This window comes from Rhinoderma darwinii, chromosome 6, assembly GCF_050947455.1.
Source record: "Rhinoderma darwinii isolate aRhiDar2 chromosome 6, aRhiDar2.hap1, whole genome shotgun sequence".
NCBI lineage: Eukaryota > Metazoa > Chordata > Amphibia > Anura > Rhinodermatidae > Rhinoderma > Rhinoderma darwinii.
The window spans coordinates 147,373,666-147,445,754 of record NC_134692.1 but is presented as its reverse complement, the minus strand read 5'-3'; the positions used below and the strand labels follow the sequence as shown (position 1 = coordinate 147,445,754).

Genomic DNA, 72,089 nt, shown 5'->3' with positions numbered 1-72,089 from the left:
TGGTGGTTAGGACTCTGGAGGGGATTAGAATACTGGTGGTGATGACTCTGGAGGGGATTATAATATTGGTGGTGATGGCTCTGGAGAGGATTATAATACTGGTGGTGATGGCTCTGGAGAGGATTATAATACTGGTGGTGATGACTCTGGAGGGGATTATAATATTGGTGGTGATGACTCTGGAGGGGATTATAATACTGGTGGTGATGACTCTGGAGAGGATTATAATACTGTGATAATGATGTAGATAGTAGTCGAAGTAGTAGTAGTAGTAGTAGTAGTAGTATTAGTAGTACTATTAGGGGTAGTAGTAGTAGTGGTATCAGAAGTAGTAGGGGTAGTAGTAATGGTAGTATTAGTAGTAATAGTAGGGGTGGTAGTACTAGTAGTAGTATTAGTAGAGGTAGTAGTAGGGGTAGTAGTAGTAGTAGTAGGGGTAGTAGTAGTAGTAGTAGTAGTAGGGGTAGTAGTAGGGGTAGTGGTAGTAGTAGTAGGGGTAGTAGTAGGGGTAGTAATAGTAGTAGGGGTGGTAGTAGTAGTGGTAGTAGTAGTAGGGGTAGTAGTAGGGGTAGTAGTAGGGGTAGTAGGGGTAGTAGTAGGGGTAGTAATAGTAGTAGTAGTGGTAGTAGTAGTAGGGGTAGTGGTAGGGGTAGTAATAGTAGTAGGGGTAGTAGTAGGGGTAGTAATAGTAGTAGGGGTAGTAATAGTAGTAGGGGTAGTAGTAGGGGTAGTAATAGTAGTAGGGGTAGTAGTAGGGGTAGTAATAGTAGTAGGGGTAGTAGTAGTGGTAGTAGTAGTAGTAGGGGTAGTAGTAGTAGTAGTAGGGGTAGTAGTAGGGGTAGTAGTAGTAGTAGTAGGGGTAGGGGTAGTAATAGTAGTAGGGGTAGTAGTAGGGGTAGTAATAGTAGTAGGGGTAGTAGTAGGGGTAGTAGTAGTGGTAGTAGTAGGGGTAGTAGTACTGATAATGTTGTGATTGAGTGTCTGTTCGTACATGTGCAGTGACCCCGGGACTATAGTGGAGGACCCCCTGTCCCAGCCCCACATACACAGCATTATATGGAGCGCTCACCATCCCGGAGCTGATGTCTTTGGCGCTGGGGCTGCTCCCGGCTCCGGCCACACACAACCCGAGAATCCAGGCGACGATCATCCTGCCGGTCACTGGCCGCTCCCTCCCCGCATCCCGCAGCTCTGCGACCCGTCTGCGTCTTCTGTGCGACTCGTGTGCGCTGTGGGTCCGCTCTCCTTCAGCACCGCGCAAGTCCCGCTCCTCCGAATACAATGTATCAACCCGACAGTGCGCAGATATAATGTATCAATACCAGGGAGCACGACCCCGCCCAGCCACCCCTCCCCCACCCAGACCAGCACTGCTACATATCCGCTACCACATCAATATATATCATTATGGCATATGCTGCTGTATCTAATCCTATCATGTGTGATACTGTCTGCTGAGCTGCTGTATCTAATCCTATCATGTGTGATACTGTCTGCTGAGCTGTGTATCTAATCCTATCATGTGTGATACTGTCTGCTGAGCTGCTGTATCTAATCCTATCATGTGTGATACTGTCTGCTGAGCTGTGTATCTAATCCTATCATGTGTAATACTGTCTGCTGAGCTGTGTATCTAATCCTATCGTGTGTGATACTGTCTGCTGAGCTGTGTATCTAATCCTATCATGTGTGATACTGTCTGCTGAGCCGTGTATCTAATCCTATCATGTGTAATACTGTCTGCTGAGCTGTGTATCTAATCCTATCATGTGTGATACTGTCTGCTGAGCTGTGTATCTAATCCTATCATGTGTGATACTGTCTGCTGAGCTGTGTATCTAATCCTATCATGTGTGATACTGTCTGCTGAGCTGTGTATCTAATCCTATCATGTGTGATACTGTCTGCTGCTCCGCGGCACCTGCTTCATACAGTTTCAGAGATCCACGTGGTACTACATTCCCCATCAGGCCATGTTGCTGCTGCTTCTCCTCTTCCTGTGATACAGTCTGCAGGATGATGTTAGAAGTTGGGGGGCAGTTATCTGTTATTAACCCCATGACCCCCTGATTGGCACATAAAAGCCTCCCTCATCCTATGACTGAGTGATCCTCCCACGGAGCCGCCCAGGGCTGTGATTCTCAGGGTGGGGGATTGTAGGACGTGGGAGATGACAATGGGGGGATTGTGCTGTGATACTGTATACAAGGTGGATACATGGGAGCATTTTGCACTACAGTATTTTGTATAGGTGATTACATACGTGTCTACTGCTTTAACAGGTTGATTGTGAGCTCTTCTGCCGATACAGTGCGCAGTCCTCCCAGCTGAACGTGGGGGTCAAGCATTAACAGACGGACGCTTCCTGGACACTTACACTATGATGAATAATTAAAGGCGCAAAGACAACCTCCCGAGAGCGGGCGGGGACCGGGTAGGACTGACGTACAATACCGCAATCTTACTTACACGGTCCTGGATTTGGTCTCCAATCTTGAACCAACAAGATGGCCAGAAATCTGGGCTGCACTGCCTGACTACAAGCTCCACTTCCCCCATATATGTGAGAGATAATCCATGTAGGCCCCTAAGATCCACAAACACACGTATGTACATACACACACATATAGACAGATATACTATACACATACAATCATACACACACATATACAGATATACTATACATTCATACACATATACTATACACATACAATCATACATACACACACATATAGACAGATATACTATACACATACAGTCATACACATATACTATACACACATATAGACAGATATACTATACACACATTCATACACACATATACGGATACACTATACACATACATACACAGACAGATATACTATACACAGATACTATACACACACACATATTATATATATATATATATATATACACAGATACACTATACACATACTATGCACATACAAATATATTATACACATACATTCATACATACACATATATACTATACACATACATATATACTATACACACATATATACAAATATACTATACACATACATTCATACACACACATATATACTATACACATACATATACAGATATACACATATACTATACACATACTATACACTTACATACAGATATACTATACACATACATTCATACACACATATACTATACACATACATACATTCATACATACACATACTATACACATACAGATATACATTCACATATGCAGATATACTATACACATACATACATACACATATACTATACACATACAGATATACTATACACAAATATACTATACACATACATTCATACATATACATATACAGATATACTATACACATACATTCATACACACACATGATCATATATACAGATATACTATACACATACATACAAATATACTATACACTTACATACACAGATATACTATACACATACATTCATACACACATAGACAATACTATACACATACATTCACATATACAGATATACTATACACATACAGATATACTATATACATACATACACATATACAGATATACTATACACTAAGACACAGACAAAAATACTGTACACTTACATTCATAAACACTATACATATACATTCATACATACACATATGCAGATATACTATACACATACATACACACATATATAGATATACTATACACATACAGACATACTATACACATACATTCATACATAAACAGATATACTATATACTTACATACACATATACAGATAAACTATACACATACATTCATACATACACTACCGTTCAAAAGTTTAGGGTCACTTAGAAATTTCCTTATTTTTGCAAGAAAAGCCCAGTTTTTTTCAATGAAGATAACATGAAATGAATCAGAAATCCACTCTATACATTGTTAATGTGTAAATGACTATTCTAGCTGCAAACGTCTGGTTTTTAATGCAATATCTACATAGGTGTATAGAGGCCCATTTCCAGCAACCATCACTCCAGTGTTCTAATGCTACATTGTGTTTGATAACTGTGTTAGACGGCTAATGGATGATTAGAAAACACTTGAAAACCCTTGTGCAATTATGTTAGCACCGCTGTAAACAGTTTTGCTGTTTAGAGGAGCTGTAAAACTGACCTTCCTTTGAGCTAGTTGAGAATCTGGAGCATTACATTTGTGGGTTCGATTAAACTCTCCAAATGGCTAGAAAAAGAGAGCTTTCATGTGAAACTCGACAGTCTATTCTTGTTCTTAGAAATGAAGGCTATTCCATGCGAGAAATTGCCAAGAAACTGAAGATTTCCTACAACGGTGTGTACTACTCCCTTCAGAGGACAGCACACACAGGCTCTAACCAGAGTAGAAAGAGAAGTGGGAGGCCCCGCTGCACAACTGAGCAACAAGACAAGCACATTAGAGTCTCTAGTGTGAGAAATAGACGCCTCACAGGTCCTCAACTGGCAGCTTCATTAAATAGTACCCGCAAAACGCCAGTGTCAACGTCTACAGTGAAGAGGCGACTCCGGGATGCCGGCCTTCAGGGCAGAGTGGCAAAGAAAAAGCCATATCTGAGACTGGCTAATAAAAGGAAAAGATTAATATGGGCAAAAGCTCAGACATTGGACGGAGGAAGATTGGAAAAAAGTGTTATGGACAGACGAATGGAAGTTTGAGGTGTTTGGATCACACAGAAGAACATTTGTGAGACGCAGAACAACTGAAAAGATGCTGGAAGAGCCGGACGCCATCTGTCAAGCATGGTGGAGGTCATGTGATGGTCTGGGGTAAAGTGGGAGATTTGTACAAGGTAAAAGGGATTGTGAATAAGGAAGGCGATCACTCCGCAACGCCATGCCATACCCTGTGGACAGCGCTTGATTGGAGCCAATTTCATCCTACAACAGGACAATGACCCAAAGCACCTCCAAATGATGCCAGAACTATTTAGGGAAGAAGCCGGCAGCTGGTATTCTATCTGTAATGGAGTGGCCAGCGCAGTCACCAGATCTCACCCCCATAGAGCTGTTGTGGGAGGAGCTTGACCGTATGGTACGCAAGAAGTGCCCATCAAGCCAATCCAACTTGTGGGAGGGGCTTCTGGAAGCATGGGGGGGGGGGAATGTCTCCCGATGACCTCAGCAAATTAACAGCTCGAATGCCAAAGGTCTGCAATGCTGGAATTGCTGCAAATGGAGCGACCAAAGCAAAGTCTGAAGGAGAAAATCATTATTTCTAACCTTGTCAATGTCTGGACTGGATTTTCTAGTCATTTTGCAACTCATTTGATAAATATAAGTGTGAGTTTTCATGGAAAACACAAAATTGTCTGGGTGACCCCAAACTTTTGAACGGTAGTGTATATACACACACACACACACACACACACACACATATACACAACACACACATATACAGATATACTACACAAATGCATTCATACATACACATACAAATATATTATACACTGAGGGTTTAGCATCGGGAGAGGTTGGTACAGCGGTTTCTTTGTAATCAGAGACAGGGACTCCGTGCATTAAAGTCATAACAGGGCTTTGCCTGTGTTTTTATTCTTGTCAAAGAAACAGCCTCTTGTACAACAAGGCAAAATACTAAATAAATCCTGCTCGTCTGAGCACTAACTAAACAAGATATTATCTAACTATACCAAGTGCCTTCCTACCCGGCACTGGACACAAAGTAACACAGGTCTTTACTCACATAGAATACAGGCTACTCCAGCCTTAGTAGTCTCCGGTCTGAGTCAGGGGTGAGACTGACACACACTGTGTCTGCACCTTTTTATACACAGGCTGCAGGTGCAGCTAATTGAGCAGCAGCTTTGTCCTACAAGCAGAGATGGACTAGGGATTGGGGAACCCGCCCTGCTCTTCCCCAATCCAACTCCAGGCCCTTTTTCCGGCTTTTCCTTAAGCCGAGATTGGAAAGCTGGAGCTTTCTATTGCAAAAAATACTCATTCCCTGGAGCCTAGGATACATATGACAGGATTCTAGGGGAAATGTACCTTCCCTCACTTTACCTGTCACTGTCTCACAACACATGCATTCATACATACACATATACAGATATACTATACACATACTGTCATACATACACATATACACATATACTATACACATACGCACATACATTCATTCATACACATATACAGATATACTATACACATACTGTCATACATACACATATACACATATACTATACACATACTGTCATACATACACATATACACATATACTATACACATACGCACATACATTCATTCATACACATATACAGATATACAGATATACTATACACATACATTCATACATACACATATACAGATATACTATTCACATACTGTCATACATATACGGATATACTATACACTTATATACAGATATATTATACACATACATTCATACATACACTTATACAGATATACTATACACATACATTCATACATACACATATACAGATATACTATACACTTACATTCATACATACACATATACAGATATACTATACACATACATTTATACATACACATATACAGATATACTATACACATACATTCATACATACACATATACACATATACTATACACTTACATACAGATATATTATAGACATAAATTCTTACATACACGTATACAGATATACTATACACATACATACACATATACAGATATACTATACACATACATTCATATATACATTCATACACACAGATAGACAGATATACTACACAAATGCATTCATACATACACATACAAATATATTATACACATACATTCATACATACAGATATACTATACACATACATTCATACATACACATATACACATATACAGATATACTATACACATACACATACACACATACATACATTCATTCATTCATACATACACATATACAGATATACTATACACATACATTCATACATACACATATACAGATATAATATACACTTACATATACAGATATACTATACACATACTGTCATACATATACAGATATACTATACACATACTGTCATACATATACAGATATACTATACACATACATTCATACATACACATATACAAATATACTATATATTTACATACACATAAACAGATATACTATACACATACATTCATACACACACATATACTATACACATACATACATTCATACATACACATATACAAATATATTATACACATACATTCATACATACAGATATACTATACACATACACATATACAGATATACTATACACATACACACATCCAATCATACATACACATATACAGATATACTATACACATACATACATACATTCATACATACACATATACAGATATACTATACACATACATTCAAACATACACATATACAGATATACTATACACAGAGGTATATGCAGTGTTAGCAGTCACATCCGGGCCCTGGAACCTGGGGGGGACCCAAAAGCCCCTCAGACTTATAAGAAGACACCAGTATTATAAATGATATATGGTAGGTTTGGGCCCTGTTATAGATTGTCCATCGGGGCCCTGGAGTTTCAAGTTACCTTTGCACACATACATACACATACACACACACACACACACACACACACATGCGCACACACACACACACACACACACACACACACACACGCACACACACTGGAAGATCTCAGCAGTTCATCCAGGGGGTGGAAGATCTTGGCGGGTCATCCGAGGGGTGGAATGTCTTGGTAGGTCGTCCAGTGGTGGAATGTCTTGGAGGGTGGTTTGGGGACGTAAGGTGTGGTCTGGGCGGGTTACTTAGTGTTGGTAGGTCTTAGAAGGTGGGGGAGGAAGGTCTTGGCGGGTTGTCCAGCAGTGGAAGGTCTTGGCAGTTCACTCGGGGGTGGAAGGTCTTGGCGGATATTCTGGGGGGTGGAAGGTCTTGGCGGGTCGTCCGGAGGGTGGACGGTCTTGGCGGGTCATTCGGCAGTGGAAGGTGTTGGCCGGTCGCCTGGCTGTGGAAGTTCCCTGCGGTTCTTCCGGTGGTGGACTTTCTTGGTGAGTCGTCCAGTGGTAGAACGTCTTATAGGTTGGTTTTGCGGTGGAAGGCCTGCACGGGTTATTTATTGGTGGCAGGTCTTAGTTGGTGTCCCGGGGTGGAAGCTCTTGGCGGGTTGCCCGGAAGGTGAAAGGTCTTCGCAGGTCATCTGGGAGGGTGGAAATTCTTGACGGGTCATCCGGGGGGTGGAAGGTCTTGGCGGGTATTCAGGCTGTGGAAGGTCCAGGGGGTGGGTCTTGGCAGGTTATCCAGGGGAAGAAGGTTTTGACGGGTTGTTCAGTGGTGAAAGGTCTTGGAGGGTCGTCCAGTGATTGGAGGGTGGTTTGGGGCCGTAAGGTCTTGGCAGGCTGTTTAGTGGTGGAATGTCTTAGATGGTGTTCCGGGGACGGAAGGTCTTGGCAAGTAATCTGGGGGTGGAAGGTCTTCAGGGAGGAGGCAATTCGTCAGAAAGGGGGAGGTCTTTTGGGGGATGAAAAGTTGTCCGGGGCTGGAAGGTCTTGATGGGTCATCCGGGGGTGTAAGGTCTCGGCCGGTCATCCGGCAGTGGGAGGTCTTTTGCGGGTTGTCGGGCTGTGGAAGGTCTCGGTGGCTCATCGGTGGCTGAAAGGCCTTGGTGTGACGTCCGGGGGGTGGAAGGTCTTGGCTGGTTATCCAGGGGAAGAAGGTATTGGCGGATTGCCTACTGGTGGAAGGTCTTGGAGGGTGGTTTGTAGCTGTAAGGTCTGGGCAGGTTGTTTAGTGGAACGTCTTAGATGGTGTTCAGGAGGCGGAAGGTCTTGGCAAGTCATCCGGCGGGTGGAATGTCTCGGCAAGTCGTCAGGGGCAGGTCATCCGGGAGGTGGAAGGTCTTGGCAAGTTATCAGGGGGGTTCATGGTGGGTCATCAGGCAGTCCTGCGGTGGAAGGTCTTGGCTGTCTGGCGGGGGTGGGTCAGGGGGCTGTGGAAGGTTCGACGAGTTGTGCGGATTGTGGAAGGTCATGGCCGGTTGTCCGGTGGTGGGAGGTCGTCAGGGGAAAGGCAATTCGTCAGGAAGAGGGAGGTCTTCCAGGGGATGGAAAGTCTCGCCGGGTTGTCCGGACGGCGGAAGGTCTCAACGTGTCAGGGGGGGGGCGGAAGGTCTCGGCGGGTCGTCCGAGGGGTGAAAGTTCTTTGCGGGTTGTCCAGCTGTAGAAGGTCTCGACGGGTCGTCTGGGGGTGGAAGGTCTTGGCGGTTCATCCGGCGATTGAAGGTCTTGGCGGATCGTCGAGCTTTGGAAGGCCTCGACGGGTCGTCCTGGAGCGTGGAAGTTCTTGGCGGGTTGTCAAGTGTTATTTTATCCGATGGTAAAGTGAGGAAGCAGCTAATATCCTGAAGCATTCTATAGAAATAACCTGAAAGCACCCCCCCCCCCCCCTCCCTGGACCTGCTCTGGTTTCTCCACTTCCTGCTGTTTGTCTTATTCTGGGTGTGTTGGTGAATAACCACAAAAAAACTTGAAATAATTCAACAATATCAAAATCACAAGAGGAGGGTGAAGATTTTATAAACACATCCAGGCACTCGCTCTCCAGCCTCCACCTGACGACACTCGGTTATTCACAATCACCTCTGCAGGATTGGATAATTATTACTGACAATGGGGCAATGACTCCATGAACCGAGGCCGTCGGGGTCATGTATAGGGGATACAGAGAAGACTGGACTCCCCCATCCCAGTTAAAAAGGCAATGAACCCATTATAGGCTCTGCTCCTGACACATTACAGGCCTTTATGGTAAATACATGATCCAATTTAGTGTGTAAATTCTGCCCCCAGGGAGGGGGAGAGGAAGGAGAGAAGATATCTCACTGCTCACACTGGAGACGCATTACACTAGGGTGGATTGTGCACTATATGGCCAAACGTAAGTGTAATTATTCCACACCCTTTGCAAAGAGATGCATAAAATCAAGAACACAGCCATGAAATGAGTGAAACATTACTAGTAGTATACGGGGTACTAAAGAGCTCAGTGACTGAGGCACTGTCATAGGATCAGAAGGAAATGCAAGTGGTGGATCCAGCGCCATGACACGTATAGTGGTTAAAAGGGAAGCCCCGTTCCAAATTTTATTCCATAAATGTATTAAAATCAGAAAGATATATTCCAGGTATAAAAGGTGGTCATAGATATAGGCGGTGCCTACGCGTTTCGGACCACAGCAGCGCCTTTACTCATGGCTTGTTTGAAGCAGGTAACACACAAGGCTGGGGTTTATATCCGGTTACACACGTGGACTAAATTGCGGTCCAGGGAGAAAGTCATTCTGGAGCGCACATGAACTTACAGTTTTGGCACCAATGTACGGAGGGAGTCAAATTGTGTAGCGAGATCAAAGTAAGTGAGTAATTTATGATGAAGTACATGACTACGTTATTTTGGGAGATAATTTTAGAATTCCAACAATGTATAGTAATTGTATTAGTGATGTTTGACCGGATGGAAACCTTGTCAACCATTGAAAACTCCTATTACAACGGTAAGAAAAGAGGCCAAAAACATACATATAAACATCTGTGAGTGATAAAGATAAAAAGAAAAGCAAATTCGATACTAGGTGGAAAATGCACTAATATTCGGAGACATTGGATACAGATCACTGGGGAATGTCCTGATATTCGGAGACATTGGATACAGATCACTGGGGTATGTCCTGATATTCGGAGACATTGGATACAGATCACTGGGGAATGTCCTGATATTCGGAGACATTGGATACAGATCACTGGGGAATGTCCTGATATTCGGAGACATTGGATACAGATCACTGGGGTATGTCCTGATATTCGGAGACATTTGCTACAGATCACTGGGGTATGTCCTGATGTTCGGAGACATTGGATACAGATCACTGGGGTATGTCCTGATATTCGGAGACATTGGATACAGATCACTGGGGTATGTCCTGATATTCGGAGACATTGGATACAGATCACTGGGGTGTGTCCTGATATTCGGAGACATTGGATACAGATCACTGGGGTATGTCCTGATATTCGGAGACATTGGATACAGATCACTGGGGTGTGTCCTGATATTCGGAGACATTGGATACAGATCACTGGGGTATGTCCTGATATTCGGAGACATTGGATACAGATCACTGGGGTATGTCCTGATATTCGGAGACATTGGATACAGGTCACTGGGGTATGTCCTGATATTCGGAGACATTGGATACAGATCACTGGGGTATGTCCTGATATTCGGAGACATTGGATACAGATCACTGGGGTATGTCCTGATATTCGGAGACATTGGATACAGGTCACTGGGGTATGTCCTGATATTCGGAGACATTGGATACAGATCACTGGGGTATGTCCTGATATTCGGAGACATTGGATACAGATCACTGGGGTATGTCCTGATATTCGGAGACATTGGATACAGATCACTGGGGTGTGTCCTGATATTCGGAGACATTGGATACAGGTCACTGGGGTATGTCCTGATATTCGGAGACATTGGATACAGATCACTGGGGAATGTCCTGATATTCGGAGACATTGGATACAGATCACTGGGGAATGTCCTGATATTCGGAGACATTGGATACAGGTCACTGGGGTATGTCCTGATATTCGGAGACATTGGATACAGGTCACTGGGGTATGTCCTGATGTTCGGAGACATTGGATACAGATCACTGGGGTATGTCCTGATATTCGGAGACATTGGATACAGATCACTGGGGTATGTCCTGATATTCGGAGACATTGGCTACAGATCACTGGGGTATGTCCTGATGTTCGGAGACATTGGCTACAGATCACTGGGGTATGTCCTGATGTTCGGAGACATTGGATACAGATCACTGGGGTATGTCCTGATATTCGGAGACATTGGATACAGATCACTGGGGTATGTCCTGATATTCGGAGACATTGGATACAGGTCACTGGGGTATGTCCTGATATTCGGAGACATTGGATACAGATCACTGGGGTATGTCCTGATATTCGGAGACATTGGATACAGATCACTGGGGTATGTCCTGATATTCGGAGACATTGGATACAGATCACTGGGGTGTGTCCTGATATTCGGAGACATTGGATACAGATCACTGGGGTATGTCCTGATGTTCGGAGACATTGGATACAGATCACTGGGGTATGTCCTGATATTCGGAGACATTGGATACAGGTCACTGGGGTATGTCCTGATATTCGGAGACATTGGATACAGATCACTGGGGTATGTCCTGATATTCGGAGACATTGGATACAGATCACTGGGGTGTGTCCTGATATTCGGAGACATTGGATACAGATCACTGGGGTGTGTCCTGATATTCGGAGACATTGGATACAGATCACTGGGGTATGTCCTGATATTCGGAGACATTGGATACAGATCACTGGGGTGTGTCCTGATATTCGGAGACATTGGATACAGATCACTGGGGTATGTCCTGATATTCGGAGACATTGGATACAGATCACTGGGGTATGTCCTGATATTCGGAGACATTGGATACAGGTCACTGGGGTATGTCCTGATATTCGGAGACATTGGATACAGATCACTGGGGTATGTCCTGATATTCGGAGACATTGGATACAGATCACTGGGGTATGTCCTGATATTCGGAGACATTGGATACAGATCACTGGGGTGTGTCCTGATATTCGGAGACATTGGATACAGATCACTGGGGTATGTCCTGATATTCGGAGACATTGGATACAGATCACTGGGGTATGTCCTGATATTCGGAGACATTGGATACAGGTCACTGGGGTATGTCCTGATATTCGGAGACATTGGATACAGATCACTGGGGAATGTCCTGATATTCGGAGACATTGGATACAGATCACTGGGGAATGTCCTGATATTCGGAGACATTGGATACAGGTCACTGGGGTATGTCCTGATATTCGGAGACATTGGATACAGGTCACTGGGGTATGTCCTGATGTTCGGAGACATTGGATACAGATCACTGGGGTATGTCCTGATATTCGGAGACATTGGATACAAATCACTGGGGTATGTCCTGATATTCGGAGACATTGGCTACAGATCACTGGGGTATGTCCTGATGTTCGGAGACATTGGATACAGATCACTGGGGTATGTCCTGATATTCGGAGACATTGGCTACAGATCACTGGGGTATGTCCTGATATTCGGAGACATTGGCTACAGATCACTGGGGTATGTCCTGATGTTCGGAGACATTGGCTACAGATCACTGGGGTATGTCCTGATGTTCGGAGACATTGGCTACAGATCACTGGGGTATGTCCTGATGTTCGGAGACATTGGATACAGATCACTGGGGTATGTCCTGATATTCGGAGACATTGGATACAGATCACTGGGGAATGTCCTGATATTCGGAGACATTGGCTACAGATCACTGGGGTATGTCCTGATGTTCGGAGACATTGGATACAGATCACTGGGGTATGTCCTGATATTCGGAGACATTGGATACAGATCACTGGGGAATGTCCTGATGTTCGATAAAGGTAACATTAAATATATTGATTCATTTTATTTCTTTTTACCTTCCAGGTTTGGATAGAATTCTCTGCTTAGTAATGGTGTCAGTCACCTCTGAGAAGGGGGTCCCAGGTACCTTTATTAATATGATAATTCATTTTCAGTCTAAATATTTTCCGTTTTCTTTTTGGTAGACGAGATTTATTTAAGGGCAAATATTGATTCATATCTAGTAGGGACATTAGCTCTTTTTTTGGTTAAGACCCTTGGGGACTCTTGTTGTGAGTCTATATATCCAATTTGCTCCTCTTCTTAGTATTTGATTTTGAGGGTGTGGATTTTTTCTATCGCATAACATTTGACTGTATTAATTCATCTATTATGATGGTCTATGAAGGGTTTTGCAGCATTGCAGATATTAGTGGTGAGTCGAAGAAAACTTTTTTTGGGATCATGTAGGAACAGATTTTGCAAGGGTTTGAACCACATTTGAAGAAGCCTTTATGTTCCAACCAGGTTGTTTTGGTCTCGTTGGAAGACGTTCATGTGAATTTCGCCTAAATGTTATTATCTTCTAGATCTGCTCTGGTCACCTGTAAGTGTTATTATCTGCTAGATCTGCCCTGGTCACCCGTAAGTGTTATTATTATCTACTAGATCTGCCCTGGTCACCTGTAAGTGTTATTATTGTCTACTAGATCTGCCCCGGTCACCTGTAAGTGTTATTATTATCTACTAGATCTGCCCTGGTCACCCGTAAGTGTTATTATTGTCTACTAGATCTGCTCTGGTCACCCGTAAGTGTTATTATTATCTGCTAGATCTGCCCGGTCACCTGTAAGTGTTATTATTATCTACTGGATCTGCTCCAGTCACCTGTAAGTGTTATTATTATCTGCTATATCTGCTCCAGTCACCTGTAAGTGTTATTATTATCTACTGGATCTGCTCCAGTCACCTGTAAGTGTTATTATTATCTGCTATATCTGCTTCGAACACCTGTAAGTGTTATTATTATCTACTAGATCTGCTCCAGTCACCTGTAAGTGTTATTATTATCTACTAGATATGCTCCGGTCACCTGTAAGTGTCATTATTATCTAGTAAAAAATATACAAGAAAAATGTACAAATTAAAGACGCCACATTCCATGATTATTCAGTGCACAGGCAAGAGAGCTACGTCGGGAGTAGGTAGAAATCCAAGGAAAAAAGTAAGAGGTCCAGCACACGATATGATGTGAAAAACTACAAAACTGTTTATTTAAGTCAAAATTAAAACAAAAATTAATAAATCCCGGGAGAGAACGTCTACGCGATTCAAACTTTTCAGTTCTTAATCACAGCTACTCTCTGATGTATAGAATCTGCTTTCATGGATCAGATATTGGGAAAAACAAGGAGGTCGGAGTGCTCAGAATGAACCCCTTCGGGTTGATTGGCTGTTGGGTTCATAGTTTCTTTGCGCATTTTTAGCCGTATACTGAACAGAATCACAGAAAAGGAGACAAAGTACAATGCAAACAACTGAATAAACAGTATAAGTGACGCGTTCTATGATATCACATGCAGATGTTCTCACCTCTGCACATTAAAAGATACAACAAATACAATCCATTTATCTGTCTAATGGAAAGTTGTGTCTTTTCACAAATTAGACCATTTATAAATCAGGTGCTTGGATAGTGAGGCAAAGGGTGAATGTGGTGCCAAATCAAGCAATTAACCCTTTATGGCACACAAACTTATTATTATATGGCCAATATTATTAAGCTTTTTTTGAAACCACGTTTAAGGTATCTATGTGGACTGGAATAATATGGAAAGGGAAGTTCATTAGATGAACGAATGTAAAAAGCTACAGATGGTCAAATTAATGTCTCTGGATCTTCTGGGCTTTATTCACATTAACGCTGGATTCACACGAGCATGTTCGGTCCGTAAAGGACGGAACGTATTTCGGCCGCAAGTCCCGGACCGAACACAGTGCAGGGAGCCGGGCTCCTAGCATCATAGTTATGTACGACGCTAGGAGTCCCTGCCTCGCTGCGGGACAAGTGTCCCGTACTGTAATCATGTTTTCAATACGGGATAGAAGTTCCACGGAGAGGCAGGGACTCCTAGAGTTATAATTTGGCTATATTGTGTATGCTTTGTTAAACTCTATTATGCAATATATTGGTCAGATGTCTGTGAATACGAGACACCAAAGAACAAATCGTGACCTTGTAATATTCAGTGATCTCATCATGTACAGTGACCTCATTATATATACAGTGACCTCATCATATATAAAGTGACCTTATCATATAGAGTGACCTCATTATATATACTGTGATCTCATCATCTACAGTGACCACATTCTATACAGAGCGAACTTATCATATACCCTGTGATGTCATTATGTACAGCGTGATCTCATCATATACAGTGACCTCATCATATACTGTTATATATACTGTGATCTCATCATCTACAGTGACCTCATCATATACAGTGACCTCATCATATATAAAGTGACCTCATCATATACAGTGACCTCATCATATATAAAGTGACCTCATCATATACAGTGACCTCATCATATATAAAGTGACCTCATCATATACAGTGACCTCATCATATATAAAGTGACCTCATCATATACAGTGACCTCATCATATACAGTGTGACCTCATCATATACAGTGACCTCATCATATATAAAGTGACCTCATCATATACAGTGTGACCTCATCATATACAGTGACCTCATCATATATAAAGTGACCTCATCATATACAGTGACCTCATCATATATAAAGTGACCTCATCATATACAGTGACCTCATCATATACAGTGACCTCATCATATATAAAGTGACCTCATCATATACAGTGACCTCATCATATACAGTGTGACCTCATCATATACAGTGACCTCATCATATATAAAGTGACTTCATCATATACAGTGTGACCTCATCATATACAGTGTGACCTCATCATATACAGTGACCTCATCATATACAGTGTGACCTCATCATATACAGTGACCTCATCATATATAAAGTGACCTCATCATATACAGTGTGACCTCATCATATACAGTGACCTCATCATATATAAAGTGACCTCATCATATACAGTGACCTCATCATATATAAAGTGACCTCATCATATACAGTGACCTCATCATATACAGTGACCTCATCATATATAAAGTGACCTCATCATATACAGTGACCTCATCATATACAGTGACCTCATCATATACAGTGTGACCTCATCATATACAGTGTGACCTCATCATATACAGTGTGACCTCATCATATACAGCGACTTCATCACATACACATTAACCATATACAATAATCTCATAATATACAGGGTGATGTTATCGTATACAGTGACCTCATCATATATAAAGTGACCTCATCATATACAGTGTGACCTCATCATATACAGTGTGACCTCATCATATACAGTGACCTCATCATATACAGTGTGACCTCATCATATACAGTGACCTCATCATATATAAAGTGACCTCATCATATTCAGTGTGACCTCATCATATACAGTGACCTCATCATATACAGTGACCTCATCATATATAAAGTGACCTCATCATATACAGTGACCTCATCATATATAAAGTGACCTCATCATATACAGTGTGACCTCATCATATACAGTGACCTCATCATATATAAAGTGACCTCATCATATACAGTGACCTCATCATATACAGTGTGACCTCATCATATACAGTGACCTCATCATATACAGTGACCTCATCATATATAAAGTGACCTCATCATATACAGTGACCTCATCATATACAGTGTGACCTCATCATATACAGTGACCTCATCATATATAAAGTGACCTTATCATATACAGTGGCCTCATCATATACAGTGTGACCTCATCATATACAGTGTGACCTCATCATATACAGTGTGACCTCATCATATACAGCGACTTCATCACATACACATTAACCATATACAATAATCTCATCATATACAGGGTGATGTTATCGTATACAGCGTGACCTTATAATATACAGTGACCTCATAAATAGCATGACCTAATCACATATATTGCATTAGCTCATCATATACAGCATTACTGCTTCATATACGGCAGGACTGTAGTATATTCAGGATCAGACTCTTCCTCTGCAAACTCCGGAGGAAAAACCATTGTTGCACAGGAGCCGGAACAAGGCCGCATCCAGGAGCTTAACAGAACAATAAGATCTGAAATTAGACATCAAACTACTGAGTCGGAAGTGGAAAGACCACTCACTGAGGCCGAGGGGGAAGAAGGATCAGATCCCACACCTGTGGAATGTGCAGCGCGCCACATATATCACCGGCGGGAGGAGGAACCATATAGGACGCCATATTTATCACCAGGGAAGGAGGAGCCTTATAGGATGCCATATTTATCACCAGGGAATGAGGAGCCTTATAGGACGCCATATTTATCAGCAGGGAAGGAGGAGCCTTATAGGATGCCATATTTATCACCATGGAAGGAGGAGCCTTATAGGATGCCATATTTATCACCAGGGGAGAAGGAGCCTTATAGGACGCCATATTTATCACCAGGGAATGAGGAGCCTTATAGGATGCCATATTTATCACCAGGGGAGAAGGAGCCTTATAGGACGCCATATTTATCACCAGGGGAGGGGGAGCCTTATAGGACACCATATTTATTACCATGGAAGGTGGAGCCTTATAGGACGCCATATTTATCACCAGGGAATGAGGAGCCTTATAGGATGCCATATTTATCACCAGGGAAGGTGGAGCCTTATAGGACGCCATATTTATCACCAGGGAATGAGGAGCCTTATAGGACGCCATATTTATCACCAGGGAATGAGGAGCCTTATAGGACACCATATTTATTACCATGGAAGGTGGAGCCTTATAGGATGCCATATTTATCACCAGGGAATGAGGAGCCTTATAGGATGCCATATTTATCACCAGGGAAGGTGGAGCCTTATAGGACGCCATATTTATCACCAGGGAATGAGGAGCCTTATAGGACGCCATATTTATCACCAGGGAATGAGGAGCCTTATAGGATGCCATATTTATCACCAGGGGAGAAGGAGCCTTATAGGACGCCATATTTATCACCAGGGGAGAAGGAGCCTTATAGGACGCCATATTTATCACCAGGGGAGGGGGAGCCTTATAGGACACCATATTTATTACCATGGAAGGTGGAGCCTTATAGGATGCCATATTTATCACTGGGGGGAGAAGGAGCCTTATAGGATTCCATATTTATCACCAGGGAAGGAGGAGCCTTATAGGATGCCATATTTATCACCAGGGGAGGAGGAGCCTTATAGGATGCCATATTTATCACCAGGGAAGGAGGAGCCTTATAGGATGCCATATTTATCACCAGGGAAGGAGGAGCCTTATAGGATGCCATATTTATCACCAGGGAAGGAGGAGCATTATAGGACGCCATATTTATCACCGGGGGAGAAGGAGCCTTATAGGACGCCATATTTATCACCAGGGGAGAAGGAGCCTTATAGGACGCCATATTTATCACCAGGGGAGGGGGAGCCTTATAGGACACCATATTTATTACCATGGAAGGTGGAGCCTTATAGGATGCCATATTTATCACTGGGGGGAGAAGGAGCCTTATAGGATTCCATATTTATCACCAGGGAAAGGGGAGCCTTATAGGATGCCATATTTATCACCAGGGAAGGAGGAGGCTTATAGGACGAAATATTTATCACCAGGGGAGGAGGAGCCTTATAGGCCGCCATATTTATCACAAGGGAAGGAGGAGCCTTATAGGATGCAATATTTATCACCAGGGGAGGAGGAGCCTTATAAGACGCCATATTTATCACCAGGGAAGGAGGAGGCTTATAGGACGCCATATTTATCACCAGGGAAGGGGGAGCCTTATAGGCCGCCATATTTATCACCAGGGGAGAAGGAGCCTTATAGGACGCCATATTTATCACCAGGGAAGGAGGAGCCTTATAGGATGCCATATTTATCACTGGGGGGAGAAGGAGCCTTATAGGATTCCATATTTATCACCAGGGAAAGGGGAGCCTTATAGGACGCCATATTTATCACCAGGGAAGGAGGAGCCTTATAGGATGCCATATTTATCACTGGGGGGAGAAGGAGCCTTATAGGATTCCATATTTATCACCAGGGGAGGAGGAGCCTTATAGGACGCCATATTTATCACCAGGGAAGGAGGAGGCTTATAGGACGCCATATTTATCACCAGGGGAGGAGGAGCCTTATAGGCCGCCATATTTATCACAAGGGAAGGAGGAGCCTTATAGGATGCCATATTTATCACCAGGGGAGGAGGAGCCTTATAAGACGCCATATTTATCACCAGGGAAGGAGGAGGCTTATAGGACGCCATATTTATCACCAGGGAAGGAGGAGCCTTATAGGCCGCCATATTTATCACCAGGGGAGAAGGAGCCTTATAGGACGCCATATTTATCACCAGGGAAGGAGGAGCCTTATAGGATGCCATATTTATCACCAGGGTGGGAGGAGCCTTATAGGACGCCATATTTATCACCAGGGGAGGAGGAGCCTTATAGGACACCATATTTATCACCAGGGAAGTAGGAGTCTTATAGGAAGCCATATTTATCACCAGGGAAAGAGGAGCCTTATAAGACGCCATATTTATCACCAGGGGAGAAGGAGCCTTAAAGGACGCCATATTTATCACCTGGGGAGAAGGAGCCTTAAAGGACGTCATATTTATCACCTGGGGAGGAGGAGCCTTATAGGACACCATATTTATCACCAGGGAAGGAGGAGCCTTATAGGACGCCATATTTATCACCAGGGAAGTAGGAGCCTTATAGGATGCCATATTCATCACCAGGGAAGGAGGAGCCTTATAGCATGCCATATTTATCACCAGGGGAGGACGAGCCTTATAGGATGCCATTTTTATCACGAGGGGAGGACGAGCCTTATAGGATGACATTTTTATCACGAGGGGAGAAGGAGCCTTATAGAATGCCTTATTTATCACCAGGGAAGGAGGAGCCTTATAGGATGCCATATTTATCACCAGGGAAGGAGTAGCCTTATAGGATGCCATATTTATCACCAGGGAAGGAGGAGCCTTATAGGACACCATTTTTATTACTATGGGAGGAGGAGCCTTATAGTACACCATATTTATCACCAGGGGAGAAGGAGCCTTATAGGCCGCCATATTTATCACCAGGGGAGGAGGAGCCTTATAGGATGCCATATTTATCACCAGGGGAGGAGGAGCCTTATAGGACACCATATTTATCACCAGGGGAGAAGGAGGCTTATAGGACGCCATATTTATCACAAGGGGAGGAGGAGCCTTATAGGACACCATATTTATCACCAAGGAAGGAGGAGCCTTATAGGACGCCATATTTATCACCAGGGGAGGAGGAGCCTTATAGGACGCCATATTTATCACCAGGGGAGGAGGAGCCTTATAGGACGCCATATTTATCACCAGGGGAGGAGGAGCCTTATAGGACACCATATTTATCACCAAGGAAGGAGGAGCCTTATAGGACGCCATATTTATCAGCAGGGTAGGAGGAGCCTTATAGGATGCCATATCTATCACCAGGGAAGTAGGAGCCTTATAGGACGCGATATTTATCACCAGGAAAGGAGGAGCCTTATAGGATGCCATATTTATCACCAGGGAAAGAGGAGCCTTATAGGATGCCATATTTATCACCAGGGGAGGAGGAGCCTTATAGGACGCCTTATTTATCACCAGGGGAGGACGAGCCTTATATGACGCCATATTTATCACCAGGGGAGGAGGAGCCTTATAGGACGCCATATCTATCACCAGGGAAGGAGGAGACTTATAGGACGCCATATTTATCGCCAGGGGAGGAGGAGCCTTATAGGACGCCATATTTATCACCAGGGGAGGAGGAGCCTTATAGGATGCCATATTTATCACCAGGGGAGGAGGAGCCTTATAGGACACCATATTTATTACCATGGAAGGTGGAGCCTTATAGGACATCATATTTATTACCATGGAAGGAGGAGCCTTATAGGACACCATATTTATCACCAGGGGAGGAGGAGCCTTATAGGACTCCATATTTATCAACATGGGAGGAGCCTTATAGGATGCCATATTTATCAGCAGGGGAGAAGGAGCCTTATAGGATGCCATATTTATCACCAGGGGAGGAGGAGCCTTATAGGATGCCATATTTATTACTATGAGAGGAGGAGCCTTATAGGACGCCATATTTATCAGCAGGGGAGAAGGAGCCTTATAGGACGCCATTTTTATTACTATGGGAGGAGGAGCCTTATAGGATGCCATATTTATCACCAGAGGAGGAGGAGCATTATAGGACGCCATACTTATCAGCAGGGGAGGAGGAGCATTATAGGATGCCATATTTATCAGCAGGGAAGGAGGAGCCTTATAGGACGCCATATTTATCACCAGGGGAGGAGGAGCCTTATAGGATGCCATATTTATTACTATGAGAGGAGGAGCCTTATAGGACGCCATATTTATCAGCAGGGGAGAAGGAGCCTTATAGGACGCCATTTTTATTACTATGGGAGGAGGAGCCTTATAGGACGCCATATTTATCACCAGGGAAAAGGAGCCCTATAGGACACCATATTTATCACCAGGGGAGGAGGACCCTTATAGGAAGCCATATTTATCACCAGGGGAGGAGGAGCCTTATAGGACACCATATTTATCACCAGGGGAGGAGGAGCCTTATAGGATGCCATATTTATCACCAGGGGAGGAAGAGCCTTATAGGACTCCATATTTATCAACATGGGAGGAGGAGCCTTATAGGATGCCATATTTATCACCAGGGGAGGAGGAGCCTTATAGGACGCCATATTTATCAGCAGGGGAGGAGGAGCCTTATAGGACGCCATATTTATCACCAGGGGAGGAGGAGCCTTATAGGATGCCATATTTATCACCAGGGGAGAAGGAGTCTTATAGGATGCCATATTTATCAGCAGGGGAGGAGGAGCATTATAGGACACCATATTTATCAGCAGGGGAGGAGGAGCCTTATAGGATGCCATATTTATTACTATGAGAGGAGGAGCCTTATAGGACGCCATATTTATCAGCAGGGGAGAAGGAGCCTTATAGGACGCCATTTTTATTACTATGGGAGGAGGAGCCTTATAGGACGCCATATTTATCACCAGGGGAGGAGGAGCCTTATAGGATGCCATATTTATCACCAGGGGAGGAGGAGCCTTATAGGACGCCATATTTATCACCAGGGAAGGAGGAGCCTTATAGGACCCCATATTTCTCACCAGGGGAGAACGAGCCTTATAGGACGCCATATTTATCACCAGGGGAGGAGGAGCCTTATATGACACCATATTTATCACCAGGGAAGGAGGAGCATTATAGGACGCCATATTTATCACCAGGGGAGAACGAGCCTTATATGACACCATATTTATCACCAGGGAAGGAGGAGCATTATAGGACGCCATATTTATCACCAGGGAAGGAGCCTTATAGGACCCCATATTTCTCACCAGGGGAGAACGAGCCTTATAGGACACCATATTTATCACCAGGGAAGGAGGAGCATTATAGGACGCCATATTTATCACCAGGGAAGGAGGAGCCTTATAGGACGCCATATTTATCACCAGGGGAGGAGGAGCCTTATAGGATGCCATATTTATCACCAGGGGAGGAGGAGCCTTATAGGATGCCATATTTATCACCAGGGGAGGAGGAGCCTTATAGGATGCCATCTTTATCACCAGGGGAGGAGGAGCCTTATAGGACGCCATATTTATCACCAGGGGAGGAGGAGCCTTATAGGATGCCATCTTTATCACCAGGGGAGGAGGAGCCTTATAGGACGCCATATTTATCACCAGGGGAGGTGGGGTGTTTTTTGCATGGGTTTGTCTTTTGTTTTGGTAGATGAGCGCACGTCTCACAAAGGGAGTTAATAAAAAAAAAAAAGCTGCATGCTAAAAACGAAAAAAAAAAAAAAGCACAGTGTGAACGTAGTCTTAGACTGAAGCAGATGAGATGTCGCATATGATGAGCACCCAATCAGTGTCAGGACTTGGCAACTTGAGATTTGTGGGAAAGGAGCGGTCAGTGGGTAAACGCTCGTCCATCAGTAACGTGGAGTCCACTGAGGGGGAGGGGGCAGCACTTACACAATTACCCCCAACAGACAAACTTTCTACATGTGTTAAAGAAGAAGTCCACTCACATATGACTCCTCCCCATAGTTGTAGGCTCCTCCCCCACGTAGTGTAAAGTCTTTGCACCAATGTAGTCTTGTGGCTCTGATCTCCATGACATTGCTTTTCCCCCATTAACTGCGTGGGCCGCACACAGTCATTTGACAACTAAGCTCCATCCAGAATGGGAAAGGTATCAAACATGGCAACGAGAAATGATGCATCATGGGAAATAAAATGGAGTTTCCATTCTACAATTTGTGGTCCCATTTGTCTCCATTGCTGATCATGTGTGTGTGGGGGAGGGTAATTAGTTAAGTGATGACTTGAGTTGTCTTAGTTTTTCCAGGACTTGTCTTCTGTCAAGTGAAATCTGTTTAAACGCTTCTTAGTTTTATTTGTTTTTGGGAAAGCTGGGTGACAAAAACTATGACTTACAGCTCCACCTGGGGTTGTCACTCATTTTTCCTAGACTCCTGAATGGTCTGTTGTATAGTAATATGGCAGGAGGAAAGACAGAAGCTAAATATACGGGGGAAGGGCTGCCGTTATGTTGTGGTGAAGCTAAGCAGGTGACAGGAGACGTCTTCGTGCTGTGGTTTGGGTGGAGACAGTTTCTTTTGTTTAGATATATTCACGTAAATCGCATGGGAATAATAGAATGACTCCAGGAGCTTCATATGTGATGACGACTTTCCCTCTAATCCCAGACCTTCCAGTACAACCTTGAGATGCCACCCAACCTCTAATACCAGACTTTCCAGTGGTACCTCGAGATGCCACCTTCCCTCTTATCCCAGACCTTCCAGTATAACCTCAAGATGCCACCCAACCTCTAATACCAGACTTTCCAGTGGTACCTCGAGATGCCACCTTCCCTCTTATCCCAGACCTTCCAGTATAACTTAGAGATGCCACCCAACCTCTAATACCAGACCTTCCAGTGGAACCTCAAGATGCCACCTTCCCTCCAATCCAAGACCTTCCAGTGTAACCTCGAGATGCCACCTTTCCTCTAATCCCAGAGCTTCCAGTATAACCTGAGATGCCACCCAGCCTCTATCCTAGACCTTCCAATGAAATCTCGAGATGCCGCCTTACCTCTAATCCGAGAACTTCCAGTGTACCCTCGAGATGCCACCCTTCTAATCTGAAACCCTCCAGTGTAACCTCGAGATACCACCGTCCCTCGAAACCCAGACCTTCCAGTGTAAACTTGAGATGCAACCCTCCCTCTAATCTGAGATCTTCCAGTGTAACCCCGAGATGCCACCTTTCCTTTTAATCCCAGACCTTCCAGTGTAACCTCGAGATGCCACCCAACCTCTAATACCAGACCTTTTGTAATTTTCTGAGTTTATGTTGTTTAGCATTATAGAATGACTCCAGGAGCTTCATAGGTGATGACGACTTTCCCTCTAATCCCAGACCTTCCAGTATAACTTTGAGATGCCACCCAACCTCTAATACCAGATGTTCCAGTGGAACCTAGAGATGCCACCTTCCCTCTAATCCCAGACCTTCCATTGTAACCTCAAGATGCCACCCAACCTCTAATACAAGACCTTCAAGTGGAAACTCGAGATGCCACCTTCCCTCTAATCCCAGACCTTCCAGTGTAACCTCGAGATGCCACCTTCCCTCTAATCCCAGACCTTCCAGTAAAACCTCGAGATGCCACCTTTCCTCCATCTGAGACCTTCCAGTGTAACCTCGAGATGCCACCTTTCCTCCATCTGAGACCTTCCAGTGTAACCTCGAGATGCCACCTTTCCTCTAATCCCAGACCTTCCAGTTTGATCTTGAGATGCCACTTTACCTCTAATCCGAGACCTTCCAGTGTTACCTCGAGTTGCCATCCATCTTCTAATCTGAGACCTTACAGTGTAACCTTGAGATGCCACCATCCCTCTAATACCAGACCTCCAGTGTAACATCGTGATGCCTCCTTCCCTCGAATCCAAGACTTTCCAGTGTAAACTTGAGATGCCACCCTCCCTCTAATCTGAGACCTTCCAGTATAACCTCGAGATGCCACCCAACCTCTAATACCAGACATTCCAGTATAACCTCGAGATGCCACCCAACCTCTAATACCAGACCTTCCAGTGTAACCTCGAGATGCCATCTTCCCTCTAATCCCAGACTTTACAGTGTAATCTCGAGATGCCACCTTCCCTCCAATCTGAGTCCTTCCAGTGTAACCTCGATATGCCACCCTCCTTCTAATCAGAGACTTTCCAGTGTAATCTCGAGATGCCACCTTCCCCTAATACCAGATTTCCAGTGTAACATCTAGATGCCACCTTCCCTCTAATCCCAGACCTTCTAGTAAAACCTCGAGATGCCACCTTCCCTCCAATCTGAGACCTTCCAGTGTAACCTCGAGATGCCACCTTTCCTCTAATCCCAGACCTTCCAGTTTAATCATGAGATGCCACTTTACCTCTAATCCGAGACCTTCCAGTGTTACCTCGAGTTGCCATCCATCTTCTAATCTGACACCTTCCAGTGTAACCTCGAGATGCCACCATCCCTCTAATACCAGACCTCCCGTGTAACATCGTGATGCCTCCTTCCCTCGAATCCCAGACTTTCCAGTGTAAACTTGAGATGCCACCCTCCCTCTAATCTGAGACCTTCCAGTATAACCTCGAGATGCCACCCAACCTCGAATACCAGACATTCCAGTGTAACCTCGAGATGCCACCTTCCCTCTAATCCAAGACTTTACAGTGTAATCTCGAGATGCCACCTTCCCTCCAATCTGAGTCCTTCCAGTGTAACCTCGATATGCCACCCCCCTTCTAATCAGAGACTTTCCAGTGTAACCTCGAGATGCCACCTTCCCCTAATACCAGATTTCCAGTGTAACATCGAGATGCCACCATCCCTCTAATACTAGACCTCCAGTGTAACATCGTGATGCCTCCTTCCCTCGAATCCCAGACTTTCCAGTGTAAACTTGAGATGCCACCCTCCCTCTAATCTGAGACCTTCCAGTATAACCTCGAGATGCCACCCAACCTCTAATACCAGACATTCCAGTATAACCTCGAGATGCCACCCAACCTCTAATACCAGACCTTCCAGTGTAACCTCGAGATGCCACCTTCCCTCTAATCCCAGACTTTACAGTGTAATCTCGAGATGCCACCTTCCCTCCAATCTGAGTCCTTCCAGTGTAACCTCGATATGCCACCCTCCTTCTAATCAGAGACTTTCCAGTGTAACCTCGAGATGCCACCTTCCCCTAATACCAGATTTCCAGTGTAACATCGAGATGCCACCTTCCCTCGAATCCAAGACCTTTCAGTGTAACCTCAAAATGCCACCATACCATTAATCAGAGACTTTACAGTGTAACCTTGAGATACCACCCTCCCTCTAATGCGCGACCTTCGAGTCTAACATTGAGATGCCACCCTCCCTCTACTTCCAGACCTTTCAGTGTAACCTCGAAATGCCACCCTCCCTCTAATCCAAGACCTTCTATTGTAACCTCGAGATGCCACCCTCCCTCTAATCCAAGACCTTCTAGTGTAACCTCGAGATGCCACCCTCCCTTTAATCCAAGACCTTCCAGTGTAACCTCGAGATGCCACCCTCCCTCTACTTCCAGACCTTTCAGTGTAACCTTGAGATTCCACCCTCCCTCTAATCCGGGACCTTCCAGTGAAACCTTGAGATGCCACCCTCCCTCTAATCCAAGACCTTTCAGTCTAACCTCAAAATGCCACCCTCCCTCTAATCCGAGACCTTCCAGTGTAACCTTGAGATGCCACCCTCCCTCTACTTCCAGACCTTTCAGTGTAACTTCAAGATGCCACCCTCCCTCTAATCCAAGACCTTCCAGTGTAACCTTGAGATGCCACCCTCCCTCTACTTCCAGACCTTCTAGTGTAACCTTGAGATGCCTCCTTCCCTCTAATCCAAGACCTTCCAATGCAACCTTGAGACATTACCCTCTTCTGATCCGTGTCTTTACAGATGGCTAGTGAAAGCCTGGAGATACTCCTTTCCCTATAATGGGAGATTCTCCAACAAAAGCCTTGAGGTTCCTATCTGCCGCTGCATCTCCCAGACCATTGATGCAAACATGGAAATACTTTTGTATAATCTGTCACCAGATTATAAGTGCCCTATCTCCTACATAATCTGATCGGCGCTGTAATGTAGATAACAGTGGTCCTAGTAATAAAGAGGCTGTCACCAGATTATAAATGCCCTCTCTCCTACATAATGTGATCAGCGCTGTAATGTAGATAACAGTGGTCCTAGTAATAAAGAGGCTGTCACCAGATTATAAATTGTCCTGTCTCCTACATAATCTGATCGGCGCTGTAATGTAGATAACAGTGGTCCTAGTAATAAAGAGGCTGTCACCAGATTATAAGTGCCCTCTCTCCTACATAATGTGATCAGCGCTGTAATGTAGATAACAGTGGTCCTAGTAATAAAGAGGCTGTCACCAGATTATAAGTGCCCTGTCTCCTACATAATCTGATCGGCGCTGTAATGTAGATAACAGTGGTCCTAGTAATAAAGAGGCTGTCACCAGATTATAAGTGCCCTCTCTCCTACATAATGTGATCAGCGCTGTAATGTAGATAACAGTGGTCCTAGTAATAAAGAGGCTGTCACCAGATTATAAGTGCCCTGTCTCCTAAATAATCTGATCGGCGCTGTAATGTAGATAACAGTGGTCCTAGTAATAAAGAGGCTGTCACCAGATTATAAATGCCCTATTTCCTACATAATCTGATCGGCGCTGTAATGTAGATAACAGTGGTCCTAGTAATAAAGAGGCTGTCACCAGATTATAAGTGCCCTATTTCCTACATAATCTGATCGGCGCTGTTATGTAGATAACAGCAGTGGTTTTTATTTTGAAAAACGATCATTTTTGAGCAAGTTATGAGCAATTTTAGATTTAGTTTCTTAATGCCCAACTGGGCGTGTTTTTACTTTTGACCAAGTGGGTGTTGTAAAGAGGTGTATGAGGCCGACCAATCAGTGACCAATCAGCATCATACACTTCTCATTGTTCCAACCCAGCATGATCCACAGCACAGTGTGATTATGCAGTGAAAGAAGCTGGGCTGGAACAATGAGAAGTGTATAACGCTGATTGGTCACTGATTGGTCACTGATTGGTCGGCCTCATACACCTCTTTACAACACCCACTTGGTCAAAAGTAAAAACACGCCCAGTTGGGCATTAAGAAACTAAATCTAAAATTGCTCATAACTTGCTCAAAAATGATCGTTTTTCAAAATAAAAACCACTGCTGTTATCTACATTACAGCGCCGATCAGATTATGTAGGAAATAGGGCACTTATAATCTGGTGACAGCCTCTTTATTACTAGGACCACTGTTATCCACATTACAGCGCCGATCACATTATGTAGGAAATAGGACACTTATAATGTGGTGACAGCCTCTTTATTACTAGGACCACTGTTATCTACATTACAGCGCCGATCACATTATGTAGGAAATAGGGCACTTATAATCTGGTGACAGACTCTTTAAGACCCTTTTCCACGGGCCAATGATTGGGCAAACAAGCGTTCATATGAGTGCTCGTTCCCAATCATTGCCGTGTGTAAACAGGACAGCAAACAGCCAATTAACAAACAAATGGTCATTCATCGGCTGATCGTATCGTTTATTCAGCTTAAAATATTGTGGTTGGTCGACAGCTCATCTCCCTGTGTAAACACCGACGTGCTGCCGACATGATAGAAATGCATTGGGACGAGCGATTGTAGTAACGAGCGTTTGTCCCATATATTACTGATCATAGCTCCATGTGAAAGGCGCATTCGAGGGCCGATCAACGAGCTGTTTCATTGACCGGCGCTCACTTTTACCGCCAGAGTTGGTAGCGTAGAAGGACCCTTAGTGACAGGAGCATCAGTCTATATAAGGAAGGTTCTAGGATAAGGGCGAGGTAGGGATCTCATGGCTCTTGTTGTGTGGGTGAGGCAGATACCTCCAGGCTTCTGTTGTTAGATTTGGGTGACAGTGAGGTAGAAATCTGTTGGTTCCTGTAGGAGTGGAATTGGATGTTCTCTAGGTGTAGAATGACACTCTAATGTTGGCGCAGACTTAATGTCTGGTGGGGTGGCCTTCACATACATTATAGTGGAGGTTCTCTATGGAAATGGCCTTCACATACATTATGGTGGAGGTTCTCTATGGACATGGCCTTTATATACATTATGGTGGAGGTTCTCTATGGACATGGCCTTCACATACATTATGGTGGAGGTTCTCTATGGACATGGCCTTCACATACATTATGGTGGAGTGAGTCCGGACTGCAGGGCTGGTGGTGGCAGAACGCTCAATCTTTATTGCAGATCATATTTATGTCACTGTACGTCAACCGATTGTATTTCTGAGACTTCAATGCTTGTGGTCGGTCTCCTCATACCCAGTGGGAAGAGCGTTGGCATGTGGGTTATGGAATAGTGTGTGATTTCCATCACCCCACGGGAAGCGCTGGAATAAAAAACATGAAGCCATAAAGGTTGTTCTCTAGTAATAGAATTAAAAAAATAAAAGCACCCGTAGAACCTGAGAAGCTGGACCTGACATTCAGAGACTGACCCTATACAGCAGAAAATTCAAATAATTGATAATAATTTAGTGAGACAATGAGAACCAACATTCTCCATCAGGCTGTGTAAGGGTCACCTCCTACCTGGAGCCTGCTCTTTACATACATTATGGTGGAGGTTCTCTGTGTGGACATGGCCTTCACATACATTATGGTGGAGGTTCTCTGTGTGGACTTGGCCTTCACATACATTATGGTGGAGGTTCTCTGTAGAACTGCTCTTTACATACATTATGGTGGAGGTTCTCTGTAGAACTGCTCTTTACATACATTATGGTGGAGGTTCTCTATGGACATGGCCTTTACATACATTATGGTGGAGGTTCTCTATGGACATGGCCTTTACATACATTATGGTGGAGGTTCTCTGTAGACCTGCTCTTCACATACACTATGGTGGAGGTTCTCTATGGAAATGGCCTTTATATACATTATGGTGGAAGTTCTCTGTAGACCTGCTCTTTACATACATTATGGTGGAGGTTCTCTATGGACATGGCCTTTACATACATTATGGTGGAGGTTTTCTGTGTGGACTTGGCCTTCACATACATTATGGTGGAGGTTCTCTATGGACATGGCCTTTATATACATTATAGTGGCGGTTCTCTATGGACTTGGCCTTCACATACATTATGGTGGAGGTTCTCTGTGTACATGGCCTTTACATACATTATGGTGGAGGTTCTCTCTATGGACATGGCCTTTACATACATTATGGTGGCGGTTCTCTATGGACATGGCCTTTATATACATTATGGTGGCGGTTCTCTATGGACATGGCCTTTACATACATTATGGTGGATGTTCTCTCTATGGACATGGCCTTTACATACATTATGGTGGAGGTTCTCTGTAGACCTGCTCTTCACATACACTATGGTGGAGGTTCTCTATGGAAATGGCCTTTACATGCATTATGGTGGAGGTTCTCTGTAGACCTGCTCTTTACATACATTATGGTGGAGGTTCTCTGTGTGGACTTGGCCTTCACATACATTATGGTGGCGGTTCTCTATGGACATGGCCTTTACATACATTATGGTGGAGGTTCTCTATAGACATGGCCTTTACATACATTATGGTGGAGGTTCTCTATGGACATGGCCTTTACATACATTATGGTGGAGGTTCTCTGTGTGGACTTGGCCTTCACATACATTATGGTGGAGGTTCTCTGTAGACCTGCTCTTTACATACAGTATGGTGGAGGTTCTCTGTGTGGACTTGGCCTTCACATACATTATGGTTGAGGTTCTCTATGAACATGGCCTTTATATACATTATGGTGGCGGTTCTCTATGGACATGGCCTTTACATACATTATGGTGGATGTTCTCTGTATGGACATGGCCTTTACATACATTATGGTGGAGGTTCTCTGTAGACCTGCTCTTTACATACATTATGGTGGAGGTTCTCTGTGTGGACTTGGCCTTTATATACATTATGGTGGCGGTTCTCTATGGACATGGCCTTTACATACATTATGGTGGAGGTTCTCTGTAGACCTGCTCTTTACATACATTATGGTGGAGGTTCTCTATGGACATGGCCTTTACATACATTATGGTGGATGTTCTCTGTATGGACATGGCCTTTACATACATTATGGTGGAGGTTCTCTGTAGACCTGCTCTTTACATACATTATGGTGGAGGTTCTCTATGGACATGGCCTTTACATACATTATGGTGGAGGTTCTCTGTAGACCTGCTCTTTACATACATTATGGTGGAGGTTCTCTGTAGACCTGCTCTTTACATACATTATGGTGGAGGTTCTCTATGGACATGGCCTTTACATACATTATGGTGGATGTTCTCTGTATGGACATGGCCTTTACATACATTATGGTGGAGGTTCTCTGTAGACCTGCTCTTTACATACATTATGGTGGAGGTTCTCTATGGACATGGCCTTTACATACATTATGGTGGAGGTTCTCTGTAGACCTGCTCTTTACATACATTATGGTGGAGGTTCTCTATGGACATGGCCTTTACATACATTATGGTGGAGGTTCTCTGTAGACCTGCTCTTTACATACATTATGGTGGCGGTTCTCTATGGACATGGCCTTTACATACATTATGGTGGAGGTGCTCTATGGACTTGGCCTTCACATACATTATGGTGGAGGTTCTCTGTAGACCTGCTCTTCACATACATTATGGTGGAGGTTCTCTATGGACATGGCCTTTATATACATTATGGTGGAGGTTCTCTGTAGACCTGCTCTTTACATACATTATGGTGGAGGTTCTCTATGTACATGGCCTTTATATACATTATGGTGGAGGTTCTCTATGGACATGGCCTTTACATACATTATGGTGGATGTTCTCTATGGACATGGCCTTTATATACATTATGGTGGAGGTTCTCTGTAGACCTGCTCTTCACTTACATTATGGTGGAGGTTCTCTGTATGTACATGGCCTTTATATACATTATGGTGGAGGTTCTCTATGGACATGGCCTTTACATACATTATGGTGGAGGTTCTCTATGGAAATGGCCTTCACATACATTATGGTGGAGGTTCTCTGTAGACCTGCTCTTTACATACATTATGGTGGAGGTTCTCTATGGACATGGCCTTTACATACATTATGGTGGAGGTTCTCTGTAGACCTGCTCTTCACATACACTATGGTGGAGGTTCTCTATGGACATGGCCTTTACATACATTATGGTGGAGGTTTTCTGTGTGGACTTGGCCTTCACATACATTATGGTGGAGGTTCTCTATGGACATGGCCTTTATATACATTATAGTGGCAGTTCTCTATGGACATGGCCTTCACATACATTATGGTGGAGGTTTTCTGTGTGGACTTGGCCTTCACATACATTATGGTGGAGGTTCTCTATGGACATGGCCTTTATATACATTATAGTGGCGGTTCTCTATGGACTTGGCCTTCACATACATTATGGTGGAGGTTCTCTATGTACATGGCCTTTACATACATTATGGTGGAGGTTCTCTCTATGGACATGGCCTTTACATACATTATGGTGGCGGTTCTCTATGGACATGGCCTTTATATACATTATGGTGGCGGTTCTCTATGGACATGGCCTTTACATACATTATGGTGGATGTTCTCTGTATGGACATGGCCTTTACATACATTATGGTGGAGGTTCTCTGTAGACCTGCTCTTCACATACACTATGGTGGAGGTTCTCTATGGAAATGGCCTTTACATACATTATGGTGGAGGTTCTCTGTAGACCTGCTCTTTACATACATTATGGTGGAGGTTCTCTGTGTGGACTTGGCCTTCACATACATTATGGTGGCGGTTCTCTATGGACATGGCCTTTACATACATTATGGTGGAGGTTCTCTATGGACATGGCCTTTACATACATTATGGTGGAGGTTCTCTATGGATATGGCCTTTACATACATTATGGTGGAGGTTCTCTGTAGACCTGCTCTTTACATACAGTATGGTGGAGGTTCTCTGTGTGGACTTGGCCTTCACATACATTATGGTTGAGGTTCTCTATGAACATGGCCTTTATATACATTATGGTGGCGGTTCTCTATGGACATGGCCTTTACATACATTATGGTGGAGGTTCTCTGTAGACCTGCTCTTTACATACATTATGGTGGAGGTTCTCTATGGACATGGCCTTTATATACATTATGGTGGCGGTTCTCTATGGACATGGCCTTTACATACATTATGGTGGAGGTTCTCTGTAGACCTGCTCTTTACATACATTATGGTGGCGGTTCTCTATGGACATGGCCTTTACATACATTATGGTGGAGGTGCTCTATGGACTTGGCCTTCACATACATTATGGTGGAGGTTCTCTGTAGACCTGCTCTTCACATACATTATGGTGGAGGTTCTCTATGGACATGGCCTTTATATACATTATGGTGGAGGTTCTCTGTAGACCTGCTCTTTACATACATTATGGTGGAGGTTCTCTATGTACATGGCCTTTATATACATTATGGTGGAGGTTCTCTATGGACATGGCCTTTACATACATTATGGTGGAGGTTCCCTATGGACATGGCCTTTATATACATTATGGTGGCGTTTCTCTATGGACATGGCCTTTATATACATTATGGTGGAGGTTCTCTGTAGACCTGCTCTTCACTTACATTATGGTGGAGGTTCTCTGTATGTACATGGCCTTTATATACATTATGGTGGAGGTTCTCTATGGACATGGCCTTTACATACATTATGGTGGAGGTTCTCTATGGAAATGGCCTTCACGTACATTATGGTGGAGGTTCTCTGTAGACCTGCTCTTTACATACATTATGGTGGAGGTTCTCTATGGACATGGCCTTTACATACATTATGGTGGAGGTTCTCTGTAGACCTGCTCTTCACATACACTATGGTGGAGGTTCTCTATGGACATGGCCTTTACATACATTATGGTGGAGGTTTTCTGTGTGGACTTGGCCTTCACATACATTATGGTGGAGGTTCTCTGTAGACCTGCTCTTTACATACATTATGGTGGCGGTTCTCTATGGACATGGCCTTTACATACATTATGGTGGAGGTGCTCTATGGACTTGGCCTTCACATACATTATGGTGGAGGTTCTCTGTAGACCTGCTCTTCACATACATTATGGTGGAGGTTCTCTATGGACATGGCCTTTATATACATTATGGTGGAGGTTCTCTGTAGACCTGCTCTTTACATACATTATGGTGGAGGTTCTCTATGTACATGGCCTTTATATACATTATGGTGGAGGTTCTCTATGGACATGGCCTTTACATACATTATGGTGGAGGTTCCCTATGGACATGGCCTTTATATACATTATGGTGGCGTTTCTCTATGGACATGGCCTTTATATACATTATGGTGGAGGTTCTCTGTAGACCTGCTCTTCACTTACATTATGGTGGAGGTTCTCTGTATGTACATGGCCTTTATATACATTATGGTGGAGGTTCTCTATGGACATGGCCTTTACATACATTATGGTGGAGGTTCTCTATGGAAATGGCCTTCACGTACATTATGGTGGAGGTTCTCTGTAGACCTGCTCTTTACATACATTATGGTGGAGGTTCTCTATGGACATGGCCTTTACATACATTATGGTGGAGGTTCTCTGTAGACCTGCTCTTCACATACACTATGGTGGAGGTTCTCTATGGACATGGCCTTTACATACATTATGGTGGAGGTTTTCTGTGTGGACTTGGCCTTCACATACATTATGGTGGAGGTTCTCTATGGACATGGCCTTTATATACATTATAGTGGCAGTTCTCTATGGACATGGCCTTCACATACATTATGGTGGAGGTTTTCTGTGTGGACTTGGCCTTCACATACATTATGGTGGAGGTTCTCTATGGACATGGCCTTTATATACATTATAGTGGCGGTTCTCTATGGACTTGGCCTTCACATACATTATGGTGGAGGTTCTCTATGTACATGGCCTTTACATACATTATGGTGGAGGTTCTCTCTATGGACATGGCCTTTACATACATTATGGTGGCGGTTCTCTATGGACATGGCCTTTATATACATTATGGTGGCGGTTCTCTATGGACATGGCCTTTACATACATTATGGTGGATGTTCTCTGTATGGACATGGCCTTTACATACATTATGGTGGAGGTTCTCTGTAGACCTGCTCTTCACATACACTATGGTGGAGGTTCTCTATGGAAATGGCCTTTACATACATTATGGTGGAGGTTCTCTATGGAAATGGCCTTTACATACATTATGGTGGAGGTTCTCTGTAGACCTGCTCTTTACATACATTATGGTGGAGGTTCTCTGTGTGGACTTGGCCTTCACATACATTATGGTGGCGGTTCTCTATGGACATGGCCTTTACATACATTATGGTGGAGGTTCTCTATGGACATGGCCTTTACATACTTTATGGTGGAGGTTCTCTATGGATATGGCCTTTACATACATTATGGTGGAGGTTCTCTGTGTGGACTTGGCCTTCACATACATTATGGTGGAGGTTCTCTGTAGACCTGCTCTTTACATACAGTATGGTGGAGGTTCTCTGTGTGGACTTGGCCTTCACATACATTATGGTTGAGGTTCTCTATGAACATGGCCTTTATATACATTATGGTGGCGGTTCTCTATGGACATGGCCTTTACATACATTATGGTGGAGGTTCTCTGTAGACCTGCTCTTTACATACATTATGGTGGAGGTTCTCTGTGTGGACTTGGCTTTTATATACATTATGGTGGCGGTTCTCTATGGACATGGCCTTTACATACATTATGGTGGAGGTTCTCTGTAGACCTGCTCTTTACATACATTATGGTGGAGGTTCTCTATGGACATGGCCTTTACATACATTATGGTGGATGTTCTCTGTATGGACATGGCCTTTACATACATTATGGTGGAGGTTCTCTGTAGACCTGCTCTTTACATACATTATGGTGGAGGTTCTCTATGGACATGGCCTTTACATACATTATGGTGGAGGTTCTCTGTAGACCTGCTCTTTACATACATTATGGTGGCGGTTCTCTATGGACATGACCTTTACATACATTATGGTGGAGGTGCTCTATGGACTTGGCCTTCACACACATTATGGTGGAGGTTCTCTGTAGACCTGCTCTTCACATACATTATGGTGGAGGTTCTCTATGGACATGGCCTTTATATACATTATGGTGGAGGTTCTCTGTAGACCTGCTCTTTACATACATTATGGTGGAGGTTCTCTATGTACATAGCCTTTATATACATTATGGTGGAGGTTCTCTATGGACATGGCCTTTACATACATTATGGTGGAGGTTCCCTATGGACATGGCCTTTAAATACATTATGGTGGCGGTTCTCTATGGACATGGCCTTTATATACATTATGGTGGAGGTTCTCTGTAGACCTGCTCTTCACTTACATTATGGTGGAGGTTCTCTGTATGTACATGGCCTTTATATACATTATGGTGGAGGTTCTCTATGGACATGGCCTTTACATACATTATGGTGGATGTTCTCTATGGACATGGCCTTTATATACATTATGGTGGAGGTTCTCTGTAGACCTGTTCTTCACATACACTATGGTGGAGGTTCTCTGTATGTACATGGCCTTTACATACATTATGGTGGAGGTGCTCTATGGACTTGGCCTTCACATACATTATGGTGGAGGTTCTTTGTATGTACATGGCCTTCACATACATTATGGTGGAGGTTCTCTGTAGACCTGTTCTTTACATACATTATGGTGGAGGTGCTCTATGGACTTGGCCTTCACATACATTATGGTGGAGGTTCTCTGTAGACCTGCTCTTTACATACATTATGGTGGAGGTGCTCTGTAGACCTGCTCTTTACATACATTATGGTGGAGGTTCTCTGTGTGGACTTGGCCTTCACATACATTATGGTGGAGGTTCTCTGTAGACCTGCTCTTTACATACATTATGGTGGAGGTTCTCTGTGTGGACTTGGCCTTTACATACATTATGGTGGAGGTTCTCTGTAGACCTGCTCTTTACATACATTATGGTGGAGGTTCTCTATGGAAATGGCCTTTACATACATTATGGTGGAGGTTCTCTATGGACTTGGCCTTTATATACATTATGGTGGAGGTTCTCTGTGTGGACTTGGCCTTCACATACATTATGGTGGCGGTTCTCTATGGACATGGCCTTTACATACATTATGGTGGAGGTGCTCTATGGACTTGGCCTTCACATACATTATGGTGGAGGTTCTCTATGGACATGGCCTTTACATACATTATGGTGGAGGTGCTCTATGGACTTGGCCTTCACATACATTATGGTGGAGGTTCTCTATGGACATGGCCTTTACATACATTATGGTGGAGGTGCTCTATGGACTTGGCCTTCACATACACTACGGTGGAGGTTCTCTGTAGACCTGCTCTTCACATACACTACGGTGGAGGTTCTGTGAGGGTATTATATTGTTTTTCTATAGCACAGTGCATGCCCCATATTTCCTTTCTGTGAATACCTTGAACTCACCTTGGTACGAATCCGCAGGTGATCATAGGCATGGAATTCTGGGTTTTCATGTGGGTGATTCTGTTTCTGGAGCCAGGCATTCAGCATACAGACCCCCACACCTGGAAGGGCCACAAGGAAAGTCAGGATCTTCCAGATGCGAGCTGAGGGACAGAGGAGTCGGAGTTAATAAGCTCCACAGAGACGGCCAGCATTCAGAGAGGGGGATAAACGCTCCTCTCCATTCACATTGCCGCTGGGACCCCCATCATGTCCTGTGTACTGAAGTTGTTGGGATTTATTCTGGTGAGTGATAGATTCAGGGCACAGGGCGGGTGAGATAGTCTGCAGCTAAAGTCAATGGACAAATTACTAGAGCTTGGATTCTTCTAGTTGGCTGTAAATGGACGGAGAGGTTTGTGTGGTCTCTGCAGAACAATGTCTATATACAGTACATATTATTGTGGGACCCCCTTATGTCCTGACTGCAAAGCGTTAACAGTGATAATTATTGGGGTACCGTCTGCCCTCACCCAGCAGCCCTGACCCCATAGGGAAGGTGGTCGTGGCCTTGCCAGGGTTAACGGGTGAGGACTGCGGGCAGGACGGACTCAGGTTGCAGATTTGTCATTGCGCCAAGTTCTGGTTTCAGCTGCAAGGAAACCGTGAAGCAATAAACACGAGTGTAATTATACGTGAGGTGCGGGGGCTGGGCAACCCCTATAACGCTGCACTCCCATCATCTCATACAACACGGGCCGAGGGCACTGGTGCCCATTAATATCATAAGTGACCTCCAAATCCCAAAATACTAGTGAGGCACCAGCAATCCCGAACCTCAGCAATATCCACACCCTAGGTCCTAAAGATCCTCCTGATCTGCTTCTTAAAAAGTGTGACCAAAAATCTAACTAGGAGGGTGGTAAACAGGGAGTGCAGGGTAACGGGGAAGAATAGGGGCAGTAGACAGGGAGTGCGGCGTAACTGGGAAGAATAGGGGCAGGAAACAGGGAGTGCGGCGTAACTGGGAAGAATAGGGGCAGGAAACAGGGAGTGCAGGGTAACTGGGAAGAATAGGGGCAGTAGACAGGGAGTGCGGCGTAACTGGGAAGAATAGGGGCAGGAAACGGGGGGTGCGGGGTAACTGGGAAGAATAGGGGCAGTAAACGGGGGGTGCGGGGTAACTGGGAAGAATAGGGTCTGTAAACAGTGGGTACGTGGTAACTGGGAAGAATAGGGGCGATAAACAGGGAGTGCGGGGTAACTGGGAAGAATAGGGGCGGTAAACAGGGGGTGCGGGGTAACTGGGAAGAATAGGGGCGGTAAACAGGGGGTGCGGGGTAACTGGGAAGAATAGGGGCAGGAAACGGGGGGTGCGGGGTAACTGGGAAGAATAGGGGCGGTAAACAGGGAGTGCGGGGTAACTGGGAAGAATAGGGGCAGTAAATAGGGGGTGCGGGGTAACTGGGAAGAATAGGGGCGGTAAACAGAGGGTGCGGGGTAAATGGGAAGAATAGGGGCAGTAAACAGAGGGTGCGGGGTAACTGGGAAGAATAGGGGCAGTAAATAGGGGGTGCGGGGTAACTGGGAAGAATAGGGGCGGTAAACAGAGGGTGTGGGGTAACTGGGAAGAATAGGGGCAGTAAACAGGGGGTGCGGGGTAATTGGGAAGAATAGGGTCAGTAGACAGGGGGTGCGGGGTAACTGGGAAGAATAGGGGCAGTAAACAGGGGGTGCGGGGTAACTGGGAAGAATAGGGGCAGTAAACAGGGGGTGCGGGGTAACAGGGAAGAATAGGGGCAGTAAACAGGGGGTGCGGGGTAACTGGGAAGAATAGGGGCAGTAAACAGGGGGTGCGGGGTAACTGGGAAGAATAGGGGCGGTAAACAGGGGGTGCGGGTCAACTGGGAAGAATAGGGGCGGTAAACAGGGGGTGCGGGGTAACTGGGAAGAATAGGGGCGGTAAATAGGGGGTGCGGGTCAACTGGGAAGAATAGGGGCGGTAAACAGGGGGTGCGGGGTAACTGGGAAGAATAGGGGCGGTAAACAGAGGATGCGGGGTAACTGGGAAGAATAGGGGCAGTAAACAGAGGGTGTGGGGTAACTGGGAAGAATAGGGGCAGTAAACAGGGGGTGCGGGGTAACTGGGAAGAATAGGGGCAGGAAACGGGGGGTGCGGGGTAACTGGGAAGAATAGGGGCTGTAAACAGAGGGTGTGGGGTAACTGGGAAGAATAGGGGCAGTAAACAGGGGGTGCGGGGTAACTGGGAAGAATAGGGGCAGGAAACGGGGCGTGCGGGGTAACTGGGAAGAATAGGGGCTGTAAACAGAGGGTACGTGGTAACTGGGAAGAATAGGGGCGGTAAATAGGGGGTGCGGGGTAACTGGGAAGAATAGGGGCAGTAAATAGGGGGTGCGGGGTAACTGGGAAGAATAGGGGCGGTAAACAGAGGGTGCGGGGTAACTGGGAAGAATAGGGGCAGTAAACAGGGGGTGCGGGGTAACTGGGAAGAATAGGGGCAGTAAACAGGGGGTGCGGGGTAACTGGGAAGAATAGGGGCAGGAAACAGGGGGTGCGGGGTAACTGGGAAGAATAGGGGCAGTAAACAGGGGGTGCGGGGTAACTGGGAAGAATAGGGTCAGGAAACAGGGGGTGCGGGGTAACTGGGAAGAATAGGGGCAGTAAACAGGGGGTGCGGGGTAACTGGGAAGAATAGGGGCAGGAAACGGGGGGTGCGGGGTAACTGGGAAGAATAGGGGCAGTAAACGGGGGGGTGCGGGGTAAGTGGGAAGAATAGGGGCAGTAAACGGGGGGTGCGGGGTAACTGGGAAGAATAGGGGCAGTAGACAGGGAGTGCGGGGTAACTGGGAAGAATAGGGGCAGGAGACAGGGAGTGCGGGGTAACTGGGAAGAATAGGGGCAGGAAACAGGGGGTGCGGGGTAACTGGGAAGAATAGGGGCAGGAAACAGGGGGTGCAGGTAACGGGGGCAGCTGAGGCATTGTGTGGAGGGTGCAGGGTTATTGGTGGCGGTCGCTATACGGTTATCGGTGGCGGTCGCTGCAGGGTTATCGGTGGCGGTCGCTGCAGGGTTATCGGTGGCGGTCGCTGCAGGGTTATCGGTGGCGGTCGCTGCAGGGTTATCGGTGGCGGTCGCTGCAGGGTTATCGGTGGCGGTCACTGCAGGGTCTGCTATGGCAGGTATTTGCCAGTAGTTGGTGCAGGATGGGGAGGGTTTGGAGTCATTTGTACAGGTAGGTACAGGAGGGTAATTATGTTCTTGGAGTCCCCCCCCAGCTCTCACCTCCGCCGGGCCCGTGGGTTCCGGTTGCCATGTGTCTCCTGAATAGAAGTTGAGCTCCTGAATTTGCCATCTTGTAACGGTGCGGAGCTTGTTGGGGGTCCGTGCGCACGCTCTGTGAAGGTCACTGGGTCTTGTGAATAAATAATCCAGGGGCCGAGTCCAAGTTGAAATGTCCTGGGAAGGGGCCAAGTCCTCAGCTGTGATTATCCGTCACACTCTGGGGGCGGCACAGTCCCCAATACTAGAGGGCACGCAGCCTGGAGATGGCACCCGGGCAGACCCTCAAACCGTGGCTGAGGCCCCCACATTTATTCACAGCCCTGGTCTCAGTGACGCCCCAGGACCCTCTGATGTCTGTTCTGTGAGGGGCTTCACTGGGGCCAACACTTACCCGTGACCCTCAGTGTCAGAGATTCAGACCTAGGGGGGGCCGGGCACAGTCACAACTGCAGGTCTCAGGGGCAAATAAACAACTAGTGCAGCTAAGAACGCCCTATGTGATCCTGTGCAGTCCTCGTACAGTGGGCACCACACTACATGGCGGCCCCGTGGCGCACTTGCGGCTCAGCTCATGTGGTTACGGACAGGGATGTTCCTGGTGGGACATGTGAAGGAGAAGCTGGTAGATGGGACCGAATGGCGCTTCCTCAGTCCATACAACGTTTTCTAACAGGTGAGTGACTCCGTGACTTGTTGTGGGACCGCGCCGTCCCGACACCTTCCCCCAGGGACCAAGGTCGGAGACTTCTGATAACTTCCACAAATGATATTAAAGATCTGAAGGAGGAGCGAGCGGTGATGTCCCACGTGTGGGGGAGGGGTCCAGCACGATGAGGGTCTACATGTGGACATTGTGTAATATATTACGGAGCTCAATACTCAGAACAACCCATCCCCCACCCGTACGTCTCCTCCGGACCTGCAGCCATTATCTGTGCATGTCCTAATCGTGAAGCAACAAGACATTTCCTCATCTTCTGCGGTGATGGACATCTTGTAATCATGGCGTAACCTGAACATGTGAATCAGACAGCAGGGGGCGCTATCCTGAGTCCAGGACATCATTAATGGTGGTAATGGGGTGGGGGCCCAGGTAAAGCTCCAGCACAGGGGCCAATTTTAACCTCTTCCCTGTGTAACCAGCGACCGTGATGTCATCTAGTCCAAGCCAAGAACTTCTCATAGAACCGTGCGGCTCCCCAGACGGTCGGGCGTGACCCCTGCTGACCGCCCCCCATAGTGTAAAGTGCAGAACATGGTCCTCCGCAGGCGGGAAAAAAAATAACAACGAGACTCAGTCCAATTTAATGACATATTTTATTGAGCCCCCCCCTCTTTATGTACAATGACTCCCCCAAGATAAAAGCTCAGCGCTGAGGCCGCAGTCCACGCCACACTTCAGCATTTCCCGGAGCAGCCTGCACAAGAAAATCACACACGTCAAACAGACAAAAGGGTTAACAAACGTAGAACACCCCAAAACTGCCATCAAAAACGTACTAAGGCCGGCCGCACGCACCAAGTCCGGGCCACTGCTCTCTACACCCACTACTATCCCCTCCACCGCCTCCGGCCCCCCACCGCCTCCGGCCCTCCACCGCCTCCGGCCCCCGGCCCTCCACCGCCTCCGGCCCCCGGCCCTCCACCGCCTCCGGCCCCCCACTGCCCTCCTCTTTACGTTCGCACTTGCTTCACTATCATTTTACCTGTGAACTTCACCTCTACATAACATTCGGGGCTTCGTTAACGGTGCCTATTTTTTTATAACATAATATTCTCACCTCTGTATCCGTTCTCATAATATCCTGTCTGTCCGTAAGCAGATTCCTCAGGTGCTGGGTAAAAAGAATAATTATTACTAGGACCCCGTATGTTACTCGTCTGTGTACTATGTAATAACCCCCAATATATGCCCCTGAAATATAAAACCGGCGATTGCGTCATTAACTAAAGATTAACACATTGAAGACCCAAAATGTATTTGTATCTCCGTAATGTGAGAAAAGAAATCGCCGACGACCCCATCAAGTCTCACGTCCTATACGTTTTATATGCTGCGAATACTGGGAGGGAAATTTGCCCTGTATGACCTCATCATTATCCCCTCCAGTCAGTGAGGTAATATCCCACATATAGTACCTACCGTACGTCCATGGGCCCTGGCCTCCTCCAAGTTGCTGATATCCACCTACAGATGCAAATTATTGTTATGAACACAAGAAAATCAGAGAGTTTGAGGGTGGAAACAGTAACGGTAAAATAGTGCAGAGAGCTAAATAATAGTAACATGTGGAAAAAAAGTATGTTATGTGAGAGTATAAGTCAGCGGGGAGCAGGGTGAGTATGTTATGTGAGAGTATAAGTCAGTGGGGAGCAGGGTGAGTATGTTATGTGAGAGTATAAGTCAGTGGTGGAGCAGGGTGAGTATGTTATGTGAGAGTATAAGTCAGTGGTGGAGCAGGGTGAGTATGTTATGTGAGAGTATAAGTCAGTGGTGGAGCAGGGTGAGTATGTTATGTGAGAGTATAAGTCAGTGGGGGAGCAGGGTACATATGTTATGTGAGAGTATAAGTCAGTGGTGGAGCAGGGTGAGTATGTTATGTGAGAGTATAAGTCAGTGGTGGAGCAGGGTGAGTATGTTATGTGAGAGTATAAGTCAGCGGGGAGCAGGGTACATATGTTATGTGAGAGTATAAGTCAGCGGGGAGCAGGGTGAGTATGTTATGTGAGAGTATAAGTCAGTGGTGGAGCAGGGTGAGTATGTTATGTGAGAGTATAAGTCAGTGGTGGAGCAGGGTGAGTATGTTATGTGAGAGTATAAGTCAGCGGGGAGCAGGGTACATATGTTATGTGAGAGTATAAGTCAGCGGGGAGCAGGGTGAGTATGTTATGTGAGAGTATAAGTCAGTGGTGGAGCAGGGTGAGTATGTTATGTGAGAATATAAGTCAGTGGGGGAGCACGGTACATATGTTATGTGAGAGTATAAGTCAGTGGGGGAGCAGGGTACATATGTTATGTGAGAGTATAAGTCAGTGGGGGAGCAGGGTACATATGTTATGTGAGAGTATAAGTCAGTGGGGAGCAGGGTACATATGTTATGTGAGAGTATAAGTCAGTGGGGAGCAGGGTGAGTATGTTATGTGAGAGTATAAGTCAGTGGGGAGCAGGGTACATATGTTATGTGAGAGTATAAGTCAGTGGGGAGCAGGGTGAGTATGTTATGTGAGAGTATAAGTCAGTGGGGAGCAGGGTGAGTATGTTATGTGAGAGTATAAGTCAGTGGTGGAGCAGGGTGAGTATGTTATGTGAGAGTATAAGTCAGTGGGGGAGCAGGGTACATATGTTATGTGAGAGTATAAGTCAGTGGGAAGCAGGGTGAGTATGTTATGTGAGAGTATAAGTCAGTGGTGGAGCAGGGTGAGTATGTTATGTGAGAGTATAAGTCAGTGGTGGAGCAGGGTGAGTATGTTATGTGAGAGTATAAGTCAGTGGGGAGCAGGGTAAGTATGTTATGTGAGAGTATAAGTCAGCGGAGGAGCAGGGTGAGTATGTTATGTGAGTATATAAGTCAGTGGGGGAGCAGGGTACATATGTTATGTGAGAGTATAAGTCAGTGGGGGAGCAGGGTGAGTATGTTATGTGAGAGTATAAGTCAGTGGGGGAGCACGGTACATATGTTCTGTGAGAGTATAAGTCAGTGGGGAGCAGGGTAAGTATGTTATGTGAGAGTATAAGTCAGTGGGGAGCAGGGTAAGTATGTTATGTGAGAGTATAAGTCAGTGGGGAGCAGGGTTAGTATGTTATGTGAGTATAAGTCAGTGGGGAGCAGGGTGAGTATGTTATGTGAGAGTATAAGTCAGTGGGGAGCAGGGTAAGTATGTTATGTGAGAGTATAAGTCAGTGGGGAGCAGGGTAAGTATGTTATGTGAGAGTATAAGTCAGTGGTGGAGCAGGGTGAGTATGTTATGTGAGAGTATAAGTCAGTGGGGAGCAGGGTGAGTATGTTATGTGAGAGTATAAGTCAGTGGGGGAGCAGGGTACATATGTTATGTGAGAGTATAAGTCAGTGGGGGAGCAGGGTGAGTATGTTATGTGAGAGTATAAGTCAGTGGGGGAGCACGGTACATATGTTATGTGAGAGTATAAGTCACTGGGGGAGCACGGTACATATGTTATGTGAGAGTATAAGTCAGTGGGGGAGCAGGGTACATATGTTATGTGAGAGTATAAGTCAGTGGGGGAGCAGGGTGAGTATGTTATGTGAGAGTATAAGTCAGTGGGGGAGCAGGGTACATATGTTATGTGAGAGTATAAGTCAGTGGGGGAGCAGGGTAAGTATGTTATGTGAGAGTATAAGTCAGTGGGGAGCCGGGTGAGTATGTTATGTGAGAGTATAAGTCAGTGGGGAGCAGGGTGAGTATGTTATGTGAGAGTATAAGTCAGTGGGGAGCAGGGTGAGTATGTTATGTGAGAGTATAAGTCAGTGGTGGAGCAGGGTGAGTAGGTTATGTGAGAGTATAAGTCAGTGGGGGAGCACGGTACATATGTTATGTGAGAGTATAAGTCAGTGGGGAGCAGGGTGAGTATGTTATGTGAGAGTATAAGTCGGTGGGGAGCAGGGTGAGTATGTTATGTGAGAGTATAAGTCAGTGGAGGAGCAGGGTGAGTATGTTATGTGAGAGTATAAGTCAGTGGGAAGCAGGGTTAGTATGTTATGTGAGTATAAGTCAGTGGGGAGCAGGGTGAGTATGTTATGTGAGAGTATAAGTCAGTGGGGGAGCACGGTACATATGTTATGTGAGAGTATAAGTCAGTGGGGGAGCAGGGTACATATGTTATGTGAGAGTATAAGTCAGTGGGGGAGCAGGGTGAGTATGTTATGTGAGAGTATAAGTCAGTGGAGGAGCAGGGTGATTATGTTATGTGAGAGTATAAGTCAGCGAGGAGCAGGGTGAGTATGTTATGTGAGAGTATAAGTCAGTGGGGAGCAGGGTAAGTATGTTATGTGAGAGTATAAGTCAGTGGTGGAGCAGGGTGAGTATGTTATGTGAGAGTATAAGTCAGTGGGGAGCAGGGTGAGTATGTTATGTGAGAGTATAAGTCAGTGGGGGAGCAGGGTACATATGTTATGTGAGAGTATAAGTCAGTGGGGGAGCAGGGTGAGTATGTTATGTGAGAGTATAAGTCAGTGGGGGAGCACGGTACATATGTTATGTGAGAGTATAAGTCAGTGGGGAGCAGGGTGAGTATGTTATGTGAGAGTATAAGTCAGTGGGGGAGCAGGGTAAGCATGTTATGTGAAAGTATAAGTCAGTGGGGAGCAGGGTGAGTATGTTATGTGAGAGTATAAGTCAGTGGGGGAGCAGGGTGAGTATGTTATGTGAGAGTATAAGTCAGTGGGGAGCAGGGTGAGTATGTTATGTGAGAGTATAAGTCAGTGAGGAGCAGGGTGAGTATGTTATGTGAGAGTATAAGTCAGTGGGGGAGCAGGGTACATATGTTATGTGAGAGTATAAGTCAGTGGGGAGCAGGGTGAGTATGTTATGTGAGAGTATAAGTCAGTGGTGGAGCAGGGTGAGTATGTTATGTGAGAGTATAAGTCAGTGGTGGAGCAGGGTGAGTATGTTATGTGAGAATATAAGTCAGTGGGGGAGCACGGTACATATGTTATGTGAGAGTATAAGTCAGTGGGGGAGCAGGGTACATATGTTATGTGAGAGTATAAGTCAGTGGGGGAGCAGGGTACATATGTTATGTGAGAGTATAAGTCAGTGGGGAGCAGGGTACATATGTTATGTGAGAGTATAAGTCAGCGGGGAGCAGGGTGAGTATGTTATGTGAGAGTATAAGTCAGTGGTGGAGCAGGGTGAGTATGTTATGTGAGAATATAAGTCAGTGGGGGAGCACGGTACATATGTTATGTGAGAGTATAAGTCAGTGGGGGAGCAGGGTACATATGTTATGTAAGAGTATAAGTCAGTGGGGGAGCAGGGTACATATGTTATGTGAGAGTATAAGTCAGTGGGGAGCAGGGTACATATGTTATGTGAGAGTATAAGTCAGTGGGGAGCAGGGTGAGTATGTTATGTGAGAGTATAAGTCAGTGGGGAGCAGGGTACATATGTTATGTGAGAGTATAAGTCAGTGGGGAGCAGGGTGAGTATGTTATGTGAGAGTATAAGTCAGTGGGGAGCAGGGTGAGTATGTTATGTGAGAGTATAAGTCAGTGGTGGAGCAGGGTGAGTATGTTATGTGAGAGTATAAGTCAGTGGGGGAGCAGGGTACATATGTTATGTGAGAGTATAAGTCAGTGGGAAGCAGGGTGAGTATGTTATGTGAGAGTATAAGTCAGTGGGAAGCAGGGTTAGTATGTTATGTGAGTATAAGTCAGTGGGGAGCAGGGTGAGTATGTTATGTGAGAGTATAAGTCAGTGGGGGAGCAAGGTACATATGTTATGTGAGAGTATAAGTCAGTGGGGGAGCAGGGTACATATGTTATGTGAGAGTATAAGTCAGTGGGGGAGCAGGGTGAGTATGTTATGTGAGAGTATAAGTCAGTGGAGGAGCAGGGTGATTATGTTATGTGAGAGTATAAGTCAGCGAGGAGCAGGGTGAGTATGTTATGTGAGAGTATAAGTCAGTGGGGAGCAGGGTAAGTATGTTATGTGAGAGTATAAGTCAGTGGTGGAGCAGGGTGAGTATGTTATGTGAGAGTATAAGTCAGTGGGGAGCAGGGTGAGTATGTTATGTGAGAGTATAAGTCAGTGGGGGAGCAGGGTACATATGTTATGTGAGAGTATAAGTCAGTGGGGGAGCAGGGTGAGTATGTTATGTGAGAGTATAAGTCAGTGGGGGAGCACGGTACATATGTTATGTGAGAGTATAAGTCAGTGGGGAGCAGGGTGAGTATGTTATGTGAGAGTATAAGTCAGTGGGGGAGCAGGGTAAGCATGTTATGTGAAAGTATAAGTCAGTGGGGAGCAGGGTGAGTATGTTATGTGAGAGTATAAGTCAGTGGGGGAGCAGGGTGAGTATGTTATGTGAGAGTATAAGTCAGTGGGGAGCAGGGTGAGTATGTTATGTGAGAGTATAAGTCAGCGAGGAGCAGGGTGAGTATGTTATGTGAGAGTATAAGTCAGTGGGGAGCAGGGTAAGTATGTTATGTGAGAGTATAAGTCAGCGGGGAGCAGGGTGAGTACGTTATGTGAGAGTATAAGTCAGTGGGGAGCAGGGTAAGCATGTTATGTGAAAGTATAAGTCAGTGGGGAGCAGGGTGAGTATGTTATGTGAGAGTATAAGTCAGTGGGGGAGCAGGGTACATATGTTATGTGAGAGTATAAGTCAGTGGGGGAGCAGGGTGAGTATGTTATGTGAGAGTATAAGTCAGTGGGGGAGCACGGTACATATGTTATGTGAGAGTATAAGTCAGTGGGGGAGCACGGTACATATGTTATGTGAGAGTATAAGTCAGTGGGGGAGCACGGTACATATGTTATGTGAGAGTATAAGTCAGTGGGGGAGCAGGGTACATATGTTATGTGAGAGTATAAGTCAGTGGGGGAGCAGGGTGAGTATGTTATGTGAGAGTATAAGTCAGTGGGGGAGCAGGGTACATATGTTATGTGAGAGTATAAGTCAGTGGGGGAGCAGGGTAAGTATGTTATGTGAGAGTATAAGTCAGTGGGGAGCCGGGTGAGTATGTTATGTGAGAGTATAAGTCAGTGGGGAGCAGGGTGAGTATGTTATGTGAGAGTATAAGTCAGTGGGGAGCAGGGTGAGTATGTTATGTGAGAGTATAAGTCAGTGGAGGAGCAGGGTGAGTAGGTTATGTGAGAGTATAAGTCAGTGGGGGAGCACGGTACATATGTTATGTGAGAGTATAAGTCAGTGGGGAGCAGGGTGAGTATGTTATGTGAGAGTATAAGTCGGTGGGGAGCAGGGTGAGTATGTTATGTGAGAGTATAAGTCAGTGGAGGAGCAGGGTGAGTATGTTATGTGAGAGTATAAGTCAGTGGGAAGCAGGGTTAGTATGTTATGTGAGTATAAGTCAGTGGGGAGCAGGGTGAGTATGTTATGTGAGAGTATAAGTCAGTGGGGGAGCACGGTACATATGTTATGTGAGAGTATAAGTCAGTGGGGGAGCAGGGTACATATGTTATGTGAGAGTATAAGTCAGTGGGGGAGCAGGGTGAGTATGTTATGTGAGAGTATAAGTCAGTGGAGGAGCAGGGTGATTATGTTATGTGAGAGTATAAGTCAGCGAGGAGCAGGGTGAGTATGTTATGTGAGAGTATAAGTCAGTGGGGAGCAGGGTAAGTATGTTATGTGAGAGTATAAGTCAGTGGTGGAGCAGGGTGAGTATGTTATGTGAGAGTATAAGTCAGTGGGGAGCAGGGTGAGTATGTTATGTGAGAGTATAAGTCAGTGGGGGAGCAGGGTACATATGTTATGTGAGAGTATAAGTCAGTGGGGGAGCAGGGTGAGTATGTTATGTGAGAGTATAAGTCAGTGGGGGAGCACGGTACATATGTTATGTGAGAGTATAAGTCAGTGGGGAGCAGGGTGAGTATGTTATGTGAGAGTATAAGTCAGTGGGGGAGCAGGGTAAGCATGTTATGTGAAAGTATAAGTCAGTGGGGAGCAGGGTGAGTATGTTATGTGAGAGTATAAGTCAGTGGGGGAGCAGGGTGAGTATGTTATGTGAGAGTATAAGTCAGTGGGGAGCAGGGTGAGTATGTTATGTGAGAGTATAAGTCAGTGAGGAGCAGGGTGAGTATGTTATGTGAGAGTATAAGTCAGTGGGGAGCAGGGTAAGTATGTTATGTGAGAGTATAAGTCAGCGGGGAGCAGGGTGAGTACGTTATGTGAGAGTATAAGTCAGTGGGGAGCAGGGTAAGCATGTTATGTGAAAGTATAAGTCAGTGGGGAGCAGGGTGAGTATGTTATGTGAGAGTATAAGTCAGTGGTGGTGCAGGGTGAGTATGTTATGTGAGAGTATAAGTCAGTGGGGAGCAGGGTAAGTATGTTATGTGAGAGTATAAGTCAGCGGGGAGCAGGGTAAGTATGTTATGTGAGAGTATAAGTCAGTGGGGAGCAGGGTAAGCATGTTATGTGAAAGTATAAGTCAGTGGGGAGCAGGGTGAGTATGTTATGTGAGAGTATAAGTCAGTGGTGGAGCAGGGTACATATGTTATGTGAGAGTATAAGTCAGTGGGGAGCAGGGTGAGTATGTTATGTGAGAGTATAAGTCAGTGGGGGAGCAGGGTACATATGTTATGTGAGAGTATAAGTCAGTGGGGGAGCAGGGTACATATGTTATGTGAGAGTATAAGTCAGTGGGGAGCAGGGTAAGCATGTTATGTGAAAGTATAAGTCAGTGGGGAGCAGGGTGAGTATGTTATGTGAGAGTATAAGTCAGTGGGTAGCAGGGTGAGTATGTTATGTGAGAGTATAAGTCAGTGGGGAGCAGGGTACATATGTTATGTGAGAGTATAAGTCAGTGGGGGAGCAGGGTAAGTATGTTATGTGAGAGTATGTCAGTGGGGAGCAGGGTGAGTATGTTATGTGAGAGTATAAGTCAGTGGGGAGCAGGGTGAGTATGTTATGTGAGAGTATAAGTCAGTGGAGGAGCAGGGTGAGTATGTTATGTGAGAGTATAAGTCAGTGGGGAGCAGGGTGAGTATGTTATGTGAGAGTATAAGTCAGTGGGGAGCAGGGTGAGTATGTTATGTGAGAGTATAAGTCAGTGGGGAGCAGGGTGAGTATGTTATGTGAGAGTATAAGTCAGTGCAGGGTGAGAAAACAAATGATGAAAGTTCTTTTTGTAAGGAGTCTGGCTTTCCTCATTACACCTTGGTTCCCTAGCTGTACCTTGGCGAGGTTTCTCGTTGAGCGTAATTGGGGTGCTAGTGACCCTGATTGTGATATTCTGAATTGCAGAGGGATCTAAGAATATATGTGCCCATGTCTATGTGGATCCTTGGAAACAATAATTTGGGGGATAGACAGACAACAGGCGTTGGAGAGCTGTTGTGGGAGGACATGTAGACCGGAGTCAGACAGATTAGAGTGTTAGCTTCATGCTGCACACACAGACTCCTCGGCTGCCGGGGATAGGACTGGGGCATGCGGGAGACAGATAGAAGTCATATTTAGGATTTACAAGTGCCAGTCTATAAGCTGTGTGCCATGTAAGATCATGCGTTGGGTTGGGTATAATTCAGAAATAATCACATACCGTCAACAGGAGATGGAGGAGTCACTTCCTCTGTGAAAAGAAAAAGAAGATTTCAGTTTGAAGGAGGACAAGGAAAACAAAGGCTCAGAGGTAGAGACCGAGATCGGGTGGAGGTAGAGACCGAGATCGGGTGGAGGAAGAGACCGAGATCGGGTGGAGGAAGAGACCGAGATCGGGTGGAGGAAGAGACCGAGATCGGGTGGAGGAAGAGACCGAGATCGGGTGGAGGAAGAGACCGAGATCGGGTGGAGGAAGAGACCGAGATCGGGTGGAGGAAGAGACCGAGATCGGGTGGAGGAAGAGACCGAGATCGGGTGGAGGAAGAGACCGAGATCGGGTGGAGGAAGAGACCGAGATCGGGTGGAGGAAGAGACCGAGATCGGGTGGAGGAAGAGACCGAGATCGGGTGGAGGAAGAGACCGAGATCGGGTGGAGGAAGAGACCGAGATCGGATGGAGGAAGAGACCGAGATCGGGTGGAGGAAGAGACCGAGATCGGGTGGAGGAAGAGATAAAAGAGGAAGAAGAGGGTGAAAGATGGGCTAGGGGCAAAGTTATGGGGGTGCAGTAGTAGCAGTCGCACCAGGGACAAGGACGAGACACAACATTACATAGGACCTGTAGGTTACCTTCCACTGCGCTCTGTGATACCGGCTGTGTGGAAAATGGGATCTGTCCGGCTCCAGCTGTCAAAGAAGGTGCTGTATGGTCAGACACAAATCCCAATATACAGCGACCCAAAAAAGAAGTAAACGTCAGAGCCATGTCCGAGTGTAGGTACAGCCGCTCTACATACGGGATCCAGCGTGGGTACAGCCGCTCTACATACGGGATCCAGCGTGGGTACAGCCGCTCTACATACGGGATCCAGCGTGGGTACAGCCGCTCTACATACGGGATCCAGCGTGGGTACAGCCGCTCTACATACGGGATCCAGCGGCTCTACACACAGGGTGCAGCGGCTCTACACACAGGGTGCAGCGGCTCTACACACAGGGTGCAGCGGCTCTACACACAGGGTGCAGCGGCTCTACACACAGGGTGCAGCGGCTCTACACACAGGGTGCAGCGGCTCTACACACAGGGTGCAGCGCCTCTACACACAGGGTGCAGCGCCTCTACACACAGGGTGCAGCGGCTCTACACACAGGGTGCAGCGGCTCTACACACAGGGTGCAGCGGCTCTACACACAGGGTGCAGCGGCTCTACACTCAGCTTCTTCTGGATGTCTCACCGTATTTACTGCTGCTGGGATCGGGATACGCTGCCTGGGAGCCATAGGGAGACTTCCCTCCTGCTGGAACAAACACACGGAGCACATGAGAGACGCACAGAGACCGGCCAGGGTGGCGAAAACCGCGCACAAGCAGCGACGACAACTCACCGGACTTGTCATAACCCAGAGAATCCGCAGCCAGAGGTTGTGATCTGTACGGAAGCTTCCCGAAACCGCCTGCAACGGAGGAAGGAAGACGCCATTACTCAAGACCGGGGGGGGAGGAGGAAACGGAGCAAAAGGGTGGAGGGTGGACTCACCAAGGTTTGAGCTTTCCCCTGCGGGACCCTGGTAGGCGCTGAGTGGGGACTTTATTCCTACAAGGAGGAGACAGACAAAACCTTATAATGTACACCTTACCTCTGTTTTGGGGGTAGAACGTACATCATGTGTGACTGATATCAGCCGCTCCTCTTATATCACTCCAGTACTATTATATCCTCCAGAGACATTACATCATATGTGTGACTGATATCAGCCACTCCTCTTATATCACTCCAGCACTATTATATCCTCCAGAGACATTACATCATATGTGTGACTGATATCAGCCGCTCCTCTTATATCACTCCAGCACTATTATATCCTCCAGACATTACATCATATATGTGACTGATATCAGCCGCTCCTCTTATAACACTCCAGTACTATTATATCCTCCAGAGACATTACATCATGTGACTGATATCAGCCGCTCCTCTTATAACACTCCAGTACTATTATATCCTCCAGAGACATTACATCATATGTGACTGATATCAGCCGCTCCTCTTATATCACTCCAGTACTATTATATCCTCCAGAGACATTACATCATATGTGACTGATATCAGCCGCTCCTCTTATATCACTCCAGTACTATTATATCCTCCAGAGACATTACATCATATGTGTGACTGATATCAGCCGCTCCTCTTATATCACTCCAGCACTATTATATCCTCCAGAGACATTACATCATATGTGACTGATATCAGCCGCTCCTCTTATATCACTCCAGCACTATTATATCCTCCAGAGACATTACATCATATGTGTGACTGATATCAGCCGCTCCTCTTATATCACTCCAGCACTATTATATCCTCCAGACATTACATCATATATGTGACTGATATCAGCCGCTCCTCTTATAACACTCCAGCACTATTATATCCTCCAGAGACATTACATCATATGTGACTGATATCAGCCGCTCCTCTTATATCACTCCAGTACTATTATATCCTCCAGAGACATTACATCATATGTGTGACTGATATCAGCCGCTCCTCTTATATCACTCCAGTACTATTATATCCTCCAGAGACATTACATCATATGTGTGACTGATATCAGCCGCTCCTCTTATATCACTCCAGTACTATTACATCCTCCAGAGACATTACATCATATGTGACTGATATCAGCCGCTCCTCTTATATCACTCCAGCACTATTATATCCTCCAGAGACATTACATCATATGTGACTGATATCAGCCGCTCCTCTTATATCCCTCCAGTACTATTATATCCTCCAGACATTACATCATATGTGACTGATATCAGCCGCTCCTCTTATATCACTCCAGTACTATTATATCCTCCAGACATTACATCATATGTGACTGATATCAGCCGCTCCTCTTATATCCCTCCAGTACTATTATATCCTCCAGAGACATTACATCATATGTGACTGATATCAGCCGCTCCTCTTATATCACTCCAGTACTATTATATCCTCCAGAGACATTACATCATATGTGTGACTGATATCAGCCGCTCCTCTTATATCACTCCAGCACTATTATATCCTCCAGAGACATTACATCATATATGTGACTGATATCAGCCGCTCCTCTTATATCACTCCAGTACTATTATATCCTCCAGAGACATTACATCATATGTGTGACTGATATCAGCCGCTCCTCTTATATCACTCCAGTACTATTATATCCTCCAGAGACATTACATCATATGTGACTGATATCAGCCGCTCCTCTTATATCACTCCAGTACTATTATATCCTCCAGAGACATTACATCATATGTGTGACTGATATCAGCCGCTCCTCTTATATCACTCCAGTACTATTATATCCTCCAGACATTACATCATATGTGACTGATATCAGCCGCTCCTCTTATAACACTCCAGTACTATTATATCCTCCAGACATTACATCATATGTGTGACTGATATCAGCCGCTCCTCTTATATCACTCCAGTACTATTATATCCTCCAGACATTACATCATATGTGTGACTGATATCAGCCGCTCCTCTTATATCACTCCAGTACTATTATATCCTCCAGACATTACATCATATGTGACTGATATCAGCCGCTCCTCTTATATCACTCCAGTACTATTATATCCTCCAGACATTACATCATATGTGACTGATATCAGCCGCTCCTCTTATATCCCTCCAGTACTATTATATCCTCCAGAGACATTACATCATATGTGACTGATATCAGCCGCTCCTCTTATATCACTCCAGTACTATTATATCCTCCAGAGACATTACATCATATGTGTGACTGATATCAGCCGCTCCTCTTATATCACTCCAGCACTATTATATCCTCCAGAGACATTACATCATATGTGTGACTGATATCAGTCGCTCCTCTTATATCACTCCAGTACTATTATATCCTCCAGAGACATTACATCATATATGTGACTGATATCAGCCGCTCCTCTTATATCACTCCAGTACTATTATATCCTCCAGAGACATTACATCATATGTGTGACTGATATCAGCCGCTCCTCTTATATCACTCCAGTACTATTATATCCTCCAGAGACATTACATCATATGTGACTGATATCAGCCGCTCCTCTTATATCACTCCAGTACTATTATATCCTCCAGAGACATTACATCATATGTGTGACTGATATCAGCCGCTCCTCTTATATCACATCAGCACTATTATATCCTCCAGAGACATTACATCATATGTGACTGATATCAGCCGCTCCTCTTATATCACTCCAGTACTATTATATCCTCCAGAGACATTACATCATATATGTGACTGATATCAGCCGCTCCTCTTATATCACTCCAGCACTATTATATCCTCCAGACATTACATCATGTGTGACTGATATCAGCCGCTCCTCTTATAACACTCCAGCACTATTATATCCTCCAGAGACATTACATCATATGTGACTGATATCAGCCGCTCCTCTTATATCACTCCAGTACTATTATATCCTCCAGAGACATTACATCATATGTGTGACTGATATCAGCCGCTCCTCTTATAACACTCCAGTACTATTATATCCTCCAGAGACATTACATCATATGTGACTGATATCAGCCGCTCCTCTTATAACACTCCAGCACTATTATATCCTCCAGAGACATTACATCATATGTGACTGATATCAGCCGCTCCTCTTATATCACTCCAGCACTATTATATCCTCCAGAGACATTACATCATATGTGACTGATATCAGCCGCTCCTCTTATATCACTCCAGTACTATTATAAGCTCCAGACATTGAGGTTACTAGCACTTTAATACAGAATATCATACAGGTAATAATGCAGCCGCCACCACTGACCTTTACCATTGCCTTGAAAATTGGACAAACCTGAAATGAGACAAGTGACATTGGTCAGCAGTTATCAGGGTCACGTACCACTGGGGTCTCCGGGGCGAGATAAAGGGCGACCACCCCAGATCCTGAGGGGTCATGAGGTTTAACTTACCATTAGGATAAGGCTGCTGGTACAGACCTGGAAAAATATGTGGACAGAGCGGATTAGAGGGTGATACAGGGGGGCAGGGAGGCTGATGGGGGTGATACAGGGGGGCAGGGAGGATGATGGGAGTGACGACGATCTTTTACTATCAGTACCTGCTTTCGCTGGTTTCGTTCCCAGACCTATAAAAGAAAGAAGAAACGTACAATATATATCTATATGTTGTGACAACTTGGGGACCCCTTAGCTCACAGGATCGCCATCTCCCAGGTGGGATGGTTGGCACACATAGTAAGTTCACTCTAACTCATTGAATAAAAGTTTCTACCAGCCGCAGCAGCTTTATTGTCTTCACCACAGCAAGCGGTGTTACAACACAAACATACAAAATAAACCCTAGGCCGTCCAGCCTCTAACTAACACATTCAGTGTCCCTCACTACAAGACCCTGAGCCTTGTGCCCAGCACCTCACAACACAGGCAGCCTTACCTCACACGGTGGTGACTCTCACAGGCCGGCAATACCTGTCCTCCCCAGACAGAGCCCTGTGTGAACTGCACACCCCTGAATTACAGAGCCGCCTCAGGCGAAGCCTAACTAAGCTCATCAGACAGCCCAAGACACGGACCGTCTGCGTGGAGTGAAAGCCCAAGACACGGACCGTCTGCATGGAGTGAAAGCCCAAGACACGGACCGTCTGCATGGAGTGAAAGCCCAAGACACGGACCGTCTGCATGGAGTGAAAGCCCAAGACACGGACCGTCTGCGTGGAGTGAAAGCCCAAGACACGGACCGTCTGCGTGGAGTGAAAGCCCAAGACACGGACCGTCTGCGTGGAGTGAAAGCCCAAGACACGGACCGTCTGCGTGGAGTGAAAGCCCAAGACACGGACCGTCTGCGTGGAGTGAAAGCCCAAGACACGGACCGTCTGCATGGAGTGAAAGCCCAAGACACGGACCGTCTGCATGGAGTGAAAGCCCAAGACACGGACCGTCTGCGTGGAGTGAAAGCCCAAGACACGGACCGTCTGCGTGGAGTGAAAGCCCAAGACACGGACCGTCTGCGTGGAGTGAAAGCCCAAGACACGGACCGTCTGCGTGGAGTGAAAGCCCAAGACACGGACCGTCTGCGCTGAGTGGAAGCCCAAGACACGGACCGTCTGCATGGAGTGGAAGCCCAAGACACGGACCGTCTGCGCTGAGTGGAAGCCCAAGACACGGACCGTCTGCGCTGAGTGGAAGCCCAAGACACGGACCGTCTGCGTGGAGTGGAAGCCCAAGACACGGACCGTCCAGTAGCTGGACCGTCCAGTAGCTGCACCGCTACAGTATATATATACACACATACACAGTATACAAACACATTATATATATATATATATTTATACACACACACACACACACACACACACACATATATATACCAGTCACCGGGTACAGCTAATAACCTGGAGTGAAGGTTTCGGCCATTGCACCCGTCATACCTTGTGGGAAGAAGCTGTTTGGGTACCCGGCAGCTGCAGAGAGGAGAGACACGTATAAGACTAGAGGAGGGGGACAGAGGGGCTCCATTATTTCTTGAATTCGGTCCCTGCACCCACTGCTGCCATTAGGGGCTGTAGCTTTGACCCCCTATTACTGTGGGCAGTTTCTTTGGGCACAGGTGAGTTGGGTCGTACCTGCTTTGGATGGTTTTCCAATTCCGCCTGAAATACAGAAAACATAAATGAGCCAACCAGTAAAAATGTAACTGCCCCCCTGGTGTACGGGTATGGGGGGAGGGTTAACCACAGACAGCGAGTTTAGGGTCCATACTATATAGAACAATCCACACAATAACAACCATATAGGCACCACCCACCGCGCAACCACCAGTGTTCTGGTTACCTTGCTGACCGGCTGCACTCGGAAAAAATCCGGCACCGTTCCCATAACCTGAAAAACAATAAGGATAATTATCAGATGGAGTCCAGAGCAATCCCCAAAACGGTCAGCTGTGGACCCTCAGTACATATCAGACCCTCCAACCTCCGAAATCCTCCACCCCGTGAGACCCTTATCCGGCAGAACCCTCATGTCCCCTAATCTTCAGACTCCTGGACATTAACATCCCAGAGCTCCGGCCTTCTGAGCCCGCCATGCTATATTGCCCGGGGGGGGGGGTCATTGGGGAGGTTTTTACATACCAGTCTTGGGTGGTTTTCCTGATTTTCCTAGAAGATAAAGTACAAGTTGGGGGTCACTAATTTTCTCCCCAGTTAGGTCTTCCGCACTATATTTCTCTATGTATTATGTTCATCTACAAAAGATCGGGGTAATTGTGAGACTAACCCCTTGTGGTTACTGTGTGTATTACACTGTGCAGAATAAAACGTAGCAATACAATGCCATAGACTTGATATAACCCTGTGTATATTCTGGATCCAGGATCGGTGCTCGCCGCGGTCCAGGCCGGTACTTACCTTGCTGCTGGAAGTTGTTGGGATATCCCCCATATCCATTTCTGTAACCTGAAAGAAGAATTTATGAAGAAATGTAAATAACCAAACCGGGAGGAAGGATGAAGATGATGAAGGACCAGGAGCAGGATCCGGGCAGGCGACACATGAAGGGTGAGACGTTGGTGGGACATTTACCTCCTTGAGCAGCATTTGGGTAATTTCCAGCTCCATAACCTGCGAAGATGAGAGGACGTGAGTCCAGACCCCGGCTATCCGCGCACGTAGACGCGTTACTTTATCAGTTATTATGAGAGGACGTCGTCTCATGACATCAATTATTCACTTTAAAAAATAAACTGTGCGCCGTTTCCGTAACAAAAATAATGAACCCCATTGTAGTGGGAGGTGAGGATAGAGACACAGGAGGACTGGAGGGGAAGGGGCACACAGGGTCATGGACGACGGGGGACACAGAACTCACCCGCTTTGGAAGGTTTCGCTCCATAACCTGAAATGAATAGAAATTCAGCTTTAGCGTTCCCCTCCCTGTAATGGTTTATTCCCAGGTATGTCTTGAGAGATATCTGGGGTGAGCTAGAGAGGAGTGACTGTCCGCCTCATTCCTCATCCCATAAATACTGATCCCCCAATTCCTCATCCCATAAATACTGATCCCCGATCCCACATCCCATAAATACTGATCCCCCGATCCCACATCCCATAAATACTGATCCCCCCGATTCCTCATCCCATAAATACTGATCCCCCGATCCCACATCCCATAAATACTGATCCCCCCGATTCCTCATCCCATAAATACTGATCCCCTCGATTCCTCATCCCATAAATACTGATCCCCCGATTCCTCATCCCATAAATACTGATCCCCCGATTCCTCATCCCATAAATACTGATCCCCCGATTCCTCATCCCATAAATACTGATCCCCCGATTCCTCATCCCATAAATACTGATCCCCCATCCCCATCCCATAAATACTGATCCCCCGATCCCACATCCCATAAATACTGATCCCCGATCCCCCGACTGCCCGATCCCCATTAGTCATGATTTAAATCCTAATCCCCTTAATCCTGATTCCATTGTCCTCTGGTTCATTATCTCCATCCCTCTCCGATCTACAGAATACTTTGCTTTCTCACTAATTATTAGTTCCCGTTCCTTGGATTCTCTGATGTGTTTATTGATGGGCAGGTCACGTGTTAATTTACAAAGCATCAGGCGACTGGTTCCCTCCTCAACTAGTGGAATTCATCACTTTATTCTAATAATCTTAGACGAATATTAGGTGGAAATGTGTCTTGGCCTGAGGAATAAAATATTGATGAAGGGAGATCATGAACTGTGACCCTCCACATTGGGGACCCCACGTCTGGTGCAGGAAAGCAAGGACAGAGATGAAACGGTACCTTGCTGCTGGGGGTTACTGGGGTACAGTCCAGCACCATTCCTGTAACCTAAAGAGAGGAGCAGAGGAACAGTCAGGATAAAGAGGTCACAGCAACGAGACAATGTAATAATATATAGCGAGGGTCAGCTGAAAATAAAGGACTGAGCAGAATACCGGCTTGGGATCCAAACTGAGGGTAGTTCCCGGCTCCGTATCCTAAAGAGAGAAAAGAATAAAGATAAATTGGACATAAGTCTTCAGTAAAAGACCAGCAAATAAAGTGGCCAAGCAGAGCACGGGAGGTAAGAAAGTGGAGAGGGGGGGGGGGGGGTCCATATGAAAACCGCAAAAAAAATAAATATGAATGAGTAAAGGGTGGCCACAGGGGGAAAAAATAAAAAGAAAGCACAATATGGAAAGGGAGTGGAAGGAAATAAAACAGGACGGCCACACAACAAATAAAGGTAATAGAAGAAAGAGAAGAGAAGAGAAAAGAGGGACACACATATAAAGGGAAGAGAAGAGAAGGGAAGGGAAGAGGAGAAGAGAAAAGAGAAGAGGACGGCCACACAACAAATAAAGGTAATAGAATAGAAGAGAAGAGAAGAGAAGGACATACATATAAAGGGAAGAGAAGGGAAGGGAAGAGAAGAGAAGAGAAGAGAGGGACACACATATAAAGGGAAGAGAAGAGAAGGGAAGGGAAGAGGAGAAGAGAAAAGAGAAGAGGACGGCCACACAACAAATAAAGGTAATAGAATAGAAGAGAAGAGAAGAGAAGGACATACATATAAAGGGAAGAGAAGGGAAGGGAAGGGAAGAGAAGAGAAGAGAAGAGAGGGACACACATATAAAGGGAAGAGAAGAGAAGGGAAGGGAAGAGGAGAAGAGAAAAGAGAAGAGGACGGCCACACAACAAATAAAGGTAATAGAATAGAAGAGAAGAGAAGAGAAGGACATACATATAAAGGGAAGAGAAGGGAAGGGAAGAGAAGAGAAGAGAAGAGAAGAGAGGGACACACATATAAAGGGAAGAGAAGAGAAGGGAAGGGAAGAGGAGAAGAGAAAAGAGAAGAGGACGGCCACACAACAAATAAAGGTAATAGAATAGAAGAGAAGAGAAGGACATACATATAAAGGGAAGAGAAGAGAAGGGAAGGGAAGGGAAGAGAAGAGAAGAGAAGAGAGGGACACACATATAAAGGGAAGAGAAGAGAAGGGAAGGGAAGAGAAGAGAAGAGAGGGACACACATATAAAGGGAAGAGAAGAGAAGGGAAGGGAAGAGGAGAAGAGAAAAGAGAAGAGGACGGCCACACAACAAATAAAGGTAATAGAATAGAAGAGAAGAGAAGGACATACATATAAAGGGAAGAGAAGAGAAGGGAAGGGAAGAGAAGGGAAGGGAAGAGAAGAGAAGAGAAGAGAGGGACACACATATAAAGGGAAGAGAAGAGAAGGGAAGGGAAGAGAAGAGAAGAGAGGGACACACATATAAAGGGAAGAGAAGAGAAGGGAAGGGAAGAGAAGAGAAGAGAAAAGAGAAGAGGACGGCCACACAACAAATAAAGGTAATAGAATAGAAGAGAAGAGAAGAGAGAAGAGAAGGGAAGAGAAGAGAGAAGGACGGCCACACAACAAATAAAGGGAAGAGAAGAGAATAGAAGAGAAGTGAAGTGAAGTGAAGTGAAGAGAAGAGAGGGACACACATATAAAAGGGAAGAGAAGAGAAGGGAAGGGAAGAGAGGAGAGGGACACACATATAAATGGAAGAGAAGAGAAGGGAAGGGAAGAGAAGAAAAGAGAAGAGGACGGCCACACAACAAATAAAAGGGAAGAGAAGAGAAGAGAAGAGGACGGCCACACAACAAATAAAGGGAAGAGAAGAGAATGAAGAAAGAAAATAGAGAAAAATAGACAGGAAAATATAAAGGAGACCACATAATTGAAGTGCGGCAAGTGAGCGCCCACCTGCTTGTTCTCCATACTGGGGGTAGTTCCCGGCTCTGTATCCTGTAGATGAAGTAGTTGGTGCATTAGTGACAGGTGAGCAGGATGGGCAGTGAGTGGAGGTAAGAGCAGGCGGACAGAACGTTACCTGTTGGAGCCCCATACTGCGGATAATTCCCAGCGCCGTATCCTGCCGGAGGAGGAAGAACGGTGAAACATCTTGGATAAGTCCGGAGAAAACTCTTCTAATGTCAGTTATCACCTAATATATTAGTGTCCTTAGTGCCTAAGCTATGAGATCAGGACGCCGTCCTATAGACGAGGCCCCTCATATCACATAGACAGGATCACAATAAGGGCCCCTCTCACCTGATTTAGGGGGTTTTCCTCCATAACCTGAAGAATAAGAAATCAGAGGATGATCCGTTACATAAAACCAGTGCATCCTCCGGTGTATCTGGGCGCAGCGTCCCCCCGGTGTATCTGGGCGCAGCGTCCCCCCGGTGTATCTGGGCGCAGCGTCCCCCGGTGTATCTGGGAGCAGCGTCCCCCCGTGTATCTGGGCGCAGCGTCCCCCCGGTGTATCTGGGCGCAGCGTCCCCCCGGTGTATCTGGGCGCAGCGTCCCCCCGGTGTATCTGGGCGCAGCGTCCCCCCGGTGTATCTGGGCGCAGCGTCCCCCCGGTGTATCTGGGCGCAGCGTCCCCCCGGTGTATCTGGGCGCAGCGTCCCCCCGGTGTATCTGGGCGCAGCGTCCCCCCGGTGTATCTGGGCGCAGCGTCCCCCGGTGTATCTGGGCGCAGCGTCCCCCGGTGTATCTGGGCGCAGCGTCCCCCGGTGTATCTGGGAGCAGCGTCCCCCGGTGTATCTGGGAGCAGCGTCCCCCGGTGTATCTGGGAGCAGCGTCCCCCGGTGTATCTGGGAGCAGCGTCCCCCGGTGTATCTGGGAGCAGCGTCCCCCGGTGTATCTGGGAGCAGCGTCCCCCGGTGTATCTAGGAGCAGCGTCCCCCGGTGTATCTGGGCGCAGCGTCCCCCGGTGTATCTGGGCGCAGCGTCCCCCGGTGTATCTGGGCGCAGCGTCCCCCGGTGTATCTGGGCGCAGTGTCCCCCGGTGTATCTAGGAGCAGTGTCCCCCGGTGTATCTGGGCGCAGTGTCCCCCGGTGTATCTGGGCGCAGTGTCCCCCGGTGTATCTAGGAGCAGTGTCCCCCGGTGTATCTAGGCGCAGTGTACCCCGGTGTATCTTGGCGCAGTGTCCCCCGGTGTATCTAGGAGCAGTGTCCCCCGGTGTATCTAGGAGCAGTGTCCCCCGGTGTATCTGGGCGCAGTGTCCCCCGGTGTATCTAGGAGCAGTGTCCCCCGGTGTATCTGGGCGCAGTGTCCCCCGGTGTATCTGGGCGCAGTGTCCCCCGGTGTATCTAGGCGCAGTGTCCCCCGGTGTATCTAGGCGCAGTGTCCCCCGGTGTATCTAGGCGCAGTGTCCCCCGGTGTATCTAGGTGCAGTGTCCCCCGGTGTATCTAGGCGCAGTGTCCCCCGGTGTATCTAGGCGCAGTGTCCCCCGGTGTATCTAGGAGCAGTGTCCCCCGGTGTATCTAGGTGCAGTGTACCCCGGTGTATCTGGGCGCAGTGTCCCCCTGATATAATATATAACGTTATTACGGACCCCCTAGTAGCGTATACTGTGCACATTGATACCTTGCTGGGCGATGTTGCTCGGGTACCCGGCAGCTCCATTCCCATATCCTAAAGAGAGGACGGGGCATGAGACACAGAAGATTTGCGAGACAGCAGTGTAATGTGGGGTACAGCACCCATAAATCAGCACGGGACAGAACTCCGCGCACCACAGAGCCATACGGGACGCAGAGCACTCACCCAGTAACAGTCAATCACACACCGACCACCAGGGGGGGCTGCTGAGCATTACACAAAGAAACACCCCCCCCCCCCTATATAACATTGTGACTGCGGGGGCCGGGTCTCAGCTGGTGGGGGGGTCCCTGGACAAAATGTGAGGAGTCCAATCAGATCCACCCAACAATTTCCTTTGTCTGAGAGCGCTGAATTGTTCTCTGGTGTCTGCTGTTGGGGTGGACAAGGTCCAGCATGTTGTATTTCAGTCAGATTCTTTGTTCTCCAGGTGATAAGCGTTACCACATGTACCTGGCGGCCGCTTATCCCCCAATCTCTGGTAATAAACATTTCTGTGTGGAGTGGGGAGGTTACAATCCACCCAAACGTCTGACTGATGGACGGAGTTCAGGACCGACCACCGTCTTCTCATCGTCTCGTAGTTACACCGGTGTCTGGGACAGGTCAGCAACCAATATGGCCGCCATCACAGCCCCCACAGGGGTATCCCCGCTGCTGATCTCAACACATGACTAGGTAGATCTGCCATTCAGGACTGTAGGAAAGCCGAGTGATAACCCCTATGGCAGCCGTACTGGTGAAGAAGCGTTAATACGTATAGAAAAGTTATTATTAGTGGGGGAGGGGGAGGCTCGTACCGGCTTTTGGTGGTTTTGCTCCTATTCCTGCAAAAGAACAATATAGATGAATATATATATATATATATATACACACGCTGATCCCCCTGATATCACTGGCCCCACATAATATAAGAGGACCCTTCACATTTGGAGGGGTCCCCTTTATAAGCTGCCACAGACACTGGGCCGGGCATGTGCAGACGTACAAGGGTCTGGTAGGGCCGGGGCCAGCGCCGCCTTAGAAGCAGCTCCTACATCTAGGAAACATATAATTACATGATAGGGACTGAGCGGACACCAGCGGCTCACAGGGATAGGGGGATAGTTCTAGGGGGCCTTATGATGAGCTATTGAGGAAGGAGCCCATTTACGGTCCTCACACAGGGGTCCTCAGCTGAGGTGACGTATTAAGAACACAAGTCTCTGGGGCCTGAACTGGGACGGATGAGGGCATTCCCTCTGGTCCTTACCTTGAGCCAGGACATTACCCGGATAATTCCCATAACCTGAAAGACAATGACCATGATAAATGAACTGACGGGACCAAGAAAGCGCTGAACCCCTTATTACCCCATAGGACCGAGGTCCAGCCACACCAGGGACCCTCATGAAGGGGTTCTATGATCGGCTGAGGAGGTGGGGGTCTCTGTGCAGATATTTCTCAGGCCACATACAAGGATGACCCAGACCTGCAGACATTGGGGCCTTAACAGCGTCACACACCCCAACCCACAATCCTAATGTAGGGGGTACCCACCATGGAAGCCATTCCTGGGGCTCCTATGGGCTCCTCGAGTGTGGGCTTCGTTCTAGGCATCGTGAAGAGTTGCAGCCCCCCCCCCCTTTACAGCCAGAGCATCACGAGGGCGGTGGGTATAACCCGATGACCCTTCACACCGACAAGAATTGGCATGTAAGGGGGTAAACAATCTCCAGGTCCCCCTGTCCCAGAATGGTTGGGAGTGGTGGTTTGAACTAAGGGTTGAACCCATTTTGATTTATACCATGTGGCCCCCTCTTCTGTACACCCCTGACCCTGACTGAATTTATTTAATCTTGATTGGTACAAAATCCTATGGAGGATGTGGAGGCAGATCCCACCCATGGTGGACAGAACCAGCGTTTGTCCCGGTCAATGATTTTAGGCATTGAGGGTAAAGGTTACCTGGCTTTTGCTTTGAGGGCTGAGGAAACTGGCCGAGACCTGGGGACAGGAGACAAAAATCAGAACTATAAAGCCAGAGAGGCGCAGGGGGGGGAGAAGGGCCAGAAGTGGCGCATGGGGGGGCGAGAAGGGCCAGAAGAGGCGCATGGGGGGGGGGCAAGAAGGGCCAGAAGAGGCGAATGGGGGGGGGGGGAAGGGCCAGAAGAGGCGCATGGGGGGGGGGAAGGGCCAGAAGAGGCGCATGGGGGGGGGGAAGGGCCAGAAGAGGCGCATGGGGGGGGGGGAAGGGCCAGAAGAGGCGCATGGGGGGGGGGGAAGGGCCAGAAGAGGCGCATGGGGGGGGGAAGGGCCAGAAGAGGCGCAGGGGGGGGGAGGGAAGGGCCAGAAGAGGCGCAGGGGGGGGCGAGAAGCGCCAGAAGAGGCGCATGGGGGGGGGGAGAGAAGGACAGAAGAGGCACATGGGGGGGGGGGAAGAGAAGGACAGAAGAGGCGCATGGGGGGGGAAGAGAAGGACAGAAGAGGCGCATGGGGAGGAGAGAAGGACAGAAGAGGCGCATGGGGGGGGAGAGAAGGACAGAAGAGGCGCATGGGGGGGGAGAGAAGGACAGAAGAGGCGCATGGGGGGAGAAGGACAGAAGAGGCGCATGGGGGGAGAAGGACAGAAGAGGCGCATGGGGGGAGAAGGACAGAGATCTCCCACACCCTACAAGGACCAGGAGAGACAAATAAAAATTTAGAAAGAAGGACTGGTGGGAAGCCTGGATACTGAGGTGGGACATACAAGGGCTTATACTTATTGAGTATGGTGGGGTAGAAAGGGATCCAGATGAGGAAACGTGGACAAGGACTGGATCACTCACCCAAATTTCCAGATTTTTGCCCCAATCCTCCATATCCATTTTGAAGACCTGTGGGAGGAGCCATAATCAGTGACCACCCACAAGTGCCCACTGCTGTAATTCAGCACATCCTTACCTGCGGATCCCTGCTGGAAGCCCTGAGATGGGTGATAGGGGAACTTCCCTGTGGACATGAATACATAGAATAATGAACCAAAACAACAACAGGGGCCTGTGAAACCGGGAGATACAGGCGGCCACCGGGAGACGCAGGCGGCCACCGGGAGACGCAGGCAGTGACTGGGGTGGGTTCCATGTAGTAACTGGGAGATACAGACAGGACCCGGGACATGCAGTAATTGGGGGGCAGATAGTAAGTAGGGTGTTGGTGGTCAGTAGATACTGTAGGTGATGACTATACACAGTGAAGGATTCCGGGTTCAGCTGCAATTCCCTTTAGGGGACACAGAGATCAAGTCCTTCACACCTACCTCTGGCCTTCGCTCCCAATGGACCCGAGGATCCTGGTTGCTGAGACCCTGCACCTATAGAAATGAAGTCAAATTGATCACATTGACCAACCTGCTTAGTTAGTGGGGGACACGCGGGAGTCAGCCAGAGGTTATATATGGATTTCAGTCGAGATGATAAAGAAGTGGGTGATATATGGCTGTCAGCCGGGTATAAAGCTTCTATACACATAAGAGAATTATTCTAATGTCTGTGGGCAGCTGCTGATTTAGTCGCTGGAGTCCGGGAGTCATCACCTGCTGCTGCGGAGGTCTCAGGGTCTGGGGTCCAGCAGTGGTCACTCACCTCGTACATACTCCGGCTGGTACACAGGACTCGCTGCTCCACCCTGCGGCTTCACCCCTGGAAAACGCAAACATTATAACATCTCTACAGGGACGTCACTAGCTAATAATTATAATAACCTATAATGAGTGTGGTGTAGGGATCAGTACAGTAGTGATGAGGTTATATAATGACGGTGTCTGGTGTAGGGATCAGTACAGTAGTGATGAGGTTATATAATGATGGGGTCTGGTGTAGGGATCAGTACAGTAGTGATGAGGGTATATAATGATGATATCTGGTGTAGAGATCAGTACAGTATTGATGAGGGTATATAATGACCGTGTCTGGTGTAGGGATCAGTACAGTAGTGATGAGGTTATATAATGACGGTGTCTGGTGTAGAGATCAGTACAGTAGTGATGAGGTTATATAATGACGGTGTCTGGTGTAGGGATCAGTACAGTAGTGATGAGGTTATATAATGACGGTGTCTGGTGTAGAGATCAGTACAGTAGTGATGAGGTTATATAATGACGGTGTCTGGTGTAGAGATCAGTACAGTATTGATGAGGGTATATAATGACCGTGTCTGGTGTAGGGATCAGTACAGTAGTGATGAGGTTATATAATGACGGTGTCTGGTGTAGGGATCAGTACAGTAGTGATGAGGTTATATAATGACGGTGTCTGGTGTAGGGATCAGTACAGTAGTGATGAGGTTATATAATGATGGTGTCTGGTGTAGGGATCAGTACAGTAGTGAGGAGGTTATATAATGACGGTGTCTGGTGTAGGGATCAGTACAGTAGTGAGGAGGTTATATAATGACGGTGTCTGGTGTAGGGATCAGTACAGTAGTGATGAGGGTGTATAATGATGGTGTCTGGTGTAGGGATCAGCACAGTAGTGATGAGGTTATATAATGATGGTGTCTGGTGTAGGGATCAGTACAGTAGTGATGAGGGTGTATAATGATGGTGTCTGGTGTAGGGATCAGTACAGTAGTGATGAGGTTATATAATGACGGTGTCTGGTGTAGGGATCAGTACAGTAGTGATGAGGTTATATAATGATGGTGTCTGGTGTAGGGATCAGTACAGTAGTGATGAGGGTATATAATGACAGTGTCTGGTGTAGGGATCAGTACAGTAGTGATGTGATGAGGTTATATAATGATGGTGTCTGGTGTAGGGATCAGTACAGTAGTGAGGAGGTTATATAATGACGGTGTCTGGTGTAGGGATCAGTACAGTAGTGATGAGGTTATATAATGATGGTGTCTGGTGTAGGGATCAGTACAGTAGTGATGAGGTTATATAATGACGGTGTCTGGTATAGGGATCAGTACAGTAGTGATGAGGGTGTATAATGATGGTGTCTGGTATAGGGATCAGTACAGTAGTGATTAGGTTATATAATGATGGTGTCTGGTGTAGGGATCAGTACAGTAGTGATGAGGTTATATAATGATGGTATCTGGTGTAGGGATCAGTACAGTAGTGATGAGGTTATATAATGACGGTGTCTGGTGTAGAGATCAGTACAGTAGTGATGAGGTTATATAATGACGGTGTCTGGTGTAGGGATCAGTACAGTAGTGATGAGGTTATATAATGATGGTGTCTGGTGTAGAGATCAGTACAGTAGTGATGAGGTTATATAATGATGGTGTCTGGTGTAGGGATCAGTACAGTAGTGATGTGATGAGGTTATATAATGATGGTGTCTGGTGTAGGGATCAGTACAGTAGTGATGAGGGTGTATAATGATGGTGTCTGGTGTAGGGATCAGTACAGTAGTGATGAGGTTATATAATGACGGTGTCTGGTGTAGGGATCAGTACAGTAGTGATGAGGTTATATAATGATGGGGTCTGGTGTAGGGATCAGTACAGTAGTGATGAGGTTATATAATGATGGTGTCTGGTGTAGAGATCAGTACAGTAGTGATGAGGTTATATAATGACGGTGTCTGGTATAGGGATCAGTACAGTAGTGATGAGGGTATATAATGATGGTGTCTGGTGTAGGGATCAGTACAGTAGTGATGAGGGTATATAATGACGGTGTCTGGTGTAGGGATCAGTACAGTAGTGATGAGGGTGTATAATGACGGTGTCTGGTGTAGGGATCAGTACAGTAGTGATGAGGGTGTATAATGATGGGGTCTGGTGTAGGGATCAGTACAGTAGTGATGAGGGTGTATAATGACGGTGTCTGGTGTAGGGATCAGTACAGTAGTGATGAGGTTATATAATGATGGTATCTGGTGTAGGGATCAGTACAGTAGTGATGAGGGTATATAATGATGGTGTCTGGTGTAGGGATCAGTACAGTAGTGATGAGGTTATATAATGATGGTGTCTGGTGTAGGGATCAGTACAGTAGTGATGAGGGTGTATAATGACGGTGTCTGGTGTAGGGATCAGTACAGTAGTGATGAGGGTGTATAATGATGGGGTCTGGTGTAGGGATCAGTACAGTAGTGATGAGGTTATATAATGACGGTGTCTGGTGTAGGGATCAGTACAGTAGTGATGAGGTTATATAATGATGGTGTCTGGTGTAGGGATCAGTACAGTAGTGATGAGGTTATATAATGACGGTGTCTGGTGTAGGGATCAGTACAGTAGTGATGAGGTTATATAATGACGGTGTCTGGTGTAGGGATCAGCACAGTAGTGATGAGGGTATATAATGACGGTGTCTGGTGTAGGGATCAGTACAGTAGTGATGAGGTTATATAATGATGGTGTCTGGTGTAGGGATCAGTACAGTAGTGATGAGGTTATATAATGACGGTGTCTGGTGTAGGGATCAGTACAGTAGTGATGAGGTTATATAATGATGGGGTCTGGTGTAGGGATCAGTACAGTAGTGATGAGGGTGTATAATGACGGTGTCTGGTGTAGGGATCAGTACAGTAGTGATGAGGTTATATAATGATGGGGTCTGGTGTAGGGATCAGTACAGTAGTGATGAGGTTATATAATGACGGTGTCTGGTGTAGGGATCAGTACAGTAGTGATGTGATGAGGTTATATAATGATGGTGTCTGGTGTAGGGATCAGTACAGTAGTGATGAGGGTGTATAATGATGGTGTCTGGTGTAGGGATCAGTACAGTAGTGATGAGGGTATATAATGATGGTGTCTGGTGTAGGGATCAGTACAGTAGTGATGAGGGTGTATAATGATGGTGTCTGGTGTAGAGATCAGTACAGTAGTGATGAGGGTGTATAATGACGGTGTCTGGTGTAGGGATCAGTACAGTAGTGATGAGGGTGTATAATGACGGTGTCTGGTGTAGGGATCAGTACAGTAGTGAGGAGGTTATATAATGACGGTGTCTGGTGTAGGGATCAGTACAGTAGTGATGGTTATATAATGATGGTGTCTGGTGTAGGGATCAGTACAGTAGTGATGAGGTTATATAATGATGGTGTCTGGTGTAGGGATCAGTACAGTAGTGATGAGGTTATATAATGACGGTGTCTGGTGTAGGGATCAGTACAGTAGTGATGGTTATATAATGATGGTGTCTGGTGTAGGGATCAGTACAGTAGTGATGAGGTTGTATAATGATGGTGTCTGGTGTAGGGATCAGTACAGTAGTGATTAGGTTATATAATGACGGTATCTGGTGTAGGGATCAGTACAGTAGTGAGGAGGTTATATAATGATGGTGTCTGGTGTAGGGATCAGTACAGTAGTGATGAGGGTGTATAATGACGGTGTCTGGTGTAGGGATCAGTACAGTAGTGATGAGGGTATATAATGATGGTGTCTGGTGTAGAGATCAGTACAGTAGTGATGAGGTTATATAATGACGGTGTCTGGTGTAGGGATCAGTACAGTAGTGATGAGGTTATATAATGATGGTGTCTGGTGTAGGGATCAGTACAGTAGTGATGAGGGTGTATAATGATGGTGTCTGGTGTAGGGATCGGTACAGTAGTGATGAGGTTATATAATGATGGGGTCTGGTGTAGGGATCAGTACAGTAGTGATGAGGTTATATAATGATGGTGTCTGGTGTAGGGATCAGTACAGTAGTG

General features: G+C 46.2%; 2 protein-coding genes and 1 long non-coding RNA gene across 3 annotated transcripts in view; all 3 read right to left on the bottom strand.

Annotated features, from left to right (window-relative positions):
- Nucleotides 1–1,309, bottom strand: part of MMP25 (matrix metallopeptidase 25) — a 19,366-nt gene extending 18,057 nt beyond the window's left edge. Inside the window, exon 1 of the mRNA XM_075831651.1 lies at nt 1,070–1,309. Within this exon, the coding sequence (XP_075687766.1) occupies nt 1,070–1,150 (81 nt within the window). The 5' untranslated portion in view covers nt 1,151–1,309. The remainder of the gene's footprint in view (nt 1–1,069) is intronic.
- Nucleotides 1,310–30,138: 28,829 nt separating this feature from the next.
- Nucleotides 30,139–41,887, bottom strand: LOC142656567 (cytochrome c oxidase subunit 6A, mitochondrial-like). Its single transcript, XM_075831497.1, has 3 exons — nt 41,698–41,887; nt 38,415–38,557; nt 30,139–30,264 (listed from the first exon to the last, which is right to left on the bottom strand). The coding sequence occupies exons 1-3, from the start codon at nt 41,765–41,767 to the stop codon at nt 30,169–30,171; spliced, it is 309 nt and encodes a 102-aa protein (XP_075687612.1). The 5' UTR covers nt 41,768–41,887; the 3' UTR covers nt 30,139–30,168.
- Nucleotides 41,888–43,028: 1,141 nt separating this feature from the next.
- LOC142656566 (uncharacterized) lies at nt 43,029–43,886 on the bottom strand. Its single transcript, XR_012849716.1, has 3 exons — nt 43,841–43,886; nt 43,479–43,532; nt 43,029–43,115 (listed from the first exon to the last, which is right to left on the bottom strand). It is a non-coding gene; the product is annotated as an uncharacterized LOC142656566 (long non-coding RNA).
- Nucleotides 43,887–72,089: the final 28,203 nt, after the last annotated feature.

What these genes read in the sequence shown, in the direction of transcription:
- LOC142656567 (XM_075831497.1), bottom strand. Translation starts at nt 41,767, where the DNA reads ATGGCAAATTCAGGAGCTCAACTTCTATTCAGGAGACACATGGCAACC. An exon ending in AACCCACGGGCCCGGCGGAG is followed by an intron (nt 38,558 to 41,697) that starts GTGAGAGCTGGG and finishes TCTGTCCCTCAG; the next exon opens with CTCGCATCTGGAAGATCCTG. An exon ending in ACCTGCGGATTCGTACCAAG is followed by an intron (nt 30,265 to 38,414) that starts GTGAGTTCAAGG and finishes TTTTTATTCCAG; the next exon opens with CGCTTCCCGTGGGGTGATGG.